Here is a 60,948-nt window from a genome sequence, read left to right as displayed (position 1 = left end):
GGAATCTTGCATTCCCACTGAGAGGCAAACAAACCCTTGATTCAATGTCTTATTTGACAGACAGCACCTCTGACAATGTAGAATCCTAAATCTTGTGCCACAGAAGTTAGTGAATTATCCGCTGTGCCACAATGAAATTTAACCCCCTACCTACTATCTAACCAGAAAGCCACACAATTGTCTTTTAAATTTATCACCTTCTGTAGCCTTCCTCACAATTTATTTCCGTAGGATTTTTTAATGTGGAAATCAATACAAAAGATCCAACAGTGTTAAAGCCTGAACAATTAAATAAAAATGACCCAGGCCTTTTCACAAATCTTAGGATCAGAAATCCACAGTACAAGAGATTTCCAAATAACAAGGGTACGATAGGTAGGCAAGTCCGCAAAATCAGCTTTGTTGAAGTCAGGTTTAATAACAATTCGTAAATAAAGATGGTCAGAATATTTTAATTTACAACCGTAAAGTCTTCCTGAACCATAAACTGATTCAACTTTTCATTATGCGCTTTACAATAAAATCTCATCTCAAAGGCATGACAATAGAGTCATTATTGAGAACTGCTCTTCATATTTCAAAATTTGAGAACAGGCTGTTATCTGTTAAAAGGTCCCATGAGGAAATGAGCCTGAATTAATGGCTACTCTGAAGTAATGGACCCAACCTTCCAGAAAGCATCTAGGCAATTGAAAGATATTTCATTCCAAAAGATCTGAGAATCAATCTTTCATGAATGAAGTTAAACAAACTGAAACCGTTCCTGCATGAAAGGGAGCAGAGGGAATTAAAAAAGATAAATTCCTTTCTTGGAAAATGCAGAAGAGAATGGTCTTGCACTATTTGTCAATTTAGAATGTAATCACTAGTAAGGTAATAGTCAAAATAGGTATTAATTGATTCATTAAAAATCAGTTAAATTAACCTTTTCCATGTCAGACTAGACTTAGAGTTTGCTGCAGTATGAATTTGCTGCATCAGCCTACTGTATCAGGATCTGAAAAGGGATACGTGGCTGAAATCCTGCAGTGGTTGACAATTTTCTAAGGGCTACTACGTATTCAGAATAAGACTATTAACTTGCTAATAAAACATATAAACCAAAATCTTAAATAATCCAAGAAAAAATCCTTCAGAGCATTTTAAGACCCTCTTAACTATCTCAACTTGAGGACTCACTTTAAAACGTTACTGAAAAATGTCTTTACTGAGAATTCGTCACTGGTGGCAATAGTAATGTTTGATATATAATAGCAGGAAGACCATTAGTTTTAGGCTTCTTCCCATTATTCTGTTGGTCATGACTCATTAAACCAAAAAGGAAAAATTGTTTATATCACTATTGACTGCTGTTTTGAGGAAAATTTGAATAATTTCCCCCACTTAATTAGCAGATTCCTGTTAAAAGTGATGCCTACAATTTTTAATAGCTTGAGAAAGTATGGAAAACCTGAAATGCATAATTTGACATACTTGCTTAAAGTGGTACTATGGACTCACGTCCACTTTCTGAATCAGACTCGATACATTCTTTGCACATCATGATCATCATGTTTATATACCTGAAACCATCCCGATTGTCCTCTAAACCATTTCCTAGTGCCTGGTGTTGTTGAAAGGCTGGATTGAACCCAAGATGAACAAATGATACTCACCAGGTTGAAACATAGGGAGTCTGTGTAATGGGTTAAAATTAGATAGTTGACCTGCACACATTAAAATATCTTTCTGTTGCCAACACAATCCAGGATAAGACAAAACTATTTCCAACTTATAAACCAATTGTGGAAAACAGAGTTGCTGGATGCATGACAATACTGTGGGGAGAACAATGTGTAACACTGCACAAACAACAATGTAATAAAATAACACCTTGTACACAACACAGGAAACAAACTTCACTAATTGCTGTCCAACACAGAGTTCCCAAAACTATATGTAGTATTCTAAATGCAGCTCATCAATGTGCAATAAAAGGTTAGAGTTATTTATTTGAACTTTAATGCATTTGAAATGTACTACATATTATATTTATCACATCATTAACAGCATCATGCTGCCTGGGCACACACTCGATGATCAGTAAGCTAACTTAAGTCCTTTGGTTTCCACTTTTACTCGTGTGTATCCCTCATTCCTGTACACGTTTTAAATTTCCTGTTTTACGACGCATAACCTTAAAGAGCAAGCAAATACTGCTCATGCTGGAAACCTGAAATTTTAGGAAAGGAAATTCTGATGATACTCAGCAGATCAATCAGCATTGTGCAAAGAGTATCAGTAAATGGCTCGAGCATTCATCTGAAGGAGGACTTGACAGTCTGGAGAAATGAGGTTTGGCCAGGAAGTCCATATGCTCAAATTCAAGACCTTTTGTTTTCCAACCTAGTCCACTGCTCAGAAGCAAGTTTGACAGCTAGGTGTGACTCTCCGCAAACAATCTGAAGGAGATCATAAGCCAGCCACTGGCAGACTTATGCAGCAGAGTTAGAGCAAGGCCAAGTCCAGATCTTGCAGTAGATACTCAGATTCCAGTGAGCTCGAGCCCTAATGGACTGGTGAGAGGTTGGGGCCAAAGTTTTTTTTGGGGGGGTTGGAGAGATAGGACCATAACAACAGGATTAGGCCTGTTCAAGTCATCAGGCATGTTCTGCCATTCAATTAGATCATGCTGATAGACTCTCTCATGCAAATTGCCACACCACACTTTCTTTTTTCGAAATGAAAAGGAGGGAGCTTGTATTGCAGAGAGGAGCTTCGGCTCAGGTGGCCCTCAAACACCACAACCCACAAGGCCTTCGGAGTTCTTTCATAGTGCAGAAGGCAGACCACAACTCTTTTCCACAGCAGTCAGCTGCAATATTTTGAAATTCAAAGGTTCTGATAACTGCTTTAAACAGTACATACGTAAGGCAAATAGTCTCAAGTCATACAGCATGGAAACAGACTCTTTAGTCGAAGCAGTCCATGCCAAACATAATCGAAAGTATGGTGCTGGAAAAGCACAGCAGGTCCGGCAGCATCCGAGGAACAGGAGAATAGATGTTCGGCATAAGCCCTTCATCAGGAATGAGGCTTGTGGGCTGGCGGCTGAGAGATAAATGCAAGGGGGGTTGGGCTAGGGGGGGGGGGGGGGGGGGGGGGGATAGCTGAGAATGCAATAAGTAGATGAAGGTGGGAGAGAAGGTAGTAAGTCAGAGAGGAGGGTGGAGCGGATAAATGGGAAAAATGATGGACAGGTCAAGAGGTCAGTGCTGAATTGGAGGCTTGGGACTGGGATAGGTGGGGGGGGGGGGAGAAATGAGGAAACTGGTGAAATCCACATTAATCCCATGTGGTTGCAGGGTCCCAAGGTTGAAGATGAAGCATTCTTCCTCCAGGTGTCAGATGGTTAGGGATTGGCGATGGAGGAGGCCCAGCATCTGCATATCCTTGGTGGAGTGGGAGGAGGAGTTAAAATGTTCAGCCATGAGGCGAGGGGTTGGTTGGTGTGGGTGTTCCAGAGATGTTCTCTGGAACAATCCGCAAGTTGGCATCCTATCTCCCCGATGTAGAGGAGACCACATCGGGTGCAACGGATAAAGTAGTTGACATTTGTGGAAGTACAGGTAAATTTCTGTTGGATGTGGAAGGATCCTTTGGGGCCTTGGATGGAGGTAAGGGGGGAGGTGTGGGCACACATTTTGCACTTGTTTGCGGTGGCAGAGTAAGGTGTGGGCTGTGGATCTGACAAGGGAGTCGCAGAGGGAATGGTCTCTTTGAAATGTTGATTGTATCGGGAGGGAAATATGTCCCTAGTTGTGGGGGGGGGGGGGGGGGGGGGTGGAGAGAAGGAGGTAAGAATCTATTTGCACGTGGCAGAAGTGGCGGGAGGTTTAAGCAATGAATACAGAGGATGATGAGGACCAGCAGGTTTCTGTCCGTATTGCATTGGGAGGGGTGGGTTTAAGGGCGAAGGTGCGCAAAATGGAGGAGATGCGCTGGAGGGTATCATTGACCGTGTGGGAGGGGAAATTGCAGTCTTTGAAGGTGGAACTGATCATCCTGGGAACAGATGTGGTATAGGTGGAGAAATTGGGAATAAGAGATGGAGTTTTTACAGGAGGCAGAGTGGGAGGAGGTATAGTCCAGGTAGCTGTGGGAGTTGGTGGGTTTGTAGAAGAGATCTGTGGTTAGTCAGTTGCCAGAGATTGAGATGGAGGTCCAGGAAGGGGAGGGAGGTGTCCAGGATGGTCCAGTTGAATTTGACATCATGTCAAATGATGAAGACCTTCATCAGGAATGTGGAGAGGGAAGATCTTGCAAACCGGTGGAAACATGTGGAAAAAAAAACTGCAAACTTCTGACCAGTAAAAGAATCATATGACTATCTCACAACACATGAATAAAAACCACTGAACTGCTTCAGTTTTCCTTTGCTCATAAACTACTTTTCCTCTGCCCATAACCTATTTTTTTCATCTGCTTACGTGTGTGCATTCACACACAGACGCAAGGGGGAGTTGATAAGGGAAAATGTTTTAATTTGTAGTGTTATTTAGTTTATAACACTTAAGTTTATAACTATTTACCTGTAGCTCGAGTCTAATTACTTGTAATAAATAGTAATTCTTGTTAAGTACAGAAATCCAGTCCGTGCTTTCTATCAACCTGGTCTGAAAATCAATTAAATTGGAGAATTATGTACTTATTTTAAAACCTTTAACTTTTGTGATGACTCTCGGAATAGTGGGGCTTGATTTTCAGCGTGCCATTCCAGTGAGTTGTGACGGCATTCACCACACTAAAGGAATTCCATCACTTTCTAGAAGATCCAGTTAGCACTGTGGATCCTTTTATCGAAAGATCTTTCATTCAGTCGGTGATGGCAGGTTTTCTGCCTACTAATATTACAAAACTCCAATCATACATTTCACCATTTCTGACCAACTTGATGAAAGATATTAGAAAGTAGGAGCCCTAAATAGTAAGTACTTTTGTCAATTTCACACGAGTACAGATTTCCAAAGCCATCCTTTTTATCAGAATTTACAATGGCTTGATGAACATTGTAACAAATGCCACCTGTTTGATATGGCAAAAGACCAATATGCATTATCACTCTGCATTACTGACCAATTTCATTCATAAATATATTCTTTTACCAACTAACTGAACACAAACTATCAAGATGTATTTCACCCTTTCCAAATTTGATAACTGTTTAGCCAACTGACCACCCAAACAATCAAAAGTTGAAATCTCCATCCCTAACAATCCACGTCACATATAAGCATAACTTTATTTATAAGTCTTCGGTGAAGATCAAAAAGACAAATTAGTTCAGGAAAATTCAAGAACAAGACAGCATATGGAAGGTTTCAGACTTTGCTTATAAATGCAGGAAAATAATCTGAAAAGTGGGGTGTCATTTTTCTGGATATGCTAACATTACCACCTTCACAAAAGGACTGCAATAGGTCAGAAAACTCAGCCACCACAATGGCAATTAAGATTGGCATTAAATACCAGCCTTCCTCAACATTCACACATTAGTACAGTTCACTATGTAGAAAACTATGGATAATTGACGTTGTTGTCCAGTTGTGTGTATTGTCTCTCATTGCTGGAAGTTGGAAGTTCCCAAAAGGGTGAGACACACATCGGGGCAGAAGGTTTATTCCATACAAAGTTGAAATCTGCCTTTTATTTCTAGCATTTACCAGTTAACCCTTAGAATCTAAAAATCTAAATTTCTACTAACACCAGGAAACTAAAATCATACAATGCTATATGTAAAAATAACTGCTATTGACTCCAGAATCACAGGGAAAACAAACTGTTTACTCTGTGCTTAGTGGCCTCAACAAATCTAAATAAATTCAAACCGGAATCGATTATTTTCCTCACTAATAACTAAGTGGCAATGGAATAGCTTGCATGCTGTAACACATGTACAATAGCCCTCTCCCATATGGAATTCATTTATATCACACCTGTTAAAGAAGGTTCAGGTAACAATTCTTGAGCTTCGGTGAATGTTTTCCTTTCTCCATCAGTTTCTAAATCACTTGGTGTCCTTGCAAATACTCGCCCATCTGACCTGCCATCCACATAGCACAATGGAATCAGAAACTGAGAGCTTTGAAAGGGAACTTCCATCCTATACACTACAGTGCTTTATTTTTCTATCACTTTGCATCACTGCACCATTTCAACAAAGAAAAACTACATTTCACTCATGAAAATTTTCTTGGCAAAATAAAATGCAGTCTGATTTCTTTATAGGTGGCTAAAAGGTTTCTTTATTCACAACATTAAAATTAGGAACATACTTAAAAGCAAAGATCATCAGTTACACATTGACATTTAAGAGGAAGGTAACTTCTGCTATCTTCACGAGCTCAGGATTACATTTTACAGAATGCATCATGAAGTCATCTGCACTCTGCAAAAATACACCAGCATAAAATTCCTAAGCTCTCTGAACATGGCTATCTTGATGAAGAAACAAGGCAGCAACTTAAAAGGTATTCTGCCATAATGTTTTAAAAACACACTGCAGGGCAATTAAGTTATAGTCAGCAAGACAACAGTTGTGCTAATAAATGAAACAATGATTACTGAAAGAACTCTGCTTCAGCGTTATGCGCACACAGCCTATTAGAATCTCCGTTCCAAAAATACAACTTTATGCTTATATCACCATAGCGTAAACGTTCCTGTTTCACTAAATCTATTCCTCTCGTTCTTCAGGAAATTAGAGTGTGAACTCAAGCATGAACTAGCATGATCACTTTAATGAGGAAAACATGATAAGACACCTGATCACCCAGAAAATATTCTGACTGAGTTATTACAAATCATCTTGGTAGAGATTTCACATGTAATTGTATTTTAAGTGTTGCTTTCTACTCTACCCACCACAGCTAAGACTCACAATATGACATCAAAGTCACAAAGGAGCCCCCAATGATCACTACAAAAACGCCCACAATCCAACTTGTCTTGTCCAACAAGGGTCATTTGTTGTGGAACTATCTGACCTTCACTGGCTTCCCTGTAAAACACACGATCAAAGCGGAGTCTGCAAGTGTAAGGAGCCTTTAGGTTATTATTAGCTTTAGTGTCCCAGGTATATCGACAATGTTCAGGTTTGTTTAAGAACTCCCAGACATCCAAGACACCTTCCGGCAAACCTCCAACCTTTGTAACCTGCAAATAAAACACATGTTGAGAAAAGATGATAGATCCTAAACTATGTAAGAGAGAGTACTTCAATGGAAGTCACATGTTGACATGCACAAGCCTCCTCCTTCAACATCTTAGACTGACACTGGATGGAAACCAAGGGTTTTCCAGCATCTAGTGAGGTAGCAATTGACAAGTTACTTTTGGTAATTCCTGCACAAAGATACTTAGTATTTCAAAATACTTCCAAGCTAATAATTGTTTGTTTTATTTATTTGTGAGTTGACATCAGAATGAAGTTTTTAGAAAGTGTGCTTTGGATAGTTGGGTTTATGAAAGCAGAGATTGTAAATGCTCTCGGTTACAAAAATTCTAGACTTTTATAAAGAAACCTGAAGATCAGTCCCTTTACTCCAGTATAAAATTGAACCATATTAGTAAAAATGTTCAAAAGAAAATTGCATAATAAATCACAAATTGTTTAGGTGTAATTGATTATAAAAGTAAAACAAAACAGAATTACCATTAATTATCATACCATAGGCAATTTTTGAGTTCCTGCGACACTCCTCCCCACTGAGGCATGTTCATGCTAATAGCTGCTCCCTTACAAAAGCAGCACTAGATGACAGAGTATGGATGAAGATAAAGCAAGAGAATGAGGCACCATACTTTGCCAGTGCAACAAAAGTCTGTTAAAACATCAAATATTTTCAGTGAACATCTGCCTTTTGGAGTTGCAATCAGAGTTTTCATGGTGGTCTCAATTATCAGTTATTGTGCATACTGTGCTGGTCTAATATCACTAACTACTGTCAAAATGGAACAAGATTTTAATCAAAAGGGTCAATGTGCACACAGTAAATACTCAGCAGATATATCACTGTCTAATGCCATAACAAGAGAAACAGTAGGGCTTTCAGTTAACTCTTCACATAGTCAAGTACTTTGAAAGGTGGAACCTTGGCAAGTCACTGCAGTACATCTGGTAAACACAAACTGCTGATATTGTGCACCATTGATGTAGAAACTCAATGTTTAAGGTGATAAATGACGTGTAAATCAAATGGGTTCCTTTGGATTGGGTGGTTTCTAATTTAATGTGCTGCCGAAGCTCAACCATTCACATAAGCGTATCATGTACTTTAAATAAGTCTTGTCAATACCGGGCAAGGTTTGAAGAGTCAGATGGTGAGTACTTGTTGAGAGAGCGAGAGAGCGAGTCCATGCTCGATCAATTGCTGCCCTAATGACAAGGACAGTCACTTCACATCTAGAATTCAGCTCTTCAATTAATGTTTGGAACATAACTGTACTGGGGTCTGGAGCAAGGTAGCCTTGGCAGAACCTAAACTAAAGTCCCAGTGAACAAGTTATCATTTTTTAAGAGCCATCTTCCATTATTTTGCTATTGAGTGTAGGTTGATGAGGTAGTAAATGACTGGATTGAACTGGGGTTCTACTTTTCGTGGACAGAACACACCTGATCAATTTTTAACTTGTCAATTAAATGCTAGTATTAGAACTGTTCTGGAAAAGTCTTGCCAGGAGCATGGTTAGTTACAAAGCAAAAGTCTTCAGCACCAAAGTTGGGATATCGCCAGAGCCCATTTTTTCGCATCTTGTGGAATGAATCAAAAATTGACTGAAAACTGGCACCAGGAGGTGGCTGAGTTGGATCATCTCTGTCTCTCTGGCTGAAAAATAACTGCATATGCTTAACCTAATCTTCTTAATTCACATGATGGATTCCCAAATCATTGAGAGAAAAGTTTCTGAAGACACTTCCTCTCCCTTTTCATTGTTTATTATCCACTACCATTATCTATTTAAAAAGAGGCAGAACTGCACAGCCGTCTGATCTGAATGGTCTTGGAATTGCTTAGCTTTGGCTATTAAAATGCCACTTCGACACAAGTCACCAGACATTAGTGAGGACTTTGCAAAGTTGACAGGGGTAGGTGAGCCTTTGCTCCTTTCAGGTCATGAAGAGCTGTGCCTGTCAAGTTTTCTTAATTATACCAACTTCATAGCAATTTTAATAAAATTGCTTTGTGGTTAACAAGTCAGTCAGTTAAGATGTAGCCGCATTGCTGGGAATGATAGCAGCTTATTCCATCCTGACTCCACAATAAAAACTAGTTTTATGACAATCCAGTATGTTCAATTACTGACACGAGTAAGTTTTAATTCCAAGTTTAATCAATCACATTTAAAAGCCTTAATTGCAGTGATGGGATTTAACTAATGCTTCTGGATTGTTAGTCTTGGTCTGTGAATAAATAGACCGATAACACGTAGTTAAGTCTATTTACTTAGGACAAAAGATTATAAAAAGGTGGCAGATGTGATGTCAAAGTCAACAGAAGGATAGAGAGACTGAAAATAAAATTCAAGATGACGAAGAATGCATAAAAAACAAGAAAATTCAAGCTTGGTACAAGGAAATAAAATGCATAAGCTACTCACTTTCTATCTACTTCCTGCATGCCTCAGAAACATGGACAATTTTTAAAAATAATCTGTTGAATAAAATAGATTATTTGAAATGTGGATCCTTGGGCACCTGCAAAAAAAAAAACCTGTGGCTACAGACAGGTTAACCAAGATTGGATTTGGACATCATACATGGTTGCAAATGAGCTACAGTGAATAACTCGGGATGATGCAAAGCAGACAATGTGATGTAGTATAACAGGCGATGTCTTTGAGGGAGCAGTTATGAGCAACAGTAAGATAATCACTAAGCTGCTGTACTGATATTTATGTTGTTCATCAACATGCAGCTATGATACCATGAGAGAAAGTGATAATCGGTTATTTGCTAATATTATGAGTTGCAAACCTACAGAGTTGCAACTGTTTTGTCTGGAAGCAATTTCAAAATTTAAATTAAATATTCCATTTTGTTTTTAAATTGAGAAGATGGTTTCCAGCACTGAGGGAGTTAAGAACAAGGAGCCCAAATACAAGACCAAATGTTAGATATTTTGACCAGAGGGCAGAATTGTAAGTTGTAGGATTTCATTTCCAGGATTGGTGACTGAGACTAAAACTAACAAGGTGAGATTGGAAAAATGATGAAGGAAAAGGAGTTGAAGGGAGATTGGAAGAAGCTGAGCAAAAAATGTTAAGATACATTTAGCTGCAATGAAAAATATTTGCTGACAGGCCAGACCAATTTCACCTGTTTTCATTTTATAACTCCTTTATGACAGTCCTTCACCTCTCATGCAAATTAAATATACACATGAAGGATGGCAGGGCAGAGGCAGAAGGGTTTTGTTCATGATTACTTTAAAATGTCTTTTTTTTTCACTAAATAACATATTTCAATTCAGCTCAGAGTTAACTTATTGTCAAAGCAATAATTTCTCTTTTGAATCCAAGTATGGAATTTCTTATTAATAACAAAGTGAAGAGGTGTGATCTTTTTCAAAGTGGAAAAAATAAAATTTCTTTCTGGATCTTAAACTCAAATAGAAATAGAGAAGGTTCCTTGAAAGTGGCTACAAAAATAGTTTTCACACAAGAGGTGTGAAAGTAAAGAAAGAGACATGAATGAAAGCAAGTTTCAGGAAAAAAAAGAGTTAACTAAGGAACAGCCTCTTGGGACAAAAGCAGAATCTCTTGAACAGAAGTGCATTACTAAAAGAAAGCTTTACGCTCAGGCGAATGGGGATTAGAAGGTCAAGTGTTAGCATGGCTACCATACATCACTACGGTTTACCCCTCCCTTTATTGCATTTCTACTCCAGTAAGCATGTACATGGGGTCTCGATAAATGACAAAGATAGAAAAAAAAACAAAATAAATTAAATCAACATCTGAAAGCATAAAGGGAGGAGGGAATGGGGCTTACAACAAAGATTTAGATAACAAAGAGGGGAAGAGGCTCAAGTGAAACATAAACACCTGTATAGACTGGCTGAGCCAAGGGGCATATTTCTGTGCTATGTATCCTATTTAATCCAATAAAAGCCAGATATTAAAAAAGCTAACGTACTTTAAGTAACAAACTCACCTCTTGATCTCTCAAATTGGTGTCACCACCAAATATTACTGTGGCACTTTCTGGTGCTTCTTTGATTTTCCTTAGTACAATCTCAAGCTGTTTGACTCGTTCCTTTGAATGTGCTTTAGTGCTCTCCAGGTGGGAAGTCATTAAACAGAGTTCATTTCCTGCAATGTTTACCTGCAATAAGGAGAGGCAGAGAAGATATTTGTTTGACATAATTTTTCATTAAACTAGGAGAAGGTGAGGACTACAGATGCTGGAAATCAGAGCCAAAAAGTGTGGCGCTGGAAAAGCACAGCAGGTCAGACAGCATCCGCTTTGGACTTGCCACAGGAAGTGGTTTTTCATTATTTCTATGAAACTGCCAAGTGCAATGTTGGAACATCACAATCTACAATTCTACCTCAAGAAGGTATTCAAAAATTATATTTTAGTATATTGTGTAAAGGGTTCTGACTCCCTTGTAATTTATTCAAGTTTTCTTGAGAAGTGGGAGTTAGGGAGAAATTTTTAAACTCTCGAGAGCTACAACAGATGGGAATCATCCATTAATATTCAGCAGTACAGTTTGCTTGGAGAGGGAGAAGAGTTAGATATTAAATTTGCCTGGTATTGGAGTTAAGATGATGCTAGCAAAATCTAACGAAAAACTGAACTTTATCCTTTTTCCTCAAATCTGAATAGCTGTATCATGATACAGTGGACACAAAAGGAAAGGGACACGAACAATAAAATAACTATTTAGCTTTAGGAATTCCCTTTTGTTTTGAAAATGCATTTCAAATTTCTTTATTAATTGTACTCCATGAAAAGTGGACATTGGGCAAGAGCACCCATGCAAATTTGTTCATCCTATTGCGAAGATAGGGCAACTTTAAGCCTTACAGAATTATTTTAGAAAAAGAGCATTTTGTTTTATTAGTTCACTGTATGTGGGTGTCTCTAGGCCAGCATTTTCTAACTGTCCTCAACAAAAGGTGTTGATGTGCTGCCTTCTTGAACCACTAAAGCCGATATGGTGTGGGTACACACAAAGTGCCATGAGTGAGATTCAAGATTCTGACCCAAGGACAGTGAAGAATGGTGATATTGCTCTAAGTCAGGATGCTTTGTGACTTGGAGGTAAACTTGCAGGTGATAGTATACTGATACATCTGCTGGCTCTGTGCTTCTAGGTGGCTATGGGTTTAGAATGTGCTGTCAAAGGAACTTCCAGTAGCAAAGGTGGTAGCAAGGCAGAATTTATGGTAGGATTTACAGCAGAGTCTCCATGAACTTTAGCATAGAGGACTCCTGCTTGGAACAGCAGCTACCTCCTAATAAAAGTAACTTTTTTTCTTAGCTAAAATGCCATTAATAGAGGATACAAATTGTGTTCATAGATTCAGTCCATGAACAGATATAACAGACATGGGAATGACTCAATTGGCATCATCCTAATCTGGATTTGTGACCAATGATAGCCTTTCTTATAAACATCATGCTGTACCAATTCCCATTGACTGATTTAATTTCCCACAGCTATACTGCAGGAACTACTTTCGCTGCCATACAGTTTTAAACACAAATGACACATTCCCAAAGGGTTTTAGGGATTTTGCGAAGATCTGTATCTCGGGTTGAAGATGGTAATGGTGAACTGTAAATAACTAGAATTTTTTTAAAAAATTTGCCTCTTCTTCAAAACGAAATCGCATACGCTCCCAGCACCAAAGATAAATACACGTCACAACATAGAAGGTGTTAAAGAGGCAGGTGAGCTCAGAGTCAAGAACTGCAGAGCCACAAAGGACAGTAAATACATGTAAATCAAAGCCAGAAGCAAATGCTTTCTGGAAAGCTGCAAAAAGAATGACGTCAATTTTACTATAATTAAACTGAAAGATGGGATAGAATCGTAAAGAACAGAAACTGCACCGTCTCTGTTAAACAGCAATCCAGTTAGCTTCTCATCTCCAATCTTACCCAATACACCTACAATTTACTCAATACTCTTGAATATTTTTATCTACCACCTTTTCAGGCAATGCATTCTAAGCATGTGTCAGCAGATTGGAGCCGTTCTCCTTGATAGATTTCAGCTGGCTGACAGCAGTATGCATACAAAATCTCACCCTTCATCATATTGGTTGAACTCACCAAAAGGTAGCACATAACTGGAAAAGAGAGAGGATCAAGAAAAGATTCCTGTGGTATAACAGACATTACTGTACAGGTAGGAAAGTGATTAGAGGCTCTCAAGTTAATGAGATTGCTTTCTATTTCAATTCTAGCTCAATTAAAACATGTTTGCTGATATAACTTTTTATTCTACTTACTCTAATTTTGCTCAAACACATCCTTTTATAAAGCCAGAGCAACACACACTATGCTTACCTACCAATAAGCTTGATCTTTAGAACTTTTACAACTGCAGAACTTAAATAGATGCTTAAAAACGTTTTCACTTTTAGAAGGTTTTGCCACCCCCCCCCCCCCCCAAGAAACATTACTAGGGTGAAGTTCACAAAGCAGTTTCTTCACATAAGTTGTTTACCAATTATTAAATTCCTCTTTAGATGAGGAATTTTGCATCTTCCTACCTGAACAGCAAGAAGGTTTCTCTTCATAGAGGTAGTTGGGAAAGGTGTTATTTCTTGTTTCAATAACTTTACGCGAGATTTTCTCAGCATAATGGCTGTGAAGTAGTCATCTTCATCTCCTAAACACAAAAAAATTAATTCCTAAATTTCTTTATTAAATAAAACTTTTCCTTCCTCTTTCCCATTTAGTGAAAAGTTAATTTTATTCAAGAAATCTTCTTAAGTTTGAAGTTTACAGTGACATACTTATATTGCAAAGTTAACAGTAAATATCCCAGTTTTACAGCAGTGTGAAACAAAAGTTGACAATAAACCACACAAAGATATTAATGAAGTGAAGTAAATTGTAAGGAGGACTGAAAAGACAACAAGAGGCAGATCAACACAACATTTTAGGGAGGCAATTCTTTAGCTTGAGACCTAGATAGCTGAAGGCATGGCCAAGAATGAGACAATGGAAGCAGGACACAAACAAGACTTCAGACTTGTTTTGTTCTTAGAAAAGAAAATACTAGAAACATTCATCAGGTTAGGAAGCACCCATGGAGAGAGAAACAGATAAAGTTTCATGTTGATGAACTATGATCAGAACTCATGGTGGAGTAGGAAAACATCAGGTAGAACCTAAAAAAAGGTCACCTGCCTGAAACAAGAATTTGTTTCTCGCTCCACGGATACTACATGTCCTGATGAACATTTCCAATTATTTTTTATTTATTTGTTCATGGGCTGTGGGGCATTGCTAGCTGGGCCAGCACTTCTTGCCCATCCCATGCCCTAAAGGGGGTCGTGTTGAGTTGCCTTCTTGAACCACTGCAGTGTGTGAGATATAGGGACATCCAAGCACTATAAGAAAGGGACCTCCAGGACATTGACTGACAGTGAAGGGACAAGGATATGATTTCAAGTCAGGGTGTCTTTTAAAGGATATTGTAGGTGGTGACATTCCTATGTACACACTATCCTGGTCCTTCTAGATGGTAGAGATCACAGGTTTTGGAAGGTGCTATCAAAGGAGGTTTAAATGATTTGCTGTTATGAATGTAGATCTTGCAGATAGTACAGACTGTTACTTGTGTGCTGCTAATTGAAGGAGGAGTTAATGTTTTAGCTGGTGAATGAGGTGCCAATCAAATTAACTGCTTTGACCTGGATGGTATTGAACATTTGAAATTATGCTGTCCTTATACTCCACAACCACTTGATGAATAAGCAGTGCTCCAAAAGCGAGCGCTTCCAAATAAAAGTGTTGGACTATAACCTGGTGTTGTATGATTTTTAACTTTGTCCACCCCAGTCCAACACTGACACCTCCAAATCTTGAACTTTTGAGTGTTGTTGGAGCCTACACCATCCAGCCATTTGGAGATCATTCCATCACATTCCCAACATGTGCTCTGTAGATGATGGACAGATTTTGGGAGTCAGGACGCGAGTTACTTACCACAGTATTCTCTATCTCAAGCCCAATCCTGTTGCCACAGTATTTTTGTGGCTAGTTCAGTTCAGCATCTGATCAATAACAACCACTGGACTTATACAGTTTGGGGGGAATTCAGTATTGGTGTTGCTAAGGGAAGACAGTTAGATTTTCTATTGTTCACACAGTGGTTGTCTGGCACTTGTGTGCTGCAAAGGAGACTTGCGCTTTTCAGTTCAAGCCTGAATGTTGTCCAAGTGTGGCTATACACAGGCACAAATTGCTTCAGTATCTGAGTCACCATCAATGGTGTTGAATGTTTGCAAACATCAGTGAATATCCACATATCTCTGACTAAAAGACAGGAAGAAGGTCATTGATACAGCAGCTGAAGATGTTTGGGCCCAGGATACTAAGAGATATTAGGACACCAAGGAGCTTTTGGCTTTGAGATGACTGACCTCCAACAATAATCTTCCTTTGTATTAGGTATGACTTCAAACAGTGGACAGTTCCTCTCCCCCAATTCCCACTGGAAGCAGTTTTGCTCAGGCTTCTTGAGACCACACTTGGTCAAATGCTACCTTGATGTCAAAAATAATCACTCACCTTCACTCTTGAATTCAGTTGTTTGACCAAATTTAGGTCAAGATTGTAAAGGCCTCAGGCGTTGAGTAGGTCTGGTAGAACCTAACCGAGCAGGTTATTGCTGTCTTACTGATGCTTAATACCATTTATGTTATGTTATCACTTTAGATTTCCAGCATCTGCACTTTTATTGTTGCCACTCTGCTCTAGTCCAGAATGAATCTCAGTGGATGGTTCTGGAGAACCACATACTTTACCAAGCACACTTTTATACAATAAAAAGCTACTTAGAATATTCAAATCTACAGCACATTTCTCAGTGCCAAATTCAGAGGTCTGAACAAATATCAAAAAGCCAGGTTGAAAGTCAAATAAACTTCATTACCACATTTGGCCCTAGTCACTTGTAGATTATATTTAATGTGACTGACAAATAACAACATAATTAAGAAATTATTAACAAAATTATCAGTTTTTCCAATGAACCTCAGCATTTGCACCACTCTATATTGTTGGATCAACATGTGAACTAATGGCACTCAAATTCAAATGGAAGTATGCAAATCAGAAGCCGAGTAGGCCATTCGGCCCCTCAAGCCTCCTCCATCTTCCTTCCCACCTATCCACTTCTGCCTCGCCACCAACCTATCACAATTACATGCATTCACATATCACCTTTCATCTAACTTCCCCCCCAGCCCCACACCCACCCCCTATTTATTTCTCTTCTCTCTACCTCCTCTCCACATTCCTGATGAAGGGCTTATGCCCGAAATATCAACTCTCCTGTTCCGCAGCTGGTGCCTGATCTGTTGTGCTTTTCCAGTGCCACCCTTTTCGACTCTGACTCTCCAGTATCCGTAGTTCTCACTTTCTCCTGATTGCTCTACATTCATGCCTACTTCTGATAAGGTTTCACCCTGTTACTTATCAAGAATCTAACTATCTCTGCCTTAAAAATGTTCAAAAACTCTGTTTCCAATACCTTTTGAAAAAGAGTTACAAAACCTTTCAACAGGAGATAAAAAAATTCTCATCTCTCTCTTAAATAAGAGATGGATAAAACAAAACAAAAAGGACACACAAAAACACAAAACAGCTATGCTCGGCGCAAAGCTCCCATTAACTCAGGAGCTCCCCCATCCAGGGCCCAGGGCTCAACAAATCTAACCATACTGGTTTAAAAAAAAACACCCTGGAGGTTAAGATAGCCAACAAAAAAAGGGCTGCCATGACTTATATAGAAAAAAAAAGGTCTGTTGTGGAGTGTACCATGTTTGTAAAAAAAAAAATCCAAGGGAATGTGCTCCATAATTAATTTCCACCATCCCAGCAAGTCCGGTAGACTCTCAGACACCCAATTCATCAGAATATTCTTCAGTGCACAGTAAGTAAGAATATTAAATAGTTTCTTCCCATGCCCATCTAAGGATGATAAATTCGGTAGACCTAGGAGAGATATTGGGCCTACTTTAACTTCAGTCCTCAATACCCTCCCTATCTCTCCCGCCACAGCACTCCAATAAACATGGAGCCTGTGGCATGTCCAGAAACAATAGGTAAGAGTACTTTCACTTATTTTACATTTGGGGCACATTGAAGATGCCCCTTTTTCAAAAACTTCGCCAGACGGTCCGGTGCCAGATGAACCCTGCGCAGAACTTTTAACTGCGTAGCTATTAGAACATAGAACAATACAGCACAGAACAGGCCCTTCGGCCCACGTTGTAGTGCCGAACTTCTAACCTAGATTAAGTACCCATCCATGTACCTATCCAAATGCCGCTTAAAGGTCGCCAATGATTCCGACTCTACCACTCCCACGGGCAGCGCATTCCATGCCCCCACCACTCTCTGGGTAAAGAACCCACCCCTGACATCTCCCCTATACCTTCCACCCTTCACCTTAAATTTATGTCCCCTTGTAACACTCTGTTGTACCCGGGGAAAAAGTTTCTGACTGTCTACTCTATCTATTCCTCTGATCATCTTATAAACCTCTATCAAGTCACCCCTCATCCTTCGCCGTTCCAACGAGAAAAGGCCGAGAACTCTCAACCTATCCTCGTACGACTTCCTCTCCATTCCAGGCAACATCCTGGTAAATCTTCTCTGCACCCTCTCCAAAGCTTCCACATCTTTCCTAAAGTGAGGCGACCAGAACTGCACACAGTACTCCAACTGTGGCCTAACCAAAGTCCTGTACAGCTGCAACATCACTTCACGACTCTTGAATTCAATCCCTCTGCTAATGAACGATAATACTCCATAGGCCTTCTTACAAACTCTATCCACCTGAGTGGCAACCTTCAAAGATCTATGTACATAGACCCCAAGATCCCTCTGTTCCTCCACCTGACTAAGAACCCTACCATTAACCCTGTATTCCGCATTCTTATTTGTTCTTCCAAAATGGACAACCTCACACTTGGCAGGGTTGAACTCCATCTGCCACTCCTCAGCCCAGCTCTGCATCATATCGAAGTCCCTCTGCAGCCGACAACAGCCCTCCTCACTGTCCACAACTCCACCTATCTTCGTATCATCTGCAAATTTACTGACCCACCCTTCGACTCCCTCATCTAAGTCATTAATAAAAATTACAAACAGCAGAGGACCCAGAACTGATCCCTGCGGAACTCCACTTGTAACTGGGCTCCAGGCTGAATATTTACCATCTACCACCACTCTCTGCCTTCGACCGGTTAGCCAGTTTTCTATCCAATTGGCCAAATTTCCCTCTATCCCATGCCTCCTGACTTTCCGCATAAGCCTACCATGGGGAACCTTATCAAATGCCTTACTAAAATCCATGTACACTACATCCACTGCTCTACCCTCATCCACATGCTTGGTCACCTCCTCGAAGAATTCAATAAGACTTGTAAGGCAAGACCTACCCTTCACAAATCCGTGCTGGCTGTCCCTAATCAAGCAGTGTCTTTCCAGATACTCATAAATCCTATCCCTCAGTACCCTTTCCATTACTTTGCCTACCACAGAAGTAAGACTAACAGGCCTGTAATTCCCGGGGTTATCCCTATTCCCTTTTTTGAACAGGGGCACAACATTCGCTACTCTCCAGTCCCCTGGTACCACCCCCGTTGCCAGTGAAGACGAGAAGATCATTGCCAACGGTACTGCAATTTCCTCTCTTGCTTCCCACATAATCCTAGGATATATCCCGTCAGGCCCGGGGGACTTGTCTATCCTCAAGTTGTTCAAAATGTCCAACACATCTTCCTTCCTAACAGGTATCTCTTCTAGCTTACCAGTCCATTTCACACTCTCCTCTTCTACAATACGGTCCCTCTCGTTCGTAAATACTGAAGAGAAGTACTTGTTCATGACCTCTCCTATCTCTTCCGACTCAATACACAGTCTCCCACTACTGTCCTTGATCGGACCTACCCTCGTTCTCGTCATTCTCAGGTTTCTATTGTCCTATTACAGATTGAGGTCTTTCGCACGTTCTCCCATATGTCCTCCCATGTTTCAGAAGAGATCTCCATTCCTAACAAGTTCTTTCTTTGCGGTTTGTGCAGTGATCCGCTGTAGCTCAGTCACCGAAGGCTGTGCAAAATGTGCCGCCTTGGTGGCTTTCAACTGCGTCTCAAGTAGTCGCTGCTGCTCCCCCTTCTGTCGTTTCCAGCTAGCCAAATAAGAAATAACTAATCTCTGAGCAAAGGCCTTAGCGGACTCCCATAGCAGAGACGGACTAGTAGCCGTGCCTGAGTTGATAGTCAAGAACTCCTCAAAGTAGACATTTAAAATGCCATATTCCTCATGTATCAGGGCCTTAAGTATCATAGACCGCTCTTGTTCATCTTTCACCTGCTCTAATAATGTGAACAGAAGATTTTTCTGGATAAGTACCACCACTCCCCTACTTTTAGTAGTAAAGGATGAAAAGAATACCCGGTCATAACCCCCTCTGTTGTAGCTTCAGGTGTTCCCCATCAAGATGGGTTTCCTGCGATGGGTTGGACCTGGGCACAGAACTCCTCATGGATCTCCTCAACAGCAGCCCCAACCTTCGAGGTAAGTCTCGCCATCGCCACCACCAATTCCTGTGAATCTGACAGGTTCCCCGGGGGTTCGGGAGAGGCTGCTGCTGCTGGTGTGCCCGGTTCTGCAGGGGAGTGTCCTCCCTGCTGCTATTTGCTCGCTCCTTTTCCTTTTGGCATCCTTCCCATTCCCAAATATTAATAAATATATGTGTTTTGTAAGGTTAAAATTAATAGTTCCTTCACATAAGTTGGCCAGGGATGGCAAAAAAAAAACACCAGTATGCCTTGGCTGGTAGGCAGAGCCATATATGCGGTTCTACAGAACTGCTGGTATCTTGCCACGTCCGACCCCTTGTTTTAAAAGGCAGCCTCTAGTGGAAGAATCTAAAACAAGAGGAAATACCCTCTCTATATCCTGTCAAGACACCTCAGTTCCTTAGATGTTTAAGTCAAATTGCCTCTTATGCTTCTAAATGCCAAAGGATACAAGATTAGGTTGTCCACCTCTCCCCAAGGCAAACTGTCCATTCCAACAGTTAGTTGGATGAACTGCTTAAAATGCATTTTTCATCCCTTCCTACACAAGATCACTATTATACATAATACTACAAATGTAGTCTCACTAGTGCCCTGTGTAAATGAAACATAACCTCTGTACTTTTATGATCAATTTCTCTTGCAATAAGAAAAGCTAGTGCACTATTATTTAAGTATTTGCTTTGCCTGCTTACTAATCTGTCACAATAAATTAACTAAGACACACAGGTTCCTGTCCACCTTATAACTTCACAACTCACCATTTAGTAATAGGCTGTTTTTTCATTCTCCCTGCCAACAGTTAATACATATTACAGTACTAACATGTAATGTTCTACACCTTTGACACAACAAAACAATAGGATCCTAAAGCTTGTTATCAGCAAATGCAGCACCACTACAGACTACTGCAGTTAAGTTATAACGTCACACTACTCTCATGCTAATCAATACATAGATTGAGAGATCATGCAGTAATCAAGACAATGACCATTTATCCTCTAATCATTCTGGGGAATATAAGTGCCAAGTGCATTTTGAAAGCTGAGGTGTTTCAAATGATTTTGTGTATCCTTACGGGCACAAATAACAGGACACAACTAGAGGCAATAAAGGCAGTTGCCACATGAAAATTGATCAAGTGATAATTTCAGAGCAGAGAAACAGCAAGTGGAAAAGTATAATTGCAGCAGTTATCAAGAATAGATTTGTATATCATCATATGCTCCAAACACATTAGTTCAGCAAGCAATGGGAAAGTAAGGAATGTTGCTGTTAGCTCCTCAAGACTTTTCTGTTAGAGTATGACTAATCAATAAGTCCGGCGAGGAGAAGCGGGAACTCAGATAAAGTTGACAAGGTTGTTAAGCTACAAATGAATGTTTCACACTGAAACAAAAAATAAAATGTGACATCACAGGAAAACAGGTACGTGATTACTACACAAGTATTTATTTCACTTCTTTCTAAACTAGGTCATGGGTTTTAACCAGGAAACACAAAATATGTTGAAATATTAACTAAATTTAATAAATTAAACAAAGTTATTAATTAGATTAAAAACTGCAAAAGCAACTGGCTGATGAAACATGAAAATCTAATTAACTAAAGGACATTAATGACAGCCACACCAGTGAGCAAAGATATGACCAATGGAGTATAATGTGGGGGAGTGTGAAATTGCCCAGTTTGACAGGATGAATAAAAGGCATATTATCTAAATGGCGAGACACTGTAGAGCTCTGTGTATACAGAAGGACTAGATGGCCTTGGACATGAATCACAAAAGGTTAGAATGCAGGTTGAGGAAGTGTTATTATTTATCACAAGGGGAATTGAATATAAAAGCAGAGAGGTCATGTTTCAGAAATGCAGGGCAGTGACATAGGACCATAAAGGTATAGGAGCAGAATTAGGCCATTTGGCCTGTCGAGTCAGCGCCATCATTCGATCTTGACTAATATGTTTCTCAACCCCATTCTGCTGCTTTCACCCTGTAGATTAGATCACCTGACTAATCAAGAGCCTATCTCTGTCTTAAAGGCACTCAATGACTTGGCTTCCACAGCCTTCTGTGACAATAAGTCCCTCAAATTCACCACCCTCTGAGTGATGACATTCTCCCTCATCTCCCTTCACTCTAAGGCCTTGTCCTCAGCTCTTAGATTCTCATACTAGTTGAAACATCCTCTCCACACTTACCATATTCAGGTCTCTCAGTATTCTGTCATTTTCAATCAGATCCCCTTTAATCCACACAAACTCCATCATTTACAGACCCAGAGTCCTCAATCTCTCCTCATATGACAAGCCCTTCATTCCTTGGATGATTATTGCAAATCTCTTCTGGATCCCCTTTAATGTCAGCATATCCTTCCTTAGATATGGGCCCAAAACAGTTCACAATATTCTAAGTGTGGTCTGATGAGAGCCTTACATAGTTTCAGCAGGATATCTCTACTCTTGTATTTTAACACTTATGAAATAACAGCTAACATTGTATTTGCCTTCCTAACTGCAACTGAATCTGCGTGTTAACTTTAGGAGAAACCTGAACTCGGACCCCCAAGTCCCTTCAATTTTCAAAGTTTTTCCCCATTTAGAAAATAGCCTGTGTTTCTATTCTTCCTACCAAAATACTTAACCTCATACTCTCCCATATGGTATTCTGTCTGCCACTTTACCCACTCTCCTAGCCTGACCAAGTCCTCCTGCAGCCTCCTTGCTTCCTCAATACTACCTGTTCCTCCACCCACCTTTTTGTCACCTGTAAACTTCGCAACAGTGCCTTCAGGTCCTTTATACATTAGTGATCTGCATAAATGTGAATAGTTGTGGTCCCAACACTAACTCCAGCAGAACTCCACTAGTCACTGGCTGCCATCCTGAAAATGATCCCTTTATGCCCACTCTCTGCCTTCTACCAGTCAGGCAATCCTCTATCCATGTCAGTATCTTGCCCCTAACACCATGGGCTCATATTATTTAGCAGCCTCCTGTGCTTCACCTTATCAATGGTCTTCTGGAAATCCAAATAGATCATGCCCATTGAATCTCCTTTTTCTAATTTGCTTGTTACCGCCTCAAAGAATTCGAACAGATTTGTCAGGCACGACCTCCGCCTGATAAAGCTATGCCAACTCAGCCTGATTTTACCATGCACTTCCAAGTACTCCACAGTCTGATCCATAAAAATGGTCTCTAAAATCTAACCAAGTACCAAGGTCAGGCTAGCTGGCCTATATCTTCCTGTATTTTGTCTCCTTCCCTTCTGAAATAGAGATGTTACATTAGCCATGTTCCCATCCTCCATGATCTTCCCGGACTCCAGTAATTCATGGAAGACCACCAATGCCTCCACAAACTCTTTAGCTATCTCCTTGAGAATTCTGGGGTGTAGTCCATTTAGTCTGGGTGATTATTCACCTTCAGACTTTTCAGCATCCCCAGTACCTTCTTCTTCATGATGACCACTACACTCACTTCTGTCCCAACTCTCAAAGTTTTGGTATGCTGGTGTCTTGCACCTTGAAGACTGATGCAAAGTACCTTTTCAATTCCTTCACCATTTCTTTGCTTCTCATTACTACTTTTCCAGCAGTCAATGTCCACTCTGGTCTCTCTCATATCTTTTATATATCTAAAAGACTCTTGCAAACTTCTTCATGGTACTAGCTAGCTAACCCTCATACGCCACCTTCTCCCCTGTTTTTTTTTTTTAAAAGTGATCCTCTGCTGATTTTTAAAGGCATTCAAATCCTTTAGCTTCCCACTAATCTTCACTATTGCTTTTTCTTTTGCTTTTATGCTGTCGCTGACTTATTTTGTCAGCCATAGTTGTCTTGTCCTCCCCTGAATATGCTGCTTCTTCCTGGAGATTAATTTCTCCTGTACCCGCAGAAACTCCTGCCATTGCCGATCCATCATCTGCCCTGCTAATCTCCCTTTCCAATCAACTCTGGCCATCTCCTCCCTCATGTCATTATAGTTACCTTTACTCAATTACAATACTGTTACTTCAGACTCCAGTTTCTTCCTCTTAATCTGCAGGGTGAATTCTATCATATTATGGTCACTGTCCCCTAGGGGTTTCTTCACCTCAAGCTCCCTAATCAAGCCTGTCTGATTACACATCACCAAATCTGGTGTTCCCTTGTGGGCTCTATCACAAGCTAATCCAAAAAAACCCACCTCTTTGACATTCCACAAATTCCTTTTCTCAGGATCCATCACCAACCTGATTTTCCCAGTCCATCTGCATATTGAAGACCCCTATGGTTACTTTAATAATGCCTTTCTTGCATGTCTATCTCATTGGTTTTCTTCCCCACAACCTAACTACTGCTAGGAAGCCTATACATAACATTGTGTTTGTCGATGTTGTGCCAGATTGTGCTGGATAATGTTAAGCTTCTCTAATGTTGTTGGAGCTGCTCTCATCCAGGCAAATGGAAGAATATTCCATCACACCATTGACTTGTGCCTTGCAGGTATAGTTTGCGCTTTAAGCGTCATGTTGGGAGTTACTCACTGCAAGATTCCTAGCCTCTGATCCAGCTGCTGTGTAGCACAGTACTAATATGATTAGTCCAGTTCAGTTTGTGGTCAATGGTACTAGAGGATGCTGATAGTGGGGGATTCAGTGATGGTAACATATTTGAATGTCATTAGGGGGGTGGATAGGTTCTCACTTGGGGTAATCATTGCCTGACACTGGTGTTGCACTAATATTATTTGCTACGTACCCACATCTGGCTGCATTTGGGCATGGACTGCTTCAGTATCTGAGGAATAGCACTTAACATTGCTGACAACAGCACAAAAAGTCCTCACTTCTCACCTTAGGATGAAGGGAAAGTAATTGATTAATTGACTGAAGATGCTGAGCTAAGGACACTACTCAAGAACTCGTGCAGAAATACCATGAAGCCAAGATGACTGATCTCCAACACCACAATAGCCTTCCTTTGCGTCAAATATAACTTCAACCCCTTAATTCCAACTGAGTCCAATTTTGCCACAGATCCTGGATGCCACACTCCAAATGCAGCCTTAATCTAAATTGCAGTCACTTTCAACTCATCTAGAGAACTCAGTTCTTTTGTCCATATATGGACGAAGACTAGAATGAGAAAAAGAATCAAAATGAACTCAGCCAAACCCAAACTGAGCATCAGTGGGCATGTTACTGGTAAGTAACTATTGCTTCATAACATTGTTGACGACACCTCCCATCACTTTACTCATGGAGTGGTAATTGATGGAGATGGATTTGTCCTGCTTTTTGCATATAGGACATACCTGGGCACTTTCCACATTGTTGGTCAGATGCTTGTGTTATAGCTGTAAGGGAACAGTTTTTCTGTGAATGCAGCAAGTTCTAGAGCACAAGTCTTCTGCAAAGTTGTCAGGCCCAATATCCTTTGCAATATCCAGTGCTCTCAATCCTTTGATGTCACATGGAGCAAATCAAAGTAGCTGGAGACTGGCATTTCCTCATTACCCACTGAATTTGGATGCCAGCTTTTTGTGATTCATGGACAAGAGCTTCCAATTACCTCTGTTTTGTAGCTTTCTGCAGTCTTTCTTCATTCAAATATTATTCAGCCCCTCTATTCTTCCTGCCAAACTGCAATAACCACATCTCCTGACATTATCTGCCAAGTTTTTGCCCACTCGATTAACTGGTATGTATTCCTCTGCAGAACCTGTACGTCAACTTCCAATCTCTCTTTATCGTCTGCAAACTTGGCATTCTTCATTCAAATTAATATGTATTTCAAATAACTGTGGTCCTAGCACACCACTAATTACAGGTTTTCAGCCTGAAAATGGCCTCCTTATCCCAAATTTCTATTAGTTAAAGAATCTTCTATCCATAATAATATGCTACCTCTAACATCCTGGGCTCTACGTGATACCTTATTCAATGTCTTGTGAATTTCCATTTTATTATATTCACTGCTTCCATTTTATCTATCCTGCTTGTTACCTCCTCAAAGAATTCTATTTGTCAGGCATGATCTCATCTTCATTAAACCATGCCGTCTCCGATTATGATGTGCCTTCTAAATACTCTATTATATCTTTTATAGTACTCTTAACATTTTGAATGCATTTTTGAACATCCTAATCTGTGTCTTTGTAACTCCTCAGGGTTAATGATGGTCAGTGTAGTGTTTAAAGTTTTGTACTCTAGGGGCAGAATCCTACAAGAGGGGAGGCACATGAACCTTATAAGCAGATACTCTTCCAACCTTTTGGGTCAAGACAGAATCTTCAGACATAGCTGTAGCAGTTTAGGACTCAACACTTCAATTAGTTGTCAGCCTTGGCTCAAAGGTAGAATTCTAGCCTGAGACAAAAGATCACGAGTTAAGTCACACTCCAGAATCCAGAGCACAATTTAACCTGGATTATGGTGCAGTACAGAGGGCAACTTTCTAATGCCAAATACTCAGCCAAATTTCTTCTCAGTTGAGTAAACAGCACAGTAATATTTAGCACTAAGAAGTGTAAGCAGCTCTTGTCTCCATACCAACATTTCCCTTCAACCAACACCTGAAACAAATGATCGGATCATTTATTTCATTGTAGTCTGTAGGACCTTGCTGTGTTGTTGTTTTTCTATGCTGGAATAGTGATTACACTTAAATTGTGACTTATAGAGGTTCTATGTTTATTAAGGGTGGATGTCCCATAAATGCAAGGTTATTTTACTTAGAGATCCAATTGGTGGAACACCTGTGATGATACTCTGGTCAATATCTTCTGGAAGACTAACAGCTCAGCCACATGTTCGATGATGCATTAAACGGAGCTGAGAAATGCAAGACACAAGAAATCTTCTATTCCAGTGATTGGATAAAGTCAAAAAGAGTAATTTCTGCAAACTAGAGGCCTAAGAGACTAACTGGATAAATTTAGCATTTACAGGCAACCCTAGGTCTGTTTGGGATTACTGGTCCTACAGTTCAGAGTTAACTTCTTTCCTCTCATGAGTAATTGTTTGGACTCAAGATTATAGCACTGGGATGCAACAACATCATGGCAAGGCACAAAGAAGCCAAAAAATTTATTATATCCAATGATTTAGATGAGGGAACAGAGTGTAATGTATTCAACATGCTGGAGATACAAAGCGGATAGGAAAAGGAACTGATGTTCTTTCTCACCCCAGTGAGATGTCAAGCCACTGAATGTTGGTAAATATGGAGAATTTTAACCTGTCACGTGTGAAGCAATCATGCTCAGATGAATGTGGATCATGAACCTTTTTTTTTAAAGCCTCATCTGCCTCCAAATAGTGTTATAAAAGCGAGCTTTGTTCATTATAAGAGTGTAAAAGTCTTTCAGAATTTACTTCTGTAATGACGGACGTCAGTAAGGGGTTCGACAAGGTTCCCCACGGGACACTGGTTAGCAAGGTTAGATCTCATGGAATACAAAGAAATCTAGCCATTAGATACAGAACTGCCTCGCAGGAAGACGACAGTGATGGAGGAGGGTTGGTTCTCAGACTGGAGGCTTGTGACCAGTGGAGTGCCACAAGGCTCGGTGTTGGGTCCATTACTTTTCGACATTTATATAAGTGATTTGGAAGTGAGCAGAAGAGGTATAGTTAGTAAGTTTGGAGATGACACCAAAAATTGGAGGTGTAGTGAACAGCGAGGAGACCTCAGATTACAACAGGATCTTGATCAGAAGGGCCAATGGGCTGAGGAGTGGCAACTGGAGTTTAAAAATGCAAATCTTAGCAGGACTTATACACTTAATGGTAAGGTCCTGGGGAGTGTTGCCGAACAAAGATCTTGGAGTGCAGGTTCATAGCTCCTTGAAAGTGGAGTCGCAGGTAACTAGGTTAATAAAGGCAGCGTTTGGTATGCTTTCCTTTATTGCTCAGAGTATTGAGTACAGGAGTTGGGAGGTCATTTTGCAGCTGTACAGGACATTGGTTAGGCCACTGTTGGAATATTGTGTGCAATTCTGAAGGATGTTGTGAAACTTGAAAAGGGTTTAGAAAAGATTTACAAGCGTTGGAGAATTTGAGCTATAGGGAGAGGTTGAATAGGCTGGGGCTGTTTTCCCTGGAGCGTCTGAGGCTAAGGGGTGACCTTATAGAGGTTTATAAAATCATGAGGAGCATGGATAGGGTAAATAGACAAAGTCTTTTCCCTGGGGTGGGGGGGTCCAGACCTGGAGGGCATAGGTTTAGGGTGAGAAGGGAAGGATATAAAAGAGGCCTAAGGGGCAACTTTTTGATGCAGAGGTTGGTGTATATATGGAATGAGCTGCCAGAGGAAGTGGTAGAAGCTGGTACAATTGCAACATTTAAAAGGCATCTGGATGGGTATATGAATAGGAAGGATTTGGAGGGATATGGACTAAAGGTTGGGATATCTTGTCGGCGTGGACGAATTGGACCGAAGGGTCTATTTCCGTGCTGTACATCTTTATGACTTCACACTATATGATAACTTAGATTTGAAAGATAAATTATAAAGATTACTCATTTCACATCATAATAGCAAGAAAATGCAGCAATATAATTGAAATTTCTTTAAAAAGGGACAACACGTTGTAATTTCTCAAATGTCTTGTATGACTAAATATCACTTCTTTCCCTTTCAAAGTATAACACTGATTTGGAGAGATACTCCACCTAGTGACAGATGCCACATTAAAGTTCTCCTTGCCATTTGCCAGTTGTTAAAATTATGAGGGTCACAAGATTGTTATGTTTTGGGACTCTTATTTTACCTTTAATCAAATGGATCAAGGCACCGATTCCAAAATCTGGCCCACAGCAAGCTTTTGTTCCTTGGAGAGTAAAGGGCCAAAATTGTTTTACTGGAAAGATGTTATGTGTTGACACTTGGAAACAATGACAATGCACTATCCATGATTCAGTCTCAAAAGCGCCAGAAAAGTGGGGAGATGGCTGATTGTAAACAGGCGCTTTAATCTGTCTGATTACTTCAAAGATAAAAGAGTTAGGCTTTTTCTCGCATTTCTGCTAATTCTGTTATTGCCTGTGGACTTCTGAGCATGGCAGTTACTTCCAGAACCTGAAGTCAATATTGCAAATGATGTGGACATACCAATCATCATGCATGAACCTTTGGAGCAGCTACATAGCTATGCAGTTTAGACATCAATTGGTTTTGAAGTAGTTTATCAGCAATTTTACCTGGATACAAGATCCATATGATTCATATTGCCATTGTGATGGGCTTTGAGAATGGGAAAGGTGTAGAGGAACACATTTTAATAGTGGGTTACAGGTTTACCTAAAATATCACTAAATATCACAGACAGGTGAGTTAGTCCATCAAGGAGTCAGACAGAGAGAAAAAAAAACAGACAGAGCAGCTAGAGGCCCAGAGTCTTTATGGTTCACCATGCAAGAGGAAACTCACATTCAGATTGAAAAGATCCAACTTATGAGGAGTTAATCAAAGCTGAAGAGTCCTGTGGCAACGACAGGATCTCTGGTAATGTTCTCACCATAAAAAGGCCGTTTCTGGGATTAGTAAATACCAGGCTGGGAAAAGAAAAGTAAGTCTTTGGGAGGCAAGAATTATTTTGAATTGATTCTGAGATGACTGTATGTTTAGAGGACAATAAAGTAAACTAACTTTCTCCCAATGGTACTAAACTTTTTTTTAAAAAAGGTAAGATTGAGATTTTCTCAGGGGCTCCATTTTGATTTAAGGGCATATTTTTCATCCTCACTAATTCATTTATGAGATAATGTGGTCACGTTAATAATACCTTCTGTATTTGTGACAAACGAGAACAGAAATTGCTGGAGAAACTCATCCTGTCGGGCAGCATCTGTGATGTGGACTTGAAACATTGACTCTGTTTTTCTCTTAAACAGAGTTTCTCCACCAATTTTTGGTTTTGTTTCAGGTCTCCAGCATTTGCAGTTCATTGTTTTATCATTCTGTGTTTATTTTGTTAGATGTGGTAATTGGACTCTCAGGACAGAATTGGAAGAATTAATCAAAAACCACAACAATTATTATCCATGCTTCATTGAACTTAAAGCCACAAAACATAAGAAACCCATTAATTTCCTAGATATCACTACAGTTCTGCTATAATGCAGTAGTTCTGTTCTCATGCAATCCCTGTCTTATAAGAAAATTGCATAATAGCAGCATCATTTAAATTAATGGGACCAGAATCACATTATAACTAATATACACTTTAAAACTTTGGACTTTAGAAATAGTGATCCCAATTCGTTAACCATGTTATAATGAATTCATGTTAACAAAAAGAACAACCTGTATCAAAATTGGTACAAATTGACAAGCATAAATTAACAAAAAATTCTTTCAAAATACATTCAAAACACAATCAATTTAAACACTTTCCACAAACTTGTAAGGCCACAGGTAGTGGGTTTTCATCTCAATTGCACAAAGCTGGAATATCTTAACTGTGTAATTAATATCAATATTATGGAATCTCAGATTTGCAGACATGGTTTTCCTGTATTGTAGCTTCTGACCTTAGCCTTCCTTAAGATTAGATTACAGTGTGGAAACAGGCCCTTCGGCCCAACAAGTCCACACCGACCCGCCGAAGCGAAACCCACCCCATACCCCTACATTTACCCCTTACCTAACACTACGGGCAATTTAGTATGGCCAATTCACCTGACCCTGCACATCTTTGGACTGGGGGAGGAAACCGGAGCACCCGGAGGAAACCCACACACACACACACACAGGGAGAACATGCAAACTCCACACAGTCAGTCGCCTGAGGCGGGAATTGAACTCGGGTCTCTGGCGCTGTGAGGCAGCAGTGCTAACCACTGTGCCACCGTGCCGCCCACAAGCTGGAGGTCACATTAATTTGCAAAGAATTCATGATCCAAGTAATTTCAAGTTTTCCTCACTCTCAGTTGATTCTTCCGTTGTTGACATAAAATAGTTCTCTGCATTGACAGCTTTCTTTCTCTTCTGCTTTTGCAGACTCTTTATTGAATCCCCCACTCCATTGAAGCATCCTTCTTCCCAACCCACAATCTCCACATTTGAATCTCCCTTCATCTTACAACTCACTTGGAATTTTTTTCTTCCCTTCACCTCTCTTGTATTCATCTCCTGTCATATGGCAAATGCCTACTTCCACTTCAAATTCAGCAGTCAGAACTCCCAGCCTCAGTAAAAGGCTCCACTTTCACAGCTCAGTAAACACTGCCCTGGCAAAAAGTTCTCCACACCTCAGCAGACTGCCACTTTTCCCCAGTTATGGCAAACCACACCTAGTCATAGCTCCAACTCTCAACAAAAACCCAACCTATGGCAACTTTCTCACTCCCAACATGTTACTTTTTAAACTACCAGCTCCTCCAATCTGATTGGACAGCAGTCATATACTTGTTCTCTCCCATGAGCAGCAAGCATGAGAGAGAACCAGTCTATGACTGGAGAAGATCTGTACAATTCTTTCAATTCTATTTATGGATGACCTTTTTCCACTGGTCTTCAGTGACTGAATTTTCCCAGATGTTTTGAGAGCTTTCAGAATTCACCCATTGCCCTGAATATTTTGTGTGTCAGTTCTAGAAATAAGAAAAGTATTCTGTTCTGCAAAATAAAGGAAAAGCAATCTAATTTTTTGAAGAATGTTCATAACTTGCCTGGTGCAAACATGGTTAATTCTCGAATGTGCATCAGGAGAGTTGACTTAGTTGCCACAAATTTGCACTTCATTTGTGGGACACTTATTAGATTAAACTATCTCAAAATTAAATTTGGAGACTGTTTCTACATCTTAACATGTAGACATCTAGTGGTCACTCTGGTCAGCTGACCATCCACAGGACTATGGAAATTTCATCTATCAAAAACATTTTTTGCTGCTGCCCAGGGCATTACAAAAATTCTTTCTAATCCAAACTAAAATTGGTAAGTGAGAGTCCAATGAATAAAACACATTTAACAAATATAAAATCTACAGAATATTCATAGAACTGAAAACATGCCAATGGAATTGGCAAGTTGTTACTGAGGCAGAGTGATTTGTACTCTCAATGACATTTATCAAAATGCTTCATTTGCTGACACCAAGGAGCATGTGTGTTAACAGCAGTAACTCAAATATTTACAAGTATCAATTAATGACATTATTTGAATGAAACAGTATAGTGAGTCACAAATTTCAAAAACTGATTTACTATTATGTGCATGCTTACATGCACTCAGCAGTAATCAGTGATGGGTTAGTTACAAAAAACATTAATGTGATTTTAAAGCAGTATACTATTTTACAGTGATTATATAAATAAAGCGTAAAACAAAGCATAACTTATCTTTTAATGTTTATCTTAATTTAGCAATCATCTGTTATTGTGTATACAGGTCGTTCTGTTATAACATGCATTTCTTTAATGTGAATTCGCTGTAACACAATTGATGAATTGGGGATGCAGTTTCTAAAGTGAGAAACTTTTAATGAGATTACAACACCAACATTTTTAAGCACTGTTTCTAAAGCGCGACTTTTCGATAATGCAGGGTTGCACAAGATCGCAACCATCATATTATAGAAGAATTCCCTGTACACACTGTGCATTCATATCAGTGGCTGGTGTCATCAAACAAGCATTCTAAAACGTGAGAAATGAAAAGCAGAAATTAGCTGTACTTCAGTGCTTCCTGAAGACCTTTCATTCCCAAAAACAATAAATGCTAGAGATCATAGGTCAGACAGCATCAGAGAGACAGCAAGCTAATGTTTTGAGACTCAAAATGTTAGCTTGCTCTCTCTCCATGGATGCTGTCTGACCCGATGTGATCTGTGGCATATGTTGTTTTCAGTACAGATTCCACCATCTCCAGTAATTTGTTCCGACAGACCTTTCATTCCCACCTGGTTAATGCATTTATCACTGAACAACAATTATTGTTTATATCATCGAATTGTTCCAATACAACAGAAGATTATTTGGCCCACTGTGTCAGCACCAACTTTCCAATTAATCATTTCACATAATGCCATTCTCTGCCTTCTCCCCAAAATCCTGCACATTGTTCTTTTTTAGACAACAGTCTTTCAAATGCTTCAATTGAGCCTGCCTCCAACACACCCAATAGCAACCTTAACATAGTAAAACATCCCAAGGTGCTTAATAGGAGCATTATCATAAAGTTAAGATGATTAGAACAAATGACTTAGAGCTAGGTCAAAAAATATAGGTTTTAAGGATGCAAAGAGATTGGAAGGAGGAATGTCAAAGCTTAAGGTTAAGTAGTTGAACCCATGACCACCAACTGTACGCTCATTTCGCAATTTTAAATTCCCCATTATAATAGCAATTATACTTCAGAGTAAAATCTAAAGAAACCACTGATCAATTAAAAACTTCAAAAATTAAAACCACAATTCATTTTCTCCTCAGTCACAGATATGATATTCAAGTCTGCAAGATTTAGGTCATAGTTCATTCCATACCTGGAATAATTGTGTAGCTGACTGCTCGCTTCTTTAAGTAAAGGTAATACGGTTCAATAACTTCCTGCAGGAACACTATATCAGGGCTATATCTTTAGAGAAAAGAGAGAGAGTCTGGTTAGGCGTTCTTCAAAATCTAATAACTGTTAGATATTTAAATACAAACTTATGAAAACAACAGCACTTTAAAAGTAGGAAGAGAACTAAAGGTAGTGAGCACATGGGAAATGAGTCAAACAGAGAAATAAACCCGCACTGCTATTTGACCCAGCAGTAAAGTGCACAGCTAACTGCCTCTGCTGTTTGATTCAAGTATCTTTAGACATCAGAGTTTGGGGACCCACTGTAGTGAGGAGAGAGATCTGTCTAAGACTGGTACAGGTGGGAAAAGGGGCAAGTCAAACAGTGAGGAACTAGGCAGACAGCAAGGTAGGACCGACAAATTAAACTGCATTTATTTCAATGCAAGAGACCTAATAGGTAAGGCAGATGAACTGAGGACATGGTTGGGAACATGGGACTGGGATATCACAGCAAGTACAGAGACATGGCTCAGGGATGGACAGAACAGGCTGTTAATATTCCAAGGTATAGGTGTAATAGGAAGTATAGTAAGGGAGTCGGGAGAGGAGGGGGAGTTGCATTTTTGATTAGGGATAACATTATGAATGTACTTAGGGAGGAAATTCCTGAGATTACATCCAGGGAAGTTATTTGGGTATAACTGAGAAATAAGAAAGGGATGATCACCTAATTGGGGTTGTACTGTAGATACCCCGATATTCAGCAGTAAATTGAGAAACAGGTTTGAAAGTAGATCTCAGTTATCTGCAAAAGTAATGGGGTGGTTATGGTAGAGGATTTTAACTTTCCAAACATAGACTGGGACTGCCATAATGATAAGGACTTGAATGGAGAGGAATTTGTTAAGTGTGTAGAAGAAAATATGTGGACACACCTACTACAGAACACGCAAAACTTGACATATTCTTGGGAAACCAGGCAGAGCAGGTGGCTGAGGTGTCAGCGAGGGAGCATTTTGGGGCCAGTGTTCATAATTCTATTCGTATTAAATAGTGATAGAAAAGGGTAGACCCAATCTAAAAGTTAAAGGTTAAATTTAAGCAAGGTTAATTTTCACAGTATTACACAAAAACTTTGAAATGTTGATTGGGGACAGATAAAGGGATAGCTGTAAATGGGAAGACTTCAAAAAAGTGAGATAATGAGAATCCAGAGACAGTATGTTCCTGTTACAGGCGAAGGGCAAGGCTGGTAGAGGTAGGGAATGCTAAATGACTAGACAAATTGAGGTTTTGGTCAAGAATAAGGAAGAAGCATACATCATACATAGACAGCAGAGATCAAATGAATCTTTAGAAACGTATAAAGGCAGTTGGAGTATACTTAGGAGGGAAATCAGGAGGGCAAAAAGGGGACATGACATAGCTTGGGCAAATAAGGTTAAGGATCTTATAAATACATTAAGGTCAAAAGGATAACTAGCAAGAGAATAGATCCTTAAAGATCTGCAATGCCTCCTACATGCAGAACTGAAGGAGACAGGGAAGATACTAAATGAGAATTCTGCATCAGTGTTTACTGTGAAGAATGATATGGAGGATGTAGAACATGGGGAAATAAATAGCAACATCTTGAAAAATATCTATTATTACAGAGAAGGTGCTGGATGTCTTAAAAAGCATAAAAGGTGAATAAATCTCTGGGACCTGATCAGGTGTACCCTAGAATTCTATGGGAAGCTGGGGAAGTGATTGCTGGGCACCTTGCTGAGATATTTGTATCAATAGCCACAGGTGAGGTGCCAAAAAACTGGAGATTGGCTAATGTGGTGCCAATGGAAAGGTGGTGGTAAGGAAAAGCCAGGGAACTGCAAACCAATTAGCCTGAAATTGGTGGTGGGCAAGTTGTTGGAGGGAATCCAGAGGGATGGGATTTACATGCATTTCTGGTGCTGGAAAAGCACAGCAGTTCAGGCAGTATCCAAGGAGCAGTAAAATTGATGTTTCGGGCAAAAGCCTTTCATCAGGAATACAGGTAGAGTGCCTGAAGGGTGGAGAGATAAATGAGAGGAGGGTGGGGGTGGGGAGAAAGTAGCATAGAGTACAATAGGTGAGTGGAGGAGGGGATGAAGATGATAGGTCAGGGAGGAGGTGGAGTGGATAGGTGGAAAAGAAGATAGGCAGGTAGGACAAGTCATGGAGACAGTGTTGAGCTGGAAGTTTGGAACTGGAATGAGGTGGGGGAAGGGGAAATGAGGAAATTGTTGAAGTCCACATTGATGCCCTGGGGTTGAAGTGTTCCGAGGCGGAAGATGAGGCGTTCTTCCTCCAAGCGTCGGGTGGTGAGGGAGCGGCGGTGGAGGAGGCCCAGGACCTTCATATCCTCGGCAGAATGGGAGGGGGAGTTGAAATGTTGGGCCACAGGGCGGTGTGGTTGATTGGTGCGGGTGTCCCAGAGATGTTCCCTAAAGCGCTCTGCTAGGAGGCGTCCAGTCTCCCAAATGTAGAGGAGACCGCATCGGGAGCAAATGATATTGGTGGATGTGCAGGTAAAACTTTGATGGATGTGGAAGGCTCCTTTAAGGCCTTGGATGGAGGTGAGGGAGGAGGTGGGGGCGCAGGTTTTGCAATTCCTGCGGTGGCAGGGGAAGCTGGGTTGTATGGGGGCGTGGACCTGACCAGGTAGTCATGGAGGGAACGGTCTTTGCGGAAGATGGAAAGGGGTGGGGAGGGAAATATATCCCTGGTGGTCGGGTCCGTTTGGAGGTGGCGGAAATGTTGGCGGATGATTTGGTTTATGCGAAGGTTGGTAGGGTGGAAGGTGAGCACTAGGGTCGTTCTGTCCTTGTTACGGTTGGAGGAGTGGGGTCTGAGGGCGGAGGTGCGGGATGTGGATAAGATGCGTTGGAGGGTATCTTGAACCATGTGGGAAGGGAAATTGCGGTCTCTAAAGAAGGAGGCCATCTGGCGTGTTCTGTGGTGGAACTGGTCCTCCTGGGAGCAGATACAGCAGAGACGGAGGATTTGGGAATACGGGATGGCATTTTTGCAGGAGGTAGGGTGGGAAGAGGTGTAATCCAGGTAGCTGTGGGACTCAGTGGATTTGTAAAAAATGTCAGTGTCAAGTCGGTCGTCATTAATGGAGATGGAGGGGTCCAGGAAGGGGAGGGAGGTGTCAGAGATGGTCCAGGTAAATTTAAGGTCAGGGTGGAATGTGTTGGTGAAGTTGATGAATTCCTTAACCTCCTCACGGGAGCAAGAGGTGGCGCCAATGCAGTCATCGACCCCACCCCTCCAACCGTAACAAGGACAGAACGCCCCTTGTGCTCACCTTCCACCCTTCGCATAAACCAAATCATCCGCTGACATTTCCACCACCTCCAAACGGACCCAAACACCAGGGATATATTTCCATCCCCAACCCCTTTCCGCCTTCCTCAAAGATCGTTCCCTCCATGACTACCTGGTCAGGTCCACGCCCCCATACAACCCACCCTCCCGTCCTGGCACCTTCCCTTGCCACTGCAGGAATTGCAAAGCCTGCACCCACAATTCCATCCAAAGCCTTAAAGGAGCCTTCCACACCCAAAGTTTTACTTGCACATCCACTAATATCATTTATTGTATCCGTTGCTCCCGATGCGGTCTCCTCTACATTGGGGAGACTGGACGCCTCCTAGCAGAGCGCTTTAGGGAACATCTCTGGGACACCCACACCAATCAACCACACCGCCCCGTGGCCCAACATTTCAACTCCCCCTCCCACTCTGCCGAGAACACGAAGGTCCTGGGCCTCCTCCACCGCCGCTCCCTAACCACCCGACGCCTGGAGGAAGAACGCCTCATCTTCCGCCTCTGAACACTTCAATCCTAGGGCATCAATGTGGACTTCAACAGTTTCCTCATTTCCCCTTCCCCCACCTCACCCCAGTTCCAAACTTCCAGCTCAGCACTGTCCCCATGACTTGTCCTCCCTGCCTATCTTCTTTTCCACCTATCCGCTCCGCCCTCCTCCCTGACCTATCACCTTCATCCCCTCCCCCACTCACCTATTCTACTCTATGCTACTTTCTCCCCACCCTCCTCTCATTTATCTCTCCACCCTTCAGACACTCTACCGGTATTCCTGATGAAGGGCTTTTGCCCGAAACATCGATTTTACTGCTCCTCGGATGCTGCCTGAACTGCTGTGCTTTTCCAGCACCACTAATCCAGAATCTGGTTTCCAGCACCACTAATCCAGAATCTGGTTTCCAGCATCTGCAGTCATTGGTTTTACATGTATTTGGAAAGGCAAGATCTTATTAGGACAGTCAACACGGCGGTGTGTGGGAAATAGTGTCGCACAAACTTGCTTAAGTTTTTTGAAGTAGTAACAAAGATGATTGATGAGGGCAAAGCAGTGGACACAATCTATATGGACTTTAATAATGCATTCGACAAGGTTCTTCATGGTAGACTGATGAGCAAGGTTACATCACACAGATTAGAGGGCGAACTAGCTATTTGGAAACAGAACTGGCTCAAAAGGTAGCAGCTAAAGAGTGGTGGTGCAGGACTGTTTTTCAGACTGGAGGCTTGCGACTAGTATTGTGCCACAAGGATCAGTGCTATATCAACTGCTTTTCGTCATTTATATAAATGATTTGAATGTTAACGTAGGAGGTATGGTTTGTAAGTTTGCAGATGATACCAAAATTGGAGATGTAGTGGACAGCTAAGAACGTGACCTCAAAGTACAGTGGTATCTTGATCAGATAGGCCAATGGACAGAGGAGTGGTAGATGGAATTTAATTTAGATAAATGGGACATGCTGCATTTTGGAAGGGCAAGACTTATACACTTAACGGTAAGGTCTTAGGGAGTGTTGCTGAACAAATAGACCTTGACGTGCAAGCTCAGAGTTCCTTGAAAGTGGAGCCGCAGGTAGATAGGATAGTGAAGAAAGCGTTTAGTATGCTTTCGTTTATTGGTCAGAGCACTGAGTATAGGAGTTCGGAGATTATGCTGTGGCTGTACAGGACATTGGTTAGGTCAGTTTTGGAATACTCTGTGCAATTCTGGTCTCCCTTCTATAGGATGGATATTGTGAAACTTTAACAGGCTCAGAAAAGATTTACAAGGATATTGCCAGGATTGGAGTTGAAGCTATGGGGAAGGCTGAATAGGCTGGGGCTGTTTTCCCTGGAGTATTGAAAGCAGAGGTGTGACCTTATAAAGGTTCTTAAAATCATGAGGGGTATGGATAGCGTAAATAGCCAAGGTCTTTTCCCTGGGTTGGGAAGAGTCCAGAACTAAAGGACATAGGTTTAAGGGGAGAGGAAAAGATTTAAAAGGGACCTAAGGGACAACATTTTCACACAGAGGGGGTGAGTGTCTGGAATGAACTGCCAGAGGAAGTGGTGGAAGCTGGTACAGTTATAACATTTAAAAGGCATCTGGATGGGTACGTGAATAGGAACAGTTTAGAGGGAAATTATCCAAATGCTGGCATATAGGACTAGATTTATTTAGGATATATGGTCAGCATATAATGGTCGAACTGATCAACATGATGATCAGATGATTAAATAAGGTGGACAGTGAGAGCCTTTTTTCTCAGATGGTGATGGTTAATACGAAGGGACATGATTTAAAATTATGGGGTGATAGATATCTACAGATGTCAGAGGTAGGTTCTTTACTCAGAGTAGAAAGGGCTTGGAATGCCCTGGCCTGCAATAGTAGTAGACTCACCAACTTTAAGGGCATTTAAATGGTCATTGGATAAACATATAGATGACAATGGAATAGTGCAGGTGAGATGGGCTTCAGATTGGTTTCACAGGTCAGCGTGACATTGAGGGCCGAAGGGGCTGTACTGCATTGTAACGTTCTATGATTGAGAATTTTCTTTTAAATGAAACCACTATATATGCAGTGATAAAGTAGCAGTGCACATAAACACAGATGAAAGCTTTGCTATAAAACCTTGAACAGTCGTCTATTGAGAGACGAATTTATCCACAGGTTGGGTTGAGCAGCATAGCTTGGCACAAAGGTAGCAAATTGGGCGTACTGGGACAGTTTTCCCAAACAATGTATTCTTGAACCAATAATGAAATAAATCATAGAAAATGCTGGAAATCTAGCAGGTTTGGCAAAATCTATGAAGAAAAAGTAGAGTTAACATTGAGTTTGTTAGGACTCTTTTTCTGAACTCAGAGGGCAATGAAAAGGGATATACAGTTATGAAAACTTGAAATGGACAGGGAGGAAAAAGGTAGAAGAAAATGGATCAGGAATTGGAATTAAAATAACTTGAATTCCAAAGAGATAAAAGAACTTAGATAACATGAGTTGGCCATGAAATATCTGGGAGCAAAGGCAAAAAGGAGGTAATTGCTCAGAGCATTATTCTGATTCCAATGAGGGACCTAATTTGACTAAATAGCACCACCCTTAGTGCCTAAATTTACTAAGGGTAGATATAATATTATTTTACTTTATTTGAGAAGATAGCTGGATCGACAAATAAGCCAACACATGTTTGAACTTTAATGATAGCGTTTTGACAAGTACTAATATGACTTTCAGACCAGTTTGTCAGAAATACAAATGGCAGAATATGAAACTACCAAAGCGGAGGTATTCAAAGCTTATAAGCTTGCGCTTGAAACATGTCAAATGACATTTAGGACTACAAAACAAAAAGTGCGAGCAGAACAGTTGTAGAATTTACAAGGGAGAGAGAAAGGCTGTGGGTTCAGTGGTTTAGATGACTAAAACTAGAGATTTTTTTTCAGAATGTAAGGGAAATTAAGAACTTGCACAAATTCATAAACAGCATTCCTGCAATTTCAAACAAAAGATGATGAGCATCAAGTATTACGGATTAGAGAAGAAACAGTTCTGTCATTTACCTATGACATCTCAGGCAGACAGTTATAGGTGGGGAAACTTGAGGCATAAGAAATGTATCCTACTAGCCAGCTACAGCCCTTCACTTTTCTCCGCAATTTATCGTCTTGACAAAAAAAAATCACCTGTTGAAAGGAAAAGGACGAAGAAAAACCTCCTTCCTAGGCACTAAAAGGGCAAAGGAGAAAGTGAGGACTGCAGATGCTGGAGATCAGAATTGAAAAAGTGTAGTGCTGGAAAAGCACAGCAATTCAGGCAGCAGAGGAACAGGAGAATCAACATTTCAGGAAGCTCTTCCTGATGAAGGGCTTATGCCCGAACCATCAATTCTCCTGCCCTCGGATGCTGGCTGACCTGCTGTGCTTTTTCAACACGAATAGGGCAAAATCTCAACTAGTGAATGAAACACTGAGAACTGTATCTACTGCTTTGTTTCATTACCAAAGAATTGGAATGATTCAGAAGAAATCCAAAAGGAAACAGCTCAACATCTGTGATGGGAATTAAAGTCAGAACTGTTTCTGGCATTCTTTTTCTTCCTATTCACAGTATTATTGTCTTGTCTCATCTGAGTGTTTCTAAGTGTATGAATTTTAAGGGGTAGAGTTTACATTATAGATTTAAAATCGGCAATTCAGCTTTTATTCTTTTCCTGATAGTTTAAAAAGTTTCATTGCAATTAGTAGATTTTTTTCTTTTACATGGAAACAAAATCTTAAAGAAACTGTTGAAAGCATACAAAATGGACATTTTTATAAAGTTCTTTGACCATCTAACTGCCTTGTTTGTACTGATGTAGCATGTACTCACAGTGCTAGGCACGCACAAACTCCTCGTGCTCTTTCCTGCAAGTTTTCCAGATCAAGTCCATCTATGTTCCACGTTAATAATGAGATCCGACTTTCATCTACTTGTGGCTGTGCAGTACTTCCCTTGCTGGTCTGCTCATTGTCAGTGTTTGTCAAATCAATGCTATATTAAAAAGTGAATAGTCAAAGCAAGATCATCTGTAACTACATAACTGTCTTAACTGTTCTGGGCTAGTCACTTTAGTATTGCCAAAAGCGTTCAAAAAAAAAAAAACTTGTGCATGATCAAATACGGTCACAATGGCAAAAAAGAACACACAATGTATTTACATAACATCTTCAATATTGTCAAATGTCTCAAGGTGCTTTTCTGGAATGTGATGAAACATAGATTTATACCAACTAGCAGGGATATTGTGTTATCTGTTCTAACAAAGTTTGGTCAGAGATACATTTTAATTATTTTTCATGAAACTGTTTGGACATGCTATGTCTTGAAGCTGATTCTTCTGGTCCAGAGGTAGGGACACCACCACTATGACAAAAGACCCAAGAGTTACTTTTAAAAGATTTAAAATAAGCATCTTAAAAGATGATGAGTAAACAGGTAGAGAGATTTCACCTTAATATTCTGTGCTGCTATTGATGCTACATAGCAATAACAGGATATTGACAATAAGTATCATAGAAGAGCAATAAATTAACTGGGGCTTCTCAAATAGGCAAGTGAGGGTGGCCTAGTGATAATGCAGCTAACTATTATCTCAGAGGCTCAAACTAATGCCCTGGGAACACAAGTTCAAATACTACAACGGAAACTGGTGGAATTTAAATTGAATTTAATACTTATAGCTATGGAATGTTGACAACAAAAACGATCATCCATTTTCTTAAAAACCCATTCAGCTCACTAATGAATTTTAGAGGATATCTGCCATCCTTGCCCAACCTAGATTCCCAGTAATGTAACCGGTTCTTAACTACCCCCAAAACAGCATAGCATGCATTTCTGTTCATGAGCAAGTAAGGTTGAGGAATAAATACTAATCTTGCCAACTACACAGACACACCAGGACAGAATAAGAAATGCAGATTTCCAAACTTTCAATTTCTGCTTTTTTCTTCTTTTCATTTGGATGTTTACTTTTCTATACTCACTTATACAAGCAAAAAATAAAATCACTTTTGCACAGTGATTTAATTAACATTAATTACAAAACAGAGGATAATGTAACCCTAAAAGTAGAAACGCCAAAGGTTATTTTATAGGTTTATAATGAAACACAAAATTGCAGATTACGTATGATGTCATTGAAAATATCATTAACATCTTGCAAGCAGGCTAATAATGCATATGCTGCAAAATAAGTTACACTCAAAGACATGAGGGATTGCAACTTGCATGTCATCCTCATGTAATCAATTTATGGCATTCAAATTTTAATTAAACAAACAGCAAAAGTGACAATGTTAACCCTGACATTCTTTCCCTAATGTTGCTATTTACTTAAGTCTTGGTTCCTTTTCACACTACCTATTCCAGCTTTCATGGCTTCTACATCTTTGGCTACTCAGACAAGATGCAATTCCTTGATGTCTTCACAAATACCTCTACAACCTCTAGTACTGCATCTAAGTTAGTACATGGGACACTTCAGTGAATTTTTTTTTAGGTAAAGAAATTATCCTGTAAATTTCTTTAATTTTGCTATCTTCAATAAGAGGCACTCAATAGTTTTAGGATTAAACTATTAAGTAAATTAATTTACTATAAAAGGTTGCTAACAGTGCTTTCTTACAAACTCAATGACACTTTGCAACACGACCAAAAGTAAAATAAAAGTTTGCAATCCGAATACATTACTGCTGGCAGTGCTTGAGTTAACTCACAGGTGATTTCTTCCCTTTTATTTCAGTCAATAGTGCTCATCAATATTGCTCAAAAAATTCAAACTGGTCTTTTTTTTAAAATCGCAAAGAACACTAATACTGAAAATACACTCAAGAGCTAAATGACTTCCTTGATTTCTGCAGAAACCAAGCATATTTGAAAACTGGCTGCTGCAACAACTGAACTCTCAGTTTCAGCTTGAAAGTAACCGGTCCTCCCACTCAACCTTGCATACTCTTAATTCAAGCCCTTTTTAAAGTAACAGCTATTAGCTTACAAAAGCTTCTTACTGTCACAAATTATTTATAAATTTCAGAATAATTTCAGGCATGTGCAAAGGGATGTTTTCCAAAATGTGTCTGCATGTATATAAAGTTGCAATAAATGGAGTCCATACACACCATCCTTGGAAATCAGTATTTTCAATCATATGTGAAGTAGACTCCATTGTAGAGGAAGATGGCTGAACAGCTGTTTCAAAATAGGAGTTGACAGCTCTCTGTAAATAATCAGAAAATGAAAAAAAAACAAACAAACAATCTTTGGTCACATTTTTTTAAAAAAGTTAAACCTTGATGCTATTTAACTCTGATAATTGGAGAGTCAGGAATTATACTTTTAGAAGCAACAATTTGTTTTACATTAGCTGATCTGTTTTTGTGCCCTTCCCCATCCTCAAACTATTCACTGGTATTGCATAATTGTTAATAAAATACAACCTTTGCCATTATGACATCGATTGTGGGCATTGTTGTGGAGTGAGTCAGACAGCAACTTATGACGAGAACATTAAAATAAGATTTGCTTTCCCAAAATGCAGCACCTCACATTTATCTGAATTAAACTCCATCTGCCACTTCTCAGCCCCTTGGCCCATATCCTGTTGTAATCGGAGGTAACCTTCTTCACTGTCCACTACACCTCCAATTTTGGTGTCACCTGCAAACTTACTAATTATACCTCTTGTGCTCACATCTAAATCATTTATATAAAATGATGAAAAGTAGTGGACCCAGCACCGATCCTTGTGGCATTCCACTGGTCACAGGCCTCCAGTCTGAAAAACAACCCTCCACCATCACCCTCAGTCTTCTACCTCTGAGCCAGTTCTGTATCCAAATGGCTAGTTCTCCCTGTATTCCATGAGATCTAACCTTGGTAATCAGTCTCCCAAGGGGAACCTTGTCGAACGCCTTACTGAAGTCCATATAGATCACATCTACTGCTCTGCCCTCATCAATCTTCTTTGTTACTTCTTCAAAAAACTCAATCAAGTTTGTGAGACATGATTTCCCATGCACAAAGCCATGTTGACTATCCCTAATCAGTCCTTGCCTTTCCAAATACATGTACATCCTGTCCTTCAGGATTCCCTCCAACAACTTGCCCACCACCGACATCAGGCTCACTGGTCTATATTCCCTGCCTTGTTCTTACCACCTTTCTTAAACAGTGGCCAACCTCCAGTCTTCCGGCACCTCACCTCTGACTATCGCTGATGCTGAGATATCTCAGCAAGAGGCCCAGCAATCACTTCCCTAGCTTCCCACAGAGTAAATGCAGGCTTGTCTGGACCTTGAGAGAAAGCAAAATTTGAAGAAAGAAAATGATCCTATCAAAGCATTTAAGCTTTTTTTTGCCCATCCACTCTGATGTCTTACTAAAAATGATGCTGCATTTAACAGAGATGGAGATAATGAAACAAATAGTAGAGTTTCATATTTGAGGTATTGCCAATAACACTTAAAATCCCTTTGGCAGGAAGACTGAAACAGTAAGACAATATGTCAAAAGGCATAGGTAAAGAGAGACTTCATTTGTATAGATTTGTGTCTTCAGGGCATCCCATTGTCCTTTACAATCAACAAAATACTTTTGAAGAGTCAAAATTGTAATGTAGGTAATATTGGTAACACTGCACAAATCATAAGTACCTGCTTGCACTGATCGTCCACTTACAGTGCCAAATCAATTCACACTAAATTGCAGTACAAATTTCTTTCAAATGTCCACATTCCTCTTCCCCAAGATAACTTCTTGCTATACTTCATTTGTGAATCAACTCCAGATCAAATGTTGAGTTATTCTAATGCAAGGAGTCTTGCAAGTAACGCAGTTGAGGGCATTAATTAATTCATGGGGATGTGATATTATTACCATTACAGTTATATAATTGAGGAAGGAACAAGACGTAACTCAATATTCAAGGGTACAGAGTCTTAAAGCAGGTGGTGTAAAAAAGATAGTATCTCAATATTGAACAAGGAGTCAATTATTGGAGTGATGAACAATGATACCTTAGAAGGCTCCTCAAATGAGACCATATGGGTAAAACTTAAAATTTTTACTTCCCACACCTCCGCCCTTGAACCCACCTCTCCCAACGCAACAAGGACACAATCCCCTGGTCTTCACTTTCTACCCCACCAACCTCCGCATACATTGCATCATAATCCACCACCTACAAACAGACCTCACCATTAGGGTGATATTTCCCTCCCCACCCCTATCAGCGTTCCGGAGAGACCATTCCCTCCACGATTCCCTTGTCAGATCCACACCCCTCCACCAGCTGTCACCTCACTCCCAGCACCTTCCCCTGCCACTGCAGGAAGTACAAAACCTGCACCCTCACCTCGGTCCAAGACCCCAAAGGATCGTTCCACGCCCAACACAAATTTACCTGTACCTCCACAAATGTCATCTACTGTATCCGTTGCACCCGATGTGGTCTCCTCTACATCAGGCAGACGCCAACGTGCAGATCGTTTCCGAGAACATCTCTGGGACACCCGCACCAACCAACCCCACCACCCAGTGACTGAACACTTCAATTCCCCCTCCCACTCCACCAAGGATATGCTGGTGCTGGGCCTCCTCCATCACCAAACCCTAACCACCCGAGGCCTGGAGGAAAAATGTCCCAACTTCCACCTTGGGACCCTGCAACCACACGGGATTAACATGGATTTCAGCAGTTTCCCCTCCTGCACCTTATCCCAGTCCCAAGCCTCCAACTCAGCACCGGCCTCGACCTGTCCATCGTCTTTCCCATCTGTCCACTCCTCCCTCCTCTCCAATCTATCACTTTCATCTACCTATTGCATTCCCAGCTACCTCCCTCCCAGCCCCACCCCACCCCCTCCCATTTATCTCTCAGCCCCCAGCTCACAAGCCTGATTGCTGATGAAGGGCTTATGCCCAAAACCTTGATTCTACTGCTCCTCAGATGCTGCCTGACCTGCTGTGCTTTTCCAGCATCACACTCCAATTCCAATCTCTAGGTTCTGCAGTCCTCACTTTCTCCCTTATTAGTCAAGGCACTGAATAAAACAGCAAGGTGGTTACGATGGAGCTGTATATAACTTTAGTTGAGCCACAGCTCAAATGCTGTGTGTAATGCTGGTTGCCACACTATAAGAACAATGTGATTGTATTACAAAGGATGCAGAGGAGATTAACTGGAAGGATGCCTGGGCTGGAGCGATCAACTATGAAGAAAGACTAGATAGGCCAAGGTTGTCTTCCTTACAGAAAGCTGATGGAATGAGGCTGATGCAGGTGTACAAAGTTCTGGGGGGCATAGATGGAATCTTTTCCCTGTGGGAAAGGGGTCCATAAAAAGGGACAGTTTCAAAGTAGATGGCATTTGAAAACAAAATGTGCGTTGTGTGTATCCTGAATTCTCTGCCTAAAAAGGGTGATAGAGATAGGAACCTTCAAAAGATACTTAAGAACTATTCAGTTAAAAATTACACACCAGGTTATAGCCCAACAGGTTTAATTGGAAGCAAACTAGTTTTCGGAGTGTCGCTCCTTCATTGACTTCCACCTGATGAAGGAGCGTCGCTCCGAAAGCTAGTGCTTCCAATTAAACCTGTGTGATGTTTAACTTTGTACACCCCAGTCCAACACCGGCATCTCCAAATCATAAGAACTATTCAGATGAGCTCGACACGTCAGGACTTTGGGCCAAGTGCTGGCAAATGGGACTAGAATTCATGTATGTTTGATGACTGGTGGGACACAATGGGACGGAAGGCCTCTCTTGGCGCTGTAAAAATGTTATGACCATGACATTCACTAAACCGGAGTTGAAATAATCGTCTATCCTCATTGCCTAGAAACGGAACAAAAGGAATAATGCGCTAATCAAATAATCGGTTTCAATGATGTCGAAGAAAGAACAAACACTGTCCAGGACTCAGGGAAAACTCTTTAAAAATGGTACCCCGGGGTTTTTGACAACGTTCCCCGATGAAGCTGTCAGGCTGAACTTCAGCTGAAAGTTGAAGAACTGATTCAACCAATAAATACAACTCTGCCCACAGCCTGATCACAGACAAAAACACAGCGTCGTACTCCCCGTACAACTAAACAAATAGATCACTTCCAAAAGCCTCATTTCTTGCCACGACTACGGCATTTTGAAAGCGACTATCATGAGAAGGTCGCCGACAATTTCTGCTCAGCCAACCTACTTCTAAAAGCCAGTCATTTTCCGCCAGGTAACACTGAGCTACGGCCTCATCCGTACCGGTCACAACAGCAAACTCATCGCAAAGACCCCCGCGGTATCGGCGCCTCGCTGCTTCTTCTTCTTCCTCCTCCTCCTCCTCCTCCTCCTCAGGCTGGGATATAGGAGCGGCTCCATCACTCGGCTCTTCATGCTGGGGACCCTGTTGTTCCGGGTCGCTCAAACGAGCTCTCTTCCTCTGGGGCTCACCCATACCAGCAGCAGCTCCACGCGCACCACCATCAAGTCAACGGTTAATAGCGCGTGCCACAGCCGAACGTCTGCTGCACCTGGAAACTATCATTCTATCTTCAGCCCCGCCCCCTCCTCGACCCGCCAGTCCATCACATCAGCCCCGCCCCCTCCTCGACCCGCCAATCCACCGCCTCAGCCCCGCCCCCTCCTCGACCCGCCAATCCACCGCCTCAGCCCCGCCCCCTCCTCGACCCGCAAATCCTCCAAATCAGCCTCGCCCCCTCCCCGACCCGCCAATCCACCGCCTCAGCCCCGCCCCCTCCTCGACCCGCCAATCCACCGCCTCAGCCCCGCCCCCTCCTCGACCCGCCAATCCACCGCCTCAGCCCCGCCCCCTCCTCGACCCGCCAGTCCATCGCCTCAGCCCCGCCCCCTCCTCGACCCGCCAGTCCTCGCCTCAGCCCCGCCACCTCCTCGACCCGCCAATCCACCGCCTCAGCCCCGCCCCCTCCTCGACCCGCCAGTCCATCGCCTCAGCCCCGCCCCCTCCTCGACCCCGCCAATCCAACGCCTCAGCCCCGCCCCTTCCTCGACCCGCCAGTCCACCGCCTCAGCCCCGCCCCCTCCCCGACCCAAACTTTAAAACCAGCGCAAAATGTAATTTTGTGTCGGGTCACTGGATCTGAAACGTTTACTCTGATTTCTCTCCATAGATGTTGCCAGACCTGCTAAGTTTCCCCAGCAATTTCTGTTTTTGTTCCTGATTTCCCGTATCCGCAGTTCTTTCAGTTGCTTGCAATGTGTAACGTTGCAACTTCTGTTTCATGACACCACTCAAGTTAAGAATTAAGAGTCCAATGCCTAAAGAAACTGAACTTTTAAAGTTTAGTTCTGCCCTTGGCCACAAGAGGAGTTGATTTCAAATAAATAAATCTTTGATTAAAGCAGCTTAAATTATTAAGAGCACATCAGCATGACACAGTCACAGAGGTTTACAGCCTTTTGGCCCAACTTGTCCATTCCACTCATGTTTCACAATTAATCTCGTCCCATTTGCCTGCATTTGGTCCATATCCCTACATACCACGCACCTGTCCAAATGTTTCTTAAATGACAAAATCATACTCGCCTCCACCACTACCTCTGCAGCCTGTACCAGACACTCACCACCCTGTGTATGAAAAAAATTGCCTTTCTGGACCCTTTTGTATCTCTCCCCTCTCACCTTAAACCTACACCCTCTACTTTTAGACTCCCCTACCATGGAGAAAAACTGTTGGCTTATCTACCTTCTCTATGGCTCTCACGATTTTACAGACCTCCATAATGTCACCCCATAGTCTCCTATGCTCCAGCGAAAAAGGTCCCAGCCTATCGATCCTCTATTAACTCAAACCCTCCGTTCCTGGCAACATCTTAGTAAATCTCTTATGAAAGCTCTCCATCTTAATTCTATCCTTCGGATAACAGGGAGACTAGAACTAGACACAGTTATCCAGAAGAGGTCTCACCAACATCCTGTACAACCTCAAAATAATGTCCCAACTCCAAAGGTCTGAGCATTGAAGGCAAGCATGCTAAATGCCTTCTTAACCACCCTATCTATATGTGATGCAAACTTCAAAGGATTATGTACCTGAACCCCTAGGTCTCTCTGTTCTACAACACTGCCCAAGACCCTACTTTAAATGTATAAGTCTTGCCTTTGTTTGTTTTACCTAAATCTAATACCTTGAATTTATTAAAATTAAACTCCATTTGCCATTCTTCAACCCATTGACCTAGTTGATCAAGATCTGTTTGTAATCTTAAGTAACCTTCTTCACTGTCCACTATACCACTAATTTTACTAACCATTCTTTCCATATTCTCATCTAAATCATTCATATAAATGACAAACAAAAGTGGACCCAGCACTTCCATCAAGTCCAGGGGATTAATCTAACTTAAATGATTTTAAGATTTCTAGCACCTCCTCTTCTGTTAGTGTGGACTCTTCAAGATATCACTATTTATTTCTCCAAGTTCCCTAGCATCCATATTTTGCTTAACTGTAAATTCTGACGACAAATATTCATTTAGGAACTCACCCATCTCTTGTAGTTCTGCACATCAAAAATCTTGTTGATCTTTAAGAGGCTCAATTCTCTTCCTAGTTACTCTTTTGCCCTTTGTGTATTTGTAGGATCTCTTTGGATTCTCTTTTCCTTTATCTGCTAAAGCCAGCTCATGTCCACTTTTAGCCCTCCTGATTTCTCTCTTAAGTGTCCTCTAACACCCTCTATATTCCTCAAGTAATTCACTTGATCCCAGCTGCCTGTACATGTCATATGCTTCCTTTTTCTTGACCAGGGTCTCAAAAAACGTAAATAAAAACCAAAATAACTGCAGATGCTGTAAATCAGAAACAAAAACAGAAGTTGTTTCTAGCAGAATTCTAGAGTTAACATTTCAGGCCGAGTAACCCTTCCCCAGACCTGCTGAGCTTTTCCAGCAATTTCTGGGTTTGTTTCTAATTTACAGCATCCACAGCTCTTTCGGTTTTTATTTAGAGTTTTTGAGGACTGAGAAATAAAAAGGGAGATATCACTTTAATAGCATTGTACTGTAGCCCCCCCCATTGGTCACAGGAGATTGAACAGCTAATATGTAAGGAGATCACAGATAGCTGCATGAATAATAGGGCTGTAATAGGGGAGTTTAACTGAGACTGCCATGGTGTTAAGGGCTTGGATGGAGAGAAATTTGTTAAGTGTGTTCAAGAAGAATTTCTCATGCATTTTGTAGATGGCCCAACTAGAGAAGAGACAAAACCTGACCTCCTCTTGGGGAAATAAGACAGGACAAGCAATGGAAGTGTTAATGGGGGAGCACTTCACGACCAGTGACCATTATTCCATTTGATTTAAAATAGTTATGGAAAAGGATAAGTCTGGTCAACAAATTAAAGTTCTAAATTGGGGCAAGGCCAATTTTGATGGTCTTAGACAGAAACTTTCAAAGGTTGATTGGCGAGGCTGTTTGCAAGCAAGGGAATGTCTGGTCAGTGGTAGGCTTTCAAAAGTGAGTTAATAAGGGTTTGGGGCTAGCTGTTACAGGCTGGCAGAAGTAGGGAATCCTGGATGACTGGAGTTATTGAGGAACATTAACAGAAATTGCTGGGAAAGCTCAGTAGGTCAAGCAGCATCTGTGGAGAGAAATTAGAGTTAACATTTCAGGTTGAGTGACCCTTCCCCAGACCTGTTTGGCATGGACTGGTTGGACTAAAGGTTCTGTTTCTATGCTGCATGACTCTATGGCTCTATCCAAACAAACCAAAGGCATCTCTTACTTGAACCAGACTATATTTACGTGCATTTGAGACATTAGGAAAGTCCAATAATTGAACAGACTCCCATTTAACTTCAACAGGAAGATCTCAGACAGTGGTCTTTCCCCACTGTGCTTTGGTGACAACTGTCCCAAGTTTTATTTTGTCTCTCACACGTTGTCCTGGACCTTGGAATGTGTCAGTTTGCAACATTCAGTTAGGTGTAAGCGAGGACTGCAGATGCTGGAGATTAGAGTCAAGATTAGAGTGGTGCTGGACAAGCACAGCAGGTCAGGCAGCATCCAAGAAGCAGGAAAATTGACATTTTGGATAGAAGACTTTTATTCAGGAATGACATTCAGTTAGGGCCAACTCCTTGTTCTGGAAGACCAACAAGTTCTGGCAAGACTAAAGGCCATCTTGCACCGAGTTGATGGCCCTCTAGGTGCAGTCGATGTTTGTCTCAGTGAGCATCCTGGAGAACAGACCATAGAGCACAGAATCCTGCATCATGGGATGAATCTCACCAAAAACCACTGCATTTCTCTCCAGACTTCCTTTGCAAAGGCACATTCCAGAAGGAGTTGTGTTCCAATCATGACCCTCCCTGTAGCCACTTCAAGGGCAGCGTGTGATGGCACAGACCGACCGGCCATACAAGAAGGATCTCACAGGTCGTGCCCTTCTCACCAACAGACAAACAATGTCTTGGTGCTTGTAGGAAAGGTGATGAGGCATTCTGCCAAATGACTTTGACAGTTTGATCAAGGAATTACATGACAGAAAGCACCCTCTCCTTTTCCCACAGGGTCTCAAGGTCTCAACGCTACATGCTGACCACTTCCTGATGGACTTGTGGTCAAGCATCAAACCAATCAGATGATCCAATGTTAGAGATATAAAAATGCAGACATTTTGAAAATTGGAGAGGGAGCAACTGCCATCGAGATAGATCCAAGAAATTAGGAAACATTCTCTTTTAAAGGTACTTTTTCATATGAAATAAACTCACAGTAAAAAGAAAGAAGTCGACCCAGGGAGATCCTCAGCCAAAAGAAGAAAGGCACAAGATGACAGCAGCTGTGTGGTTTTGAAATTATGTTGATGTAATTTTAATCAAGTATCTTTATTGGAACAGCATATGTTTATAGAGGTGAAGGCAAATAATAAGCAGTTAAGTGAAAAAGGGACTTGGAATTGTAAATAGTTGTTTAATGTTCACTTTTAGAGTTAAAAAATAAATTGATGTTATTTTCATTAAACAATGGAAATTGGGAGTTCTTTGTCGCTCATATTTTAACGGATTACAAGGCGAGGTGAGCTTTTCTGAGTGTTCGGTTTACTTAACAGAGGGGTTCACCTCCATGTCATAACACTACCAATCCTGAGTGGCACCTGCTTTGCTGACTCATTCTCTTGGACACCTCAAACCTTCTTCCCCATCTGCATCAGCACTAACAGCAATGACAGCCACTTTCATTTCACTCAACCCTTCCTTTGTCTCACACAATAGAACATAAAGAACCAGGACAGGCGATGTGGGGGGGGGGGGGGCAACATTAAGCTCCTTACATCGATGAGAACAAGATCCTGGTCCTGGCTGGTGAAGAATTATGACTGTTCACATGGTGATACTGAAACATCCTTGTTGCGGCAACCAAGCAAGGATTATTGACCATTGCTTTGCTGCTCTCCCATTGCCCCACATGCCTGATGTCTGACTCCATGGTCATGACGATTTCTCTTTTTTTGTCATCTGAAGCTACAAGAGGCATCTGAACAACTTCAAAGACTAGGAGGCTGGTCCTGTAACACCTCCTCTTCCATCTCTGAGGAAGTAGCCACCGATCCATGAGAGGCTGCACTGGCAGGGCTATCTCCTGGAGCCTCCACTAGTGCAAATATTGACACATCAGTGTGGATTTCATCTAGATTGGTGAGTACATCACTGCCACAGCACTGTGCAAAGGGTCAAAGAAAGAACACCCAGGACTCTGGCACTCAGAGGGCTGCCAGAGATAAAGCACCTTGTCATCCCCAGGCAGGAGAGGACCCAATGTTGTCAGCAATTCAGAATTTCCTTCAAATACACAAGCAGACACAGGAGTGACAGACATTTTGTCAAATTATGTCATGTTGCCTCTGGCATGCATGCACCTGGCTGCCTTCATGGACGGATTGGTGTCTGCCATGGAAAGCTAGGTGTGGCATATAGAGGTTTTGTTGGATAAATGCACAGACATGCACTCCCTTCTTCTCACCATTGCTGCTCTGCAATAACAGCAAGGGGACTGGGGGAAGAGGGACCTTGAGCTCACTCTACTCACAAGGAGTAGAACCAGTAAGGCACCTAGCCAGAAGTACATACAGATTCCTCAGAATTCTCCTCTCAGTATACTGCAGTGGATGCCAGGCCTTCCAGCTTCACTCTATCTGCCCTCCTTAGCCCTGTGGGATGTCAAGTTGAGAAGAATGCACCTGTCTCTAGACAGGATACACTCAGCATGATTGGGATCTCTAACTACAAAAGCACCTGACATCCCCTGACCAAATCTCCAAGGCTAGCATGCTCCACTCTAGGGCAGGCTCTTTCACCCCACCTGTGGAACCTGGGACTACAGCAAGATGTAGTGGGAGGTAAAGGTAGACAAAGACCTTATCGTAGAAACCCTACAGTGTGGAAAGAGGCAATTTGGCCCATCGCTTCTGCACCAACTTTTGGAAGAGCATCCCATCCAGACCCAGCTGCCAGTAACTCTGCATTTCCCATGTCTAATCCACCCAGTCTGTACATCCCTGGAAACTACAGGGTATTTCAGAATTGCCAATCCACCTAACCTGCATATCTTTGGACTAAGGGAGGAAATGGATGCACACAGTGAAACCCTTGCAGCCACAGGGAAACTGTGTAAACAGGTGGCACGTAAGAACCTTCATTCAAAATACATTCTCACATTTGTCAATGTATGTTCACTTCTCTTCATCAGTTTTGTTTAGCTGCAGCCACAAGATTGAAGGTATAGAACCTAGCCATTTGTAGTGCTACACAATGTTTTATAATCCAAGATGTTAAGTGAGCAAAGATGGCAGTCATCAGGGTAGACACGCAGGAGGCTGGAAGAAGAGTCACAGCGAAACATTGACTTCTCCACCTCCTGATGTTGCCTGGATTGTTGTGTTCTTCCAGCCTCCTGCTTATCTACCTTGAATTCCAACATCTGCACTTTTTTTGTTGCAGAATAATTAACAGGTCATTCATATCAGAGAGGCTACTCTGCAGATGCATTGCTCATACAAACCAGTAACTCAAGTACCTTCAACTCTGCAATTATGAAAGCTGATGAATGGAAGCTGCCAGCTCACTGGATAACCGAACACCAGCAATGAAAGATCCAGCAGCAAGGCAGAACAGACACATGCCAAGGGTGTTTCTAAGGAGTGTATGTCTCTTTTAAGTGATGAAGAGATTAGCTCCCTTTCTCACTCAACTCATCTATTTAACTGTTCTTCTCTCTCTGAGTCCTAGGCATATTATGTCATCATGCCAGATTTGGCAGTTCATTATGCTCCCACTGAAGCGAGGGTAGGGCTGACTGTCTATGAACACCACTCCTGCATTACCCCTTTCCTTCTATGCTGTATTTCTACCCGTCCTTCATATATTGATGTACCTTCCTTCACAGTTGTTATTCCAGCATATTGCCCCCAATTCCCTTCGATAACAGTGCACCCACCTTGAATTTTATCAGATGGACCTCCAGGATTGACCATGACCCACTTGGGGAGAAAGTGAGGACTGCAGATGCTGGAGATCAGAGCTGAAAATGTGTTGCTGGAAAAGCGCAGCAGGTCAGGCAGCATCCAGGGAACAGGAGAATCAACGTTTCGGGCATAAGCCCTTCTTCCTGAAGAAGGGCTTATGCCCGAAACGTCGATTCTCCATGACCCACTTGTCCAACTTGGTTGTACAGTCTTGACTGATGATTAACTAGAACCCTGACTGGTTTCTATGTACCTTCCCGACTTACTTCCCATGACTCCCTGAACTGGTTACACTGCACCCACAGGGCTGACCATGGCCTACTCCCTAGATTGTAGAGGTGCTGACGCTGACTGCCCCAAGTGGTCAGCAGTCTATGTCTAAGCCCCAGACTGATATTATGAGCTGCGCTTGATTTATAGTGCTGAGAACACTTAACTGAAGAGTGTGTCCCTTGACTTGTCTAAGGACTACTCTCCTCAGATTTGAGACATAACTGTTTGTTTGAAGCAGTGTGTTTGAGGTTGACGTGTGTGGTTCAGGTGTGAGGTTGATGTCACATGACACTGTACAGCAAAATGTCAACTCTTTGTTTAATGTCTGCGTACAACCATGACAAGCTGCCTGACATTGTGTCTGCACTAAAAGGCGAGTCGAGACATTTGTTGTGAATGGCTTGGTAGATTGTGGACATGTCTAGAAGGAGAAAGACTACAGGAAAAGTTTGCTCCAAGGTGAAATCTCAGTTGTCCCAAGTGGGCCATGTTCACAAGTTCCTGAGAAAGGGCAACTATGCTGAGTGAGTGGGCACCAGACCACAGTCTATTGGGCTGTGCTGGTCGAGTATGTGATGGCTGAAATCCTCAAGCTGCCTGGAAATGCAGCCCAAGACAAAAAGCAGATCCACATCACTCCCAGATACCTGCAGAAAGCCATGTGGAATGATAAGGAGCTCAACAAGCTGCTGGGAAGGGAGACCATTACGCAGGGCAGGGTGCTGTCTAATATCCATGCCATGCCCATGAAAACTGCCTCTCAGAGTGACTCCAAAAAGTAGACAGAAGTATTGTGAGCATGTTTGCTCTAGTTGAGGAGGCAAAGCATGAAAAGGCAGAGCAAGTCAAGACAAAGAAGCTGTGAACATCCAGGCAGGCGTGAAGTAAGTGAGTGCTAAGGGAGCAAACAAGGATAAATGGGAAGCAGCCTGGATCAAGATATGTAGTGGGTAGCTGTCCCTGTGTGCAAAGTGCTCTTACAGCAGCATTCCAATGAAAGCTACCAGTGCACTACATGGTGCAGCATTGATTTGCAGAAATGTATGTAGATAAGCAGGAGGCTGGAAGAACACAACAATGAGGCAACATCAGGAGGTGGAGAAGTCAATGTTTCGCTGTGACTCTTCTTCCAGCTTCCTGCTTGTCTACCCTAATGACTGCCATCTTTGCTCACTTAACATTTTGGACTATAAGATCGGAGATGTGAGTTTCATATTTGGTCAGATGGGCCAATGGGTTGAGGAGTGACAGATTTCATTTAGATAAATGTGAGGTGCTGCATTTCAGAAAGGCAAATCAGAGCATGACTTATATACTTAATGGTAAGGTCCTGGGGGGTGTTGCTGAACAAAGAGGCTTTGGAGTGCAAGTTCATAGCTCCTTGAAAGTGGAGTCATAGATAGATAGGATTGAGAAGAAGGCATTTGGTATGCTTTCCTTTATTGGTCAGAGTATTCAGTATAGAAGTTTGGAGGTCACGTTGCAGCTGTATAGGACATTAGTTAGGCCACTTTTGGAACATTCTGTGCAAATCTGGTCTCCCTCCTACAGAAAGGATGTTGTGAAACTTGAAAGGGTTCAGAAATGATTTACAAGGATTTTGCCATGTTTGGAGGATTTGAGCTATAGGGAGAGATTGAATAGACGTGAGCTGTTTTCCATGAAATGTTGGAGGCTGAGGGATGACCTTATAGAGTTTTATAAAATCATGAGGGGCATGGATGGGGTAAATAGACAAGATCTTTTCCCTAGGTTGGGGGAGTCCAGAACTCGAAGGCATAGGTTTAGGGTGGGAGGGGAAAGATTTAAAAGAGACCTAAAGGGCAACCTTTTCATGCAGAGGATGATGCATGTATGGAATGAACTGCCAGAGTAAGTGGTGGAGAATGGTACAATTACAACATTTAAATGGCAACTGGATGGGTTTATGAATAGGAAGGCTTTGGATTGATATGGGCCAAGTGCTAGCAAATGGGTTAGATTAAGTTAAGATATCTGGTCAGCATGGACGAGTTGGACCAAAGGATCTGTTTCTGTGCTGTACATCTCGATGACTCTATATGCCAATGTCTGTATGTGTGGTGGCTGGTCATGAATGTGGCCTGAGACATTGGTGACTGGTATCCAGATGGAGGAATGGAGGAGAAAACGGCAAGCTGAAGTAATCAGCTAACTGATCTTATGTTCATGTCATAAATTGTTGCCGTCTAGTTTATATTGGCAGTTGGAAGAATGGGAAACCAAACACAAATGAGACGAGATTAACTAATAATGAGATGGTAATGCATACTCACAGCTCATTGACAAAAATATTTTTGCAGTTCAACACTTTTGTTTGAAAATGGAACTTTCTACTCACAATGTTGCGAATCTCCTCACCCACCCATCTCCTGCAATACTTCTAACTTTCTGACCAATGCCCATGTCATTCTACTACAAACCAACCGACTCCCACAGCTGCCTGGACTACACCTCCTCCCATCCTGCCCCCTGTAAAAACGCCATCCCATTCTCCCAATTCCTTCGTATCCGCCACATCTGCTCCCAGGAGGACCAGTTCAAAATACGTACAACACAGATGGCCTCCTTCTTCAAGGACCGCAATTTCCCCCCCGACGTGGTCGACGGTGCCCTCCACCGCATCTCCTCCACTTCCCGCTCCTCCGCCCTTGAGCCCCGCCCCTCCAACCGCCACCAGGACAGAACCCCACTGGTCCTCACCTACCACCCCACCAATCTCCATGTACAGCGCATCATCCGCCGTCACTTCCGCCACCTCCAAACAGACCCCAGCACCAAGGATATATTTCCCTCCCCTCCCCTATCAGCTTTCCGTAGAGACCACTCCCTCCGCGACTCCCTTGTCAGATCCACACCCCCCACCGACCCAACCTCCACTCCCGGCACCTTCCCTTGCAACCGCAGGAGGTGCAACACTTGCGCCCACACCTCCCCCCTCACTTCTCTCCAAGGCCCCAAAGGAAACTTCCATATCCGCCACAGATTCACCTGCACCTCCACCCACATCATCTACTGCATCCGCTGCAGCCGGTGTGGCCTCCTCTATATTGGGGAGACAGGCCGCCTACTTGCGGAGCGATTCAGAGAGCACCTCTGGGCCACCCGGACGAACCAACCCAACCACCCTGTAGCACAGCATTTCAACTCCCCCTCCCACTCCACCGAGGATATGCAGGTCATTGGACTCATCCACCGCCAAACCACAACAACGCGACGGTCGGAGGAGGAGCGTCTTATCTTCCGACTGGGAACCCTCCAACCACAGGGGATGAACTTGGACTTCACCAGTTTCTTCATCCCCCCTCCCCCCACCTTGTCTCAGCCGAATCCCTCCAGCCCGGCACCGCCTTCCTGACCTGCAGTCTTCTTCTTGACCTCTCCGCCTCCACCCTACTCCGACCTATCACCCTCACCTTGACCTCTTTCCACCTATCACATTTCCAACGCCCCTCCTCCAAGTCCCTCCTCCCTACCTTTTATCTTCTCCTGCTGAACACTCTCTGCTCATTCCTGAAGAAGGGCCTGTGCCCGAAACGTCGAATCTCCTGTTCCCTGGATGCTGCCTGACCTGCTGTGCTGTTCCAGCAATAAAGTTTCAACCATGTCATTCAATGCATAGGAAGATTCCACCTGTATACTTTTAGCAGTCTTTAAGTTCAATTATTCAAGAAACTATTTATTCTCTTTTCCCACCTGTCTCATTCATTTTAACGCATACTGTCTTCTTGAATTTAGTGCCCGTTAGTGTTCCCTAATGATATACTGTATGATGCCTGGGCAAAGTCTTTTTCCATCCTTCATATATAGAGCAGCCACTTTCTCTAGCTACTGTTATCTCCTCAAAAAATCCTATAATTTTTTTAAGCATGAGAATATTTTTTGAAATCCACGGTGGTACTTCTAGTTATTTCTTTATTTAAGAAATGTCATCATCAGTTGAATCACAGGGATCCATCCAATAAATTTGTGTTAAGTAGAGCCTGAAGATGGTTGACAAGTCCCCTATCTAACCTGATTTGCCTACAAATACATTGTGTGAAAGAAACCTAATGAATATGCAATGAAGCAGTATATATATATATGAAAAATATCTTTTTTCCAACTTGTTTATACCTCATAGCTTTCTGATCTTGTATGGTAAAAGACATTAAAACAATTTGGGCATGAGCACTTGAAAGATTCTGTAACCTTCTTCTGTTTAGAGTGCTGTCTTTAAACGAGTCTGCTATGTCATCAACACAGGAGTAAAACATGTCTTTCATATTTGTGCCTCACCCTGTTCCTTCTCATTCTCAGTGTCTTGCACAGCCATAATCTGTTTGAATGTAGTATGTTGGAAGCAATTGGTATTTGTGGATACAGCCACCATTTTCCTTACTTTCTTCATCATGAACATGCAAGAACATTGGGTTGTACTTCTGTTTCTTAACAATGGCCTTGTGACCTGAGAGGTTAGCCACCAACTGTCGTGGGTTTTTTATTCACTCCCTGATCCATTGGTTGGAGTTTGTCATGGTGTTCAGAGGTAAGAATGTTAGTTAAGTGTTCTTGAAGCAGAGGTGTCAGTGTGCACAGGCAGTTGTCTGTAATGATGATAATCTTCCTTTTCTTCTATTTGTACATTTTTTCTAATTTCCTGATCCATTCCTCCAAGATGCTGGAGGTTATCCAAGCCATTTTGTTAAACTCAAGTTGTATGTGTAGCGTCCTGACATTGGTAAAGTAATGTGTTTTCTTGCATTTTCCTATTCAGAAGAAATGGCAGCTTTTCTCTGCAATCCATGTTGGCTCAGTTCCCTACTAGTGACACATTCCTTGCTCCACTTTCCATTGTTACATGTTTCATCAAGGAAAAATGCAGTTAAACAGACAGATTTCATTCTCTTTAAAAATGCCTCTCAATGCACACTCAAGACATAATTGAGTCAATTTTTCAACCAATTATCTGTTGTTGCTGCTATATGGCCTCACCCTCACTGCTCACTCTGTGAAAGACAATACTGTGCCTTAACTTGAATCAGTCCAGCCATCTATCACTGCAAATGAACTTTTTATGGTCTAGCTTCTTTTCCAGGGTGATCCCCCTTTCTTGGACTGGAGATGGGAATGTTCTGTGCTTGGACTATCTTGAACCATGTTAGCCAAGCTTTCTAAAGGTAGGGTTAGACTTTCTCAATCTATTCCTTGCTGGAGAGATTGCCTGATGGTTAAATTGTTGCAAGATATTCATCTTGTGTTTCAGAATGGTGAGAATCTTGATGTTAGAATCTACCAGTCCTGAGCAATGGCCACTTTTCACTTGGTGCCATAATTTTCTACTGCAGTATCAACTTCACTTTCTTGCCATTTGACAACACTTTTAACTTTCTCATAGGTTAGCCATTTTCATAGGGTATGAATGTCATTTCACAGGGAGATCTTGATGTCGAATAACGGCTGGTTTGAGTTCCATGATTTCATGCTGTAGATTAATATAACTGCACTTCAACTAGTTGGCACAATTGTATAAAAAGCTTGCACAGGTTCAGCTAATTCAGAGTTATAAGTCCAGGAATTTGGCTTATTACTTGGCACCCTTCTATTGGTTTTTCAGTTCATATGACAACAGTAGATGACAACTTCAACACAACTGAAACTTTAGGTTGTTGAATTTGACAAAGTCACTGTACAGTGAAACATAACTATTAGTTCAAGACAAAAAGTACCCTAAGCATAGGTTTTACGCTAACTGGACTATAACAATTCTGCTTCCTATTTTAGAAATAGGCACTACAGTGACTAATGTCTCATTCTCCAGTAAATACCCACATGCAAAAATAATATCTTGTGGCTTTGTAACTTGCTCCTTCCCTACTCTTTTAATATTTTGAAAAAAATGTTATCATTCTTGTTGATATGTTTGAAATTGTTTTCTTCATACTCCCACCTTATCTCTCTTAATTTATTC

General features: G+C 41.6%; 1 protein-coding gene across 1 annotated transcript; it reads right to left on the bottom strand.

Annotated features, from left to right (window-relative positions):
* Positions 1 to 6,245: 6,245 nt before the first annotated feature.
* Positions 6,246 to 47,710, bottom strand: tdp2b (tyrosyl-DNA phosphodiesterase 2b). The gene is made up of 7 exons (XM_043719181.2): positions 47,406 to 47,710; positions 43,326 to 43,423; positions 41,035 to 41,196; positions 33,301 to 33,392; positions 13,771 to 13,889; positions 11,195 to 11,365; positions 6,246 to 7,194 (listed from the first exon to the last, which is right to left on the bottom strand). Exons 1-7 carry the CDS (start codon positions 47,652 to 47,654, stop codon positions 6,916 to 6,918), a joined length of 1,170 nt encoding a protein of 389 aa, XP_043575116.2. The 5' UTR covers positions 47,655 to 47,710; the 3' UTR covers positions 6,246 to 6,915.
* Positions 47,711 to 60,948: the final 13,238 nt, after the last annotated feature.

This window comes from Chiloscyllium plagiosum, unplaced genomic scaffold (genome assembly GCF_037043375.1).
Source record: "Chiloscyllium plagiosum isolate Xiang-an unplaced genomic scaffold, Cpla_swu_hap1 HiC_scaffold_34, whole genome shotgun sequence".
Taxonomy (NCBI): domain Eukaryota; kingdom Metazoa; phylum Chordata; class Chondrichthyes; order Orectolobiformes; family Hemiscylliidae; genus Chiloscyllium; species Chiloscyllium plagiosum.
Note: the sequence above shows the minus strand (reverse complement) of the source record. Positions and strands in the feature narration are given on the sequence as shown.

Excerpts from the sequence above, each read along its gene's own strand:
- tdp2b (XM_043719181.2), bottom strand. The coding sequence starts at position 47,654 with ATGGGTGAGCCCCAGAGGAAGAGAGCTCGTTTGAGCGACCCGGAACAA. Across the intron at positions 11,366-13,770 it reads GAAACCTTCTTGCTGTTCAG|GTAAACATTGCAGGAAATGA; the intron begins GTAGGAAGATGC and ends TCCTTATTGCAG. Across the intron at positions 7,195-11,194 it reads CCAATTTGAGAGATCAAGAG|GTTACAAAGGTTGGAGGTTT; the intron begins GTGAGTTTGTTA and ends TTTTATTTGCAG.